Source organism: Numenius arquata, chromosome 5 (genome assembly GCF_964106895.1).
Source record: "Numenius arquata chromosome 5, bNumArq3.hap1.1, whole genome shotgun sequence".
Lineage (NCBI taxonomy): Eukaryota > Metazoa > Chordata > Aves > Charadriiformes > Scolopacidae > Numenius > Numenius arquata.
Window position 1 is genome coordinate 56,215,428 of NC_133580.1, and position 72,089 is coordinate 56,287,516.

Genomic DNA, 72,089 nt, shown 5'->3' on the forward strand with positions numbered 1-72,089 from the left:
TAACGTGGCAGAGCACGGTGATGCTGCTGTGCAAAACTGTCATGTGCAGGCAAACAAACACAGACTGCATTTCTGACAAATCAGATGCTTTATCTCAGCTTCCTGGATGTTCTGCTTAAGACAGTATCAATGAGATAATTTGCTATAAAAGGCACTGTGATCAAACCAAGACCTCTGTTCACCTTACACCAGTCTAATTAAAAGGATTGTTTTTTTCTCTGAATGGATTTACAAACCTGGCAATGAAAGCATATTTCTGGTTTGGACAACAGCAAATTAGTCTGACGATGATTATCTTGTCTCTAAACTTTATTTATCTATTTGGGAGCCAAGGACATTTTAAGGGCCATCTCCAAGAAAGTCTTGAAATACCAGAACTAATTTTTATTAAAATATGTGAACTACATAGAGGAAAGCTGTTCGTATTATGTGAGTATGTCCACTGAAGCATCAAGTTGCTTAGCTGGGGTCTGGGACATGCTGTCTAGATTTCAGAGATACCAAGGTATTTAAACAAAGGATGGCACCAACTTCTTTTATCCCTTTATGTGTATATGTGCTCTTAACTGGTGAAGCCAGATGAAGAACTAAATTAGCTAATAAGTTAAACAGTGAATTCCATGGTACTTCACTCAGTCTGCAACATAAAAAATCTGTTTTTCTTGTCATGTCTGTAATTAGGATCTCGGTGACACACTTGTAAGACATCTAGGAAGTTATTAGAGAGATATTGTTTCTTCTATGATGCTGGTTCAAATGTGGCAAAGGTTACATCTTTTTTTTTATGGGTGAAATAGATGCTTTACCAGCACAGCCAATGTTACGATAGTGGCATGATTTTGTCACATGAGGTGAATGGCAACTGGTGAGAATCAGTTCAAATCCTGATTCACAGTTTTCCTGTGTGACTCTGAATAAATCATTTAATCAGGTAGGGTCCCCCCACCTGTGCTAGAAGTCAGTAATACCAGGCGTCACGTTGCGTCTGTCTGTCAGATCTACTGAGAATGCAGATTCCTGTGTAGGAAGGGAATGAAGGGAGCTGTCAATGTCTGAGCCTCCAAATGAAGTCCCAATACATGAGATTAATGGGAGGTTAATCTTTAAGATAACCATAAAAACGATTTCAAAATTCAGGAGAGCAACCATTACACACACAAACACCCTGCTGAAAATAAAGAGATTGTATAGATTTACTTACTTTTATAGCTCAGTTGTCTATAGTTAAGCAGCTCAGGTGAGTAAGGATTTTTCATATAGATAAGCATCTGCCTCGCAGTCCCTCATGTATACCCTTACTGCAATAGTGCTATGAAGACAACCTTTCCAACACATGTGAATGCCTCCTGTCAAATGAATCTTAAATATGATAATGATGCCCCTTATCCGAAAATGAAAGCTAATAATAAACAGCAGCAAGTATTTCAGGAACGCATGTTCCACATCACAACTGCATTTCAATAAAATCTTTAGGAGAAAACACCAACAATCAAACCCAAAAAAACATACAGACTAAGTTTACCCTTACCTGTGCCAAAACCAACAATTTAGAAGTTAACTAGGAAAAGTATTCAGCCTTAGTTGTTAAAAACAAAATTATTCCTAAGCATGATTAGAACATCAGTTGCTAACTTTCAGTAGAAATAACTCAAAGCAACTACTTTATGAAAAGTTAATCAATTCCAAACTTTCATATGTGGCCTATCAAAATATGTGCATAAACATCTTTATTCCAGAAATGAAGTTTCTATTTCTCATTATTATATCTGACAAGTTTTGGAAACACAGATCATGCATTCTCTCACATTTAATGTAAAACAATCACTGCTCTATTTTTCTGTCAGATTAATTCTTTCACTCCTAATAGCTCATGCACTTATGGGCTCTTCTGACAGCTATTTTTGCAGCAGAGCTGCTCTCTCCTCTGACCGCTGACATTTATTAATCAATTGATCAATAAGTCATTTGAACCCCCCTTGGGAATGTTGGAATAGCCGTTGTCCCTCTCAGGTTGCAGAACTAAATGATTGTGGTGTTGTTTGTGTTGTAATGGGGAGTGTTATGGAGCTCTTGTTACAAACGGAGTATGAAATCTAAAGCACACTGGAGGGCTATCAGTCGCTTTCCTACTGATGCAGAAAAGATGATTTGTTCTTGAGAAACTGCCTCTTCTTACAAATACATCTGTATGAGCTTAACTTATGCATACCAATAACTCAGGAGACCTCAGAGGGTGTGAAACTCATGTGTGAAAATCTAGGCACATGAAAAAGTGTTTTTAAGATGGGTCCCAGAACGATGCTATCTATTTATTCTATTTCTTCTTGTCCAACCTTTATCTTACTTGCAAAAGCCCATGAAAGAGCTGCTCAAGAAAAATCAAGTTGGGGTTCTTTTTTACTTTGAAGTTTTGGCACGAGTTGTTATTGAGTATAAATTGATTTAGCTCCACTGAGGCCTCTCACTCGCCCCGCAGTGAATATCTGGTCTTTATACTTTCTGAAGTATAATGTATGTTCATTTTCAATTTAAGTAAAAATTCTATTCCCCCCACAGAGAAGACAGTTACGATTTTATTGCAAGAAGTGGCAAATGCCAGATAAGTCCATACTGCAAGTATTGTAACATAGGCAAGAAGGATATGTTTGTGGTAGAAATTCCAAGAGAGACAGAAACATTGTGGATTCCTGATCCAAATGATATTCAGGCTCTATTTGGAATAGCGCTGTGTTACTCTCATGTTTTGAAACATAGTGGCGAAATTAAAATTATTACTTCTCTTTCTAACAACAAATAGATAGGTAACTAGACATAGAGCAGAAGGACAGGTCTGCCTGGTTTGCTTCTCCTGAAGTCTGATGCCGAGAATCTGTGAATGGAACAAAGGCACATTTGAGAGTTCCTGAGGCACTTCAGAAATTCATTATCTTAGCAGTATTGTGCCACTAAGTGACACTCCTGACTTTGCCACTGTCATAATGAGCAGAACACTTTAAATACAGCAGCGGCTGGAATATTGACAGATCCACAGAAGACTCTGATCTTGCACTTAGTGACAGCTTCTTGTGTCTTTTAATGGGAACAGAGTTGGAATTTCAAGAAATTTAAGGAAACATTATTTCTCTGTCTGAACTACAGATGAAGTTGGACCATGGAAAGAAGGTTCTTCGGTAGATTAGAGGACTGGGCAGTGTGAATATTCACATGTCCTTGGATGGCAGATCCCAGGCAAGTCCCTCACTTCTGTAAATAACATGTGCCACTGCTAGTGACTGAGGAATTATGTGTCCTGGTGCAGTACAAACAGCAACTCTAAAACAAGGAGAAAATGAGCTCTGGAAAAAAAATAACAGGAGGGGAAAAATAGTAGTAAGCACTCTTTAGGAGATGTCTGTCTCTGGAGTTTCCAAATAGCAAAGTCTATCTCAGGTAACACCACAAAAGAGGTAACACTATACACTCCCCCTGAGTGGTAGAGGTCTCTAGAAGCTGAGAGATTAATTACTGGAGAAATTTCTTCTCTTCCTGTTAGTAAGATTTCACACAGAGAGGTTATATATCAGGAACATTAGAGTTTTCCACCAAAAAGGTAAAAAAGGAGGTGAAGGAGATAAGGGTGAAGTTTTCTTAAAAGCAAGAGACTCTGGCTGTGAAGCCTCCTTCCTGGGAGCAGTGTGACTACAGACCTCAGTGTTTAAGTGAAATGTAAAATTAATCTCTATTGCCTGGCTTTCCTTTAATTAAAAAAAAAAAAAAAAAAAGAGAGAGAGGGCAGGGGTCATCTCAGTCATGTAAAAAATTCAATGTTTGTATGTTTGTTGTTGTAACTATTTGTATGCTTTAAACATTAAGTATATGCAGGTCTGTGAGGGCAGAGACAGACTGTTGCTTTGCTTCCACTTGTTTCTTTGTGCCAATTAACAGTCGCTTCTTTCCAATAAAGCGCAGGCAGCTGAGAAGTTTGGCAATCACATCAGGAGAAGCTCAGCCTGGAGAAAGATATTTTTGGGATTACATTGCCTCTGTTTAGACTTGACTTGTAAAAAAAATCCCACATATGAACCCTCTAAAAAATCAGATTGCAAGGACATTGAAAAATTACAGTAAGTACTACTTCCACTTGCAATAAAATAATCTTGGTCAGAAGGAAAGATAATAAAAATCATCAGGAAGCCTAACGTCTACACCTCTAGCAGAAATCACATGCAAGTGTCCTCTGCTGACCTTTGCAAATACATGTGTGCAAATTGACTGTATGTATTCTTTAAAATCAATAGTACTAGCTGATAATACAGAAATGTGAGACTAATGGATGAAGAATTAAAATGCCAAACCAAAGGGTTAAAATTCTTATTAATATGGACAGCTAAGGCCAAGTCATTCTGCAGAAATGAGGGCAGCGGGTCACTTTGACAGTTTGTCCATAGTTAATGGAAGTTTATTGACCCAACTGTGTGAAACCAGAGTGAATATTGCATATCACTTTGTCATATGGAAAAGCCGCGTTTATGGATTTCTGTTTCATCAGCCAGAGTGAAAAATCTTTTTTGAGTCCCCTCCTTTTTATTTTTTTCAGATCAATGTGGCCTCTTCATAAACTCCTACTGCAAGCATCTCAGTGTGTCTTCTGGTCTGAGAGATTTGGAGTTTTTTTCTCATTCTAAAGAGGTCCAGATCATGAGGCCACCTCCATTCAACCTCACATAAATTAGCCCAGCAAGGAGCCGAGTCTGTGCAATATAAAATGTAGCTCCAAACACTGTCCAGGGGAACTTTTCATCAGCTCCATCTCACCCTACCAAGATATTATTTGGCTGCAATCAGTGTTTTTGTACTCTGCAATCTGTTACTTTTCATGCCTTAGCACCTGTGTGCTTGGTGATACACAAAAGACCAATGGTTTGTCTCTGATGGTGAACTTTCATTGTAAAAGGTAAACAGGAACAGGTGACATAGCAGTTTTATATAAATATTTTTATATAAATATAAGTTTCCATAGTTAGGCCATGGTGTTCCTAGCTTCACATATTGCACAAATAGAGGAGAAAAAAGCCAAGCTTTTGGTGAAAGAATGGTAACAATAATAGTTAAATTGCAGACAGGAATGTTTTGCCTTTCTGTATCATTTGGATCAAGATTAGTCTTTCTTCCTTATTTTTACAGAATCAGTCTGAAGTGTAGGAACTTACATTTTAACTCTACCAACTTGTGTGCAGATCCACTGAAAATCGTTGGAAATCTGGAATTTCTGATGAGATTTTCTTTTAAAATATTCAGCTTTTAAACCAGCCAAACTCAGAAAATTTGAATAGCCATAATGACCTGTTAAACATCAACAGAACAAGTGAAGTCACTGAAACGTTCCATTTAAACTTTACAGCCTATGAATTTAATTTTAATTATTTTAAAAAATATATATTTTAAGTATGTTATTAATTTTGATATATTGTAATAGTGAAAGACAATGAAATGCTTCCACTTTTCCCCACTGGAAATGGCACTGCATTCCCGAAAGTAATGTTAAATTAAAACACTTATTTTTGCTGAAGAACCGTTCCACTGAACATTTTTGCTTCTCTTATAGGGATTTATAAAATGTTCCAAATTCTCAAGTTTGGTCTGCAAAGGCTAAATATGTGTGGGGTTGCACGGAACAGAAGCAGTTTTTAATTTAGGAGAATTAGCCTCAGCAGGACCAGGCTCTGCTCCCTTCGACAGCTGCAAACACTGGCATACACTGAGGTAAACATGTTTAAATTACATAATTTCCAGACCACTGGTTTTTTTGCAACTAACTCCAGGGCAGTTCCCTTGAAAGAAAAACTCAAGGACAGATTTGTGATGCAACATTATTATATCTATTAAAATATGCCCAAAACGTTCTGCTCTGGCTCTTTATTAAACATATTGTCCTAATATGTGATTCATGCAAGTCTTCTGCTCCCTCCAACTGGACTGAATGGTAGCAGGCACTAATAGCCTGGACAAACAATAGAGGCATTTTCTTTGAATTTTGCGTGTTTGTTTGTGGCTTTTTTCCTACCAGAAATTATCTGACGCTTTTTGGTGGTTTATTTCTCTTTCATTTTCTGGCCTGAGACTGAGAACAAACCCAGTGAGTCAGTGCAGAAGCCATTAATCTGCAGCATTGACAAGTGCACGAAGTGGCAAAGGAAGTTAAAGATTTTTGTCAACTTGAGCATAATGTCAAATCCCAACATTTCTGCCTGTATTTTAAAAGATGTTTTTATCTGCACACATGCTCTCCCTGCTTCATTCCCTTAAAAATGGAGGAAGCACCTGATTAACAAAGTAGGATCATCTCAGGGCCAGCTCCTGGCAGCCTCACTTCTCTTGGAGGGCATCTTCCTTTTGGGTAGTCCTACAGAAACAAATCACGTTGATTGAAGAGGAAGCAATATCCTAATTGGGTAAAGGTGTTGGGCTGGTGAGGTATTTGCAAGGAATGCTTCTCAGCTAATTGTTTAGAACAGTCAAATGTTGGTGGTCAGTGAGGTGGAAAACAGGATAGGAAAGGACAAAAGGATTTTTAAATTCAAAATTTAGGCAGTATAGAAAGATACATTCCTGGATTGATATTTGGCATTATTATTTCAATTGTATCACAACTTTTTTCAAATAAAAAAAGAAATATAGCACAGAAACCTCTTCCAACATCACTGTTACCCCTATCTTATAAGGTGTTTGTAGACAAAATGTGAACTGTGGGTATATTTGTCTTTGTTTATCTGAACCTGGGATCTCTTGGATGACAAGTGATAGCTCTGCTTGGCAAGGACGTTGCATTGACCTGCAAATAAGGTAAGTCAGCTTGAAGGAAGGAAACACTTTAGGTTTCCTAAGGTGGTTGAAACTACTCGCCACTTGAAATATGCAAACAAAATAATTTTGGAGTTATTTCACCAGTAGCATTCTCAGAACACATCATGTTAGCTTTACTCTGTTCCATGGTGTCAGTTTGCTATGAATATACTCTCTTGACTTTTAAAAGCTTTCAGAAATGAGAAGGGATGTGGTACTCTTCCCTCCTGTGCTGGGCCAGCAAGCAATCTCCTCCTGGAAGAGGCATCTTAGGAGGAGAAAGGCAGGAGAGTGTTTTGGGGCAAGAACAGGAATCCAGGGCTCCGATTGTCCTCTGTAGCCTCATATGCTGTGAGTAGAGTCAGCATTAGCTCAAGCTGACATAATGTTAAGAGGTTTTACAAAGCAATTCATTCCCTAATATGTTCTTTTGTGACTCACAGGTACTTAAGTAGTGCTTGGCTATAGCAGGAACACCCATGAGATATTAAAAAAAGGATTGAAAGTATTGTACCTCTTGCACTTTAATAATTTCTTCTTAAGATGCTGAGTAATCACATTCTCTGCCTCAGAGAGAGAGTACCATAACAAACTTGCATTGAGTGAGAAAACATTATTGGACTCCTTCAAGGAAACAAGTTTTAGTCTCACACTTCTGGTATTTTATGAAATGTTAGCTTAAATAAAGACTTAGCAGGGGCACAGAAGGTATGGGCAATAATGGAAGAATATTGGAGTGCTGAATGAAATGAAACATCAGTCCCAGTACTAATTTTTTTCTATCAATCAGCTCTGTTACTGGTGAAGATGAAAATACCAATGGCAATAGTGAGACAAGAGTTGCCCTTGTGGAGACTTATGTTGTCTAATGTTTCTTGCCAAGAGGACATTTCCAGCCCCATTTTCAGATGGTAGAGCTTGTCAAAACAGTCTGAATAATTCCCCAAAGATGCATCATTTTCCTGTAAGTGTCATGACAGCTTTGTGATAGATGCCTTCATTTTCATATAATTGTCAAAAAGGCAAGAACATTTTTTATTTCTTCTGAGTAAGCATGAGATTTTAAAAAGTATTTGGTGTCCTGAAGCTGCTCCAATTAAATTCAAGATGTTTTCTGACTAGCTTAAATGGAAGGAAGAAGTTAGGGCCACATAAAGCACTTTGGAAAATCCTATGCTTCTTTTTCATGCATTATTCAATCCCTTTATGTGCTTATGCAAGTTCAAAGGGTGCAATACAAAATGCTCATATCCACACCCTTGTCAAAGAGTACTTAGCAGCTAACAACGCTCTGCCAAAAAAAAATGTGAACTATGGCTTAATTTAAGAAACATTCAATTTTGTCATATTTCCTTATGGTAATTTTTAACAAAAGTAAATCACTGCTGACAAACACCCTTTTAACAATGGTATATTAATTGAATTAAGATGGAGAATAAAGGAGACATTACAGGCAGTTAAGTGTGAGAAAGCATGTTCAACACTGAATAATTAATTTTCATTCCAAGATAAAAATGTTGCCCATCGATTTACAACCCCTTCTGGCTATAAAGCCTTTTGGTGGAAACCTGATTCTTAATTATTGTCACAGGAATGCTAAGCTTGTCAAAAAGCTATTTCCATCGTGATGATCAGCCTTAACTGCTTAGAGCAATTTTTGTGCCATACTTAACAGCTGCTTCATCATTTGTTATCTTTCCAATTAAGCACTCTATTCCTACATGGCTCATAATCTCTACCAAAGAAAGAAACAGGCATGCAAAGACACACATGCTTGCATACAAGTACATGCTCTCCTCGGCATAAAACCTCAACAGCTGACTGTCTCTGTTTTTCTTTATTATGCAGCAAAGAGTTCAGACATTTCCATGAAACACTAGTGGAATATTTGGACAGTTATGCGGCATGTATGTATATTCTCAAAATAACACAGAAGGCGGCTTCAAAGAACCACGTCAGCATTTTCAGTTTATGTAGTTCTGTCTATGTCCCACCGTATTTCCGTCTGCTAAATTCACTCTGCTCTTCTCAGTGACAGAACTGAAAATAGACTGATTACGCCATTAAAAAGAATAAGCAGAATCATACTTCTCCCCCAAAACATTATAGTGATGCATTTACTATTCTGAAATTAGATGTTTGTAAATTGTCTTTTCCTTGGTATAGATTTTGTTTTTCCTACGTAGCTATTTTGTTTGGAGATTTTGTGAGACTGAGTGCTTTTGTCCTGGATGAGTTTAGCAGAAAGTGAAGGGGGAGGGATATCGGCAGTCTCTTTCTCCCACAAAATGAGAAGGGAAAACAAATGAGGAAATTGGTCTTCCTCATCTGATGGCCTTAATTGCCAGGATGACAGTATCTCCTGTAAGTATTTTAGTTCTGCACACGCAAACGCACACAAGAAAATTTGCTGGTTCATTGATTCACGATGTAAATCAATTCAAACTTAATTTGAGATACTTCATTTAGACTTCTTGTTTGAACCAGTGATCTGTGGCAAATCTTGTTTGTGCAAAAGCAGAAACAGAAGTTAATAGATATAGAGTGCCAAATTATGTTGCCAGACCAACCATTTTAACAAAGTTTTTTACCTGCAGGTTTGACTAGTAATCAAGGACATTTGTAGAAATGTATCTTGATGAAGTATTTAAATATTATTTGCTGTCAAGTGAAAACATAAATGTGCCTTTGCAAATTTCCTAAATAGAGAGATGGGTGCATGCATGAAATAACTTTGTTATCCAAGTGCAGTTTGGAAGCTTTTCAGGGGATACTTACTTATTACCAACAGAAACTGGCATTTATGATAAGATATTATAAACATCTGTTCTTCATTAGAAACCTGATCTATCAATGAAGAACATGCCTAGCTCTGTTGCTGGAAGTATTCAATTTTTTGTTGGATTGAAATTTAAATGATTTTTTTATGAAGAATTTTATATTGTATGTATACCTTTTAAGACTAAAATAGTGTCATCAGGTTTATTTGAGCAAGATGTGATGGTGGAATGAGAAATGAAAATCCAAGTCCTTTTTGCATATATTGTATATATGAAAATCCTTCTTTACAGTTATAATGATGGTAGGCCAACAAAACCACAAAAACATTTGTATTGTATCTTCAGGTTTTAAGAGCTCCAGATGGAGAGAAGCATCTTTTTGAGCCAGGCAGTCAAAAACCACATAGCTCCACAAGAACCTGAACGATATTTCTAACAATGTAGGAACTCTTGTTAATTTTTAGTTTAATGTCATTGTCTGTATGCAGAAAGAAACACATTTTCTACGTTCCTTCTGATGATTCACTCTACAGAGATATCAGCTGTGTCAAAGAGTCCAGAATTTCTCCACTACAAATTCAAACCAGACATATCTAAATGATTTTCCTTCAGCTTACTTAACCTAAATAAATTCTAAATGTATTTGAAGAGTCTGAATGCACTTGAATATTAAAATACCCAGTACTGAATATTGAAAGGATAAAGAACTCAAAATCAGTATATTTTTGATGAGCCTTTTGTGCCCAGCACTGAGACAGAAGATGTCTGAGGCTAGTTGGTGGGATTCACTAGTGGAAAACTGGCATTGCATGAAGACCACAACTGTTTGAGTTGGCCTAGAGGCTCAGCGAGTCTAAAGCATTTGCAAGACTTCTTCAAGGCCGTTTCGCAAATGAGTCACAGGCCAAATGAAAGCTGCCGTGTGTGCTCGGCCACCACTGCACTGGATGGAAACAGGAGGTCCCACCTCCTGCTCTCGGATAAAGGATCAACCTGGGCAGGTCTCAGCCTTGCCAGTAACTGCTGTTGCAGGGAAAAGAGGTCATCCACAGCAGTGGAATCAAAAACAAATACCAGAGAGATGTACAAAGACCTACATGCAGAGAAGATATTCTATATAATCATTGGGTTTTTTTCTGTGTTGTTGTGGTTTTTTTGTTTTTGTTTTGTTTTGTTTTGTTTTGTTTTTTTTTTCTGGGAAATGATCTAAAGGAGCGAATGGCTTTGGTTTGATGCTGGGGCCAGGCAAACAGTGTGGCACAGTGGGAGTGCCTCAGGGCTCTGCTTCATGGTGCAGACTCAGCTGGCATTTTCTGTAGTTATAGACTAGATGGGTTGAGCTCTGCTCATTTCTCTTTCTGCGTTTCCTGCCAAGGGGTTGTTTCACCTGGGACAAGCTGTACTGGGTGCTGGTCCCCATGTCCATTGTAAACAGAGGAATGGTCCAGGGATCACTCTCTGACCCTGGGACAAGATAACTGGGCTCCTCTCCCAAACTCTGTCTGGACATATTCTCTGCTCTGCCCTGCCAGGTTGTTACTCTTCAGACACGCTCTTCCTTTTGCTAAATGGAAAAGCTTTCTCCATTCTTTAGGATAACTGGCAAGAGGACTAAGCTCTTAGTTCTCTGGTCAGAAGAAAACTTTTCTGTTGTAACCCCTTTTTAAATTATTTTAAATTAATCTCCAGTTCTGTAAGTCATTGCTATGATCACCTACAGTGCTGAGCTCAACTTTCAGTTGATCTTTGATCGTTTCTTTTAGATTTGATTACAAGATATGCCACTTCTTTGAAGAGTTTAATGTTGTTACCCTACAAAAGATGATAAGTTGCATGCAAGTTATTTACAGAATTTGGATACGGGACTAAAAACATTATTATTGATTTGGTCAGAGCTGAGTCTACTCATATACTTGAGCTACGAAGGACTCCATCATATATTGTATTTGTACACGTGACATGGGCTGCTGTAAGCAACAACAAAAAAAAAAGCAAATAAAAAAGAAAGTTTGATTTAGAGGGCTCATCTGACTTAAAGTGTTTCTGTCATGCTTTGAAATGCTGAACCTGAGGCTCATGTGCTGAGTCCAGCTGAGGATCTGACCCAGCATTTGGCATCTGTGGGAGATGGTAGAAAAGGCAGTGAGTGTGAGTCTCCAGTTCTTGAATGCCTCTGGTCAGACACTGCTGTCAGCTATTACACATGTAATGTACTAAAATACATGGATTTACTTGCTAGCCTCAGAGAAGGATAGAGGCATTTCAAGTGTTGCTGTGTATGGGCAAAACTCATAGCCCGCACTCTTGGTTGTGTGTGTAACCATATAAATGTTTACTGTGAATTTCTCCATAATGCACAGAAAAGTGTTATTATTTGGTAGTACTTTTCACTTAATATGAAAATAAAATATAAAATAAAATTCTAGAATTCAAATAATTTTGATTCAATGGAATAGGAAAAAACCCTTAGAATAGATTCCTTCTTGAAGAATGTCTCCTTGCACATTATTTCACATCTACTGAAAACTGAGATTAAGAGCATGAAAAACATTTATGGCATCAAGTAGTCAAGGAATTCAAACATGAAGTCCTGCTCTATTGGAAAAACAGATGTGTTGAGATAATCCATATGTGTGGAATACTCATGTAAAGGTATTTAGCTTGTCCTGAGATATTAGGCAGGGAAATAAGGAAGAGGATGTTGCCTTTTACAACTCTTTCGCTCAGCATGTATGGACATAAATATGATAAAATAATTTGGGACCAGCGTATAGGCAAAGATAAAGGGAGAAAGGAGGAAGGGGTGACCTCTCTCTGTTAGGATTTACAATAAGGTAACAAACAAGAAGGTCAGGTGGATGGGGCTCTTTGGAAAGAGCCTATCAGAGTGATCCCAAATACAGGAGTTGGTAGTAAGAAGAGATTTTAACTGTGTAGGTGTCTGCCAGGACAGTAACGTGTCAGGATGCACTGAATGTCTGCCAGGTTTTTGGAATGCATTTTGTCAATATTTTGAAAAGACAACCAGAGATACGTGTCTAGATTGTCTAGATTTGGAAGGAATGGCTAAAAGGTTGCTGAAAAGGGAGAAACTGAAATGATAAAGATTGCAATCTGTAGCAGAGGAGCAGAAAATAACAACAAGAAAGGAAAAATTTTTTCAGGAAGGAAATGTCAGTATTGCAGAGAATTGGAAGGTTGGTCTGAAGGAAAAAAAAAGAAAGATTGAGAAATCTTTTTGAGAAAAATGCAAATAATCTCCTTGTGAAGGAAAGGTAGTGAATTTAGTGAGTGAACGAGTGCAGTAACCTGTTGCTTATGAGATAAAAGATGTGGGCGATTTGGAGAGACATCTCTAAGAAAAACACCTCCACTGTGGGAGGAATAACAAAGCTAAAGCACAAAAATTTCTGAGACTTTTCCATGTAGATCTATGAGCACACTACAATCTGTACCCTTAAGGTTCTTCTCTTGCAGTGTTCTTTGCCTAGGCTCCAATTCTGGAAAAATTAATTGAAAGAAAATATTAAATTATATAATAAGAAAAATTTTAGCTGAAGGTTATGGCTTTGCCTCATCAGACTTCTCTAGATTGACCCAGAGCTGACATTGTCCTTGACATCAAAGACTGTTACATACTGTGTCGCCTTCAGATCTGTTCCCAGGTCACCTCCTTTCAGAAAACTGACTTTCTCTAATACAAATACAGAACCACTTAGTTCTGCCCAGGTATATGGTCCTTTTCTGCCTTTTAGAGTCTCAGCTGGGAAGATATTTTATGTTTAGTTCAGGCTGGGGTGGTGGAAATCCCTGTCAACAGCCATCCTGCTGCTTCCCCTCCATGAAGGCAGCCTGGGTTGGAAAGGGCTGTCATCACCACGGCAAAACCAGAGTCTGAGGCTTGCAGCACCTAAGCAAAGTTTTGTCACTGCATGGGATGACCAGGCACCACCACCTAGTCATTCCTTTCTTTCTGCTGGAAATAGGAGGCAGCATATCTATAAAGTTTGCCAAAAACTCAACATTAAAATGTATGTGTTTCTTCCCCGGGGAGAGAATGGGGAGGAGGCCGAAAGACTCATGTAAAGTTTTGTTCACATTGTCTGATACATTCCTGGAATGTGCTTATGTACTGAAGCAAAGAAGAAAGTAGATTTTTTATTTCTTAGGATTGTGTTGCATACATTTACTTATTTATTCTTATTTTGACTTTTTAATCAGATCTCGGTTTGTCTCTTGGTTTTTGCCCATAATCTCTTATCTCTCCCCTTCTGTTCTAATTGCTAAGACCTTTATGCTGTTGAGATCTTTCTTTAAAAAGCCTTTGTTTGATGTAATGTAACCTGAGAGCTCAGCAACCATGTTCAGTGTTAAGGAATTTTTTGCAGAAAAGGTGCCAAGCCATTGCTTCTTTTGGATTTCTCTCTTCTTTTTCTTTATTTAATTGTAGGGCAAAGTACTATACTTGCAGAAATGGAAATAAAAGATCCCCTGATTGTAAGTGGCTCGATACATGTCTTTCTCTGCACTAGAGAATATGTCATCTGCTAATACAAAGGGTGAATTTGCCTCAGTAAAAGGAATGTAATTTCTGGGATCTCAACTCAATTTACTGCTGTCTTTTGGCTCCCATCCAGGGAAGCATTAAGGAATATGCTTAATTGTAAGCATGTGAACAAATGAGAAGTCCTATTGATTTGCTTATGGTTCAGGTTGTGCCTAAGTGCTGTGTTTGGTCAGTGCTTTAATTCTACTTTTAAAAAGGACAGTTTCTCCTTTCTGCTAGGTGTTAGACACAATAGGCAAAATCCTCAGTCCAAAGCAAATGCTCCCTGGCCAGGACAGCCTCATTGGCGGGTGCTGAATTGGGCTGGCAAAAAGACGTACAGAGAAGGAAAGGAGAAAATGATGAAAAAATACAACAAGGAGTGACAGGAGGTCAGGGAGAAAGTGAGGAGGGAGATAGAGTCATGAGCAGTCACCTACTGCCTGACTCTGCGAGTGTACCCTGGCAGGTCTCGCTGCAGGGGGATTATATAGCAGTCATCATGTAAGTGATGGAAGTCCCCTATGTGCAAGAGCAATAGAAAGGAAATGGCACCTGAATCAGCTGTTTTTAAGGCTCAGCTTATCTGAGAGCTGCCAGAGGGCTGCAGTGGGCTCTGCCAGGCTTGCCTTAAGCACCTGGTGTTGGATGACTTACTCATTTCCGTTATAAAGTTTGAAAAACCTGATAAAGGGAGGGTTGGAGCAAAAGGCACGCAATAGGTGTAATTTAATAACTTGCACATATTTTGGGGGCTCTACAGGGGGCCCCCCATACCTGAAGAAGGTAAACCAGGCCTCTACAGTGTGCATGATTCCTCAGTGCATGTATAATCTACACAGGTCCTATGCACTTCTGCCCAGCTGCATGACTTCTGTGGCAGGTACCACAAGGGGTTATTAACAGTTTCAAGAAGCTAAACTCAGACCATCCAAAACTGATATGAAATATTCATCATTATTGCAGTCTAATTTGGATTGTCCCTCACACAGCACTCCCCCTTAGCTAATTCAAGCTAAGGGCTGGGTTTATGGTGTTATTAAGAAGTACACAGAATAAGCTTTTGCTGTGACTGACTTGAGCCGTTAGATAAATGAAACAGCCTGCAAAACTGATAATCAAGACGCTAGGCCAGCTAGACTGGAATAAATAGAGTATAATAACCAAAAGGAGTCATTTTCATGGGCAAATCTCACAGGAAATTTATTCTCCATGTCCCACTTCCCCCTCATTTTATAACTTAAACCCAAACAGGAACTATATTTTTCATAAGACAGTGATATCTTGTTTTCTTCCCAGGGATTTCTTTTAATATTATCTTTATGTAAGGTCGTTACTCCTTGACTCTAAAGCCTCCTCAGAGAGAATAATCAACAATTTAATTGTACACTCCCATTCTCTGCCTAGGTGACAATGATTTTTAATACTTCAGGAGTGAGTGGAAGTGTTAGCTAACACTAGCACCTATGTTTCTGAGTGATACACAAACACACCTAGATGTAGATTCATTTTTTTGAATGACTGCACACAAAACAAAGCATGGGAGAAAGGACAGCAGCATAAAAATATAAACTCAAAACACAAGTAAATGGGTTACTTTGCACGACCTCAAGTGGATAGCAGAGACAGGAAGAGGTTCTCTTAGTAATTTTGACCGAAAGGGTTTTGAAGATTTGGCTGAAGAAACTCAGTTGTAGGCATTAATTTTTAATGAATCCTGGAATATTGTTGAAATTTCAGAAAACAGGAAAAATGTAAATTTTGAGCCAATATTTAAAAAAGGTAAGTGGGAAATCTTGATCACTGATAGGTATTCAGCCCAGCATTCCATGATTGGTGTCAGGGAAAATAGTGAAAATGCTGATGTAGAATGCAATCAGTAAATGAATAAAGGAAAGGAGTATAATCAATGATAGTCAATGCTGTTTTGTGGAAATAGATCTTGAGAGATGTACCTTTTTGTCTAGTTTAAATATATATGTGTGATCTACCTCTGTTAAAATAAGTATACTCTGATTTTTAAAGGCATTTGAATTAGTAAAGTATGATTTGGTCAGATTAAAGACCAAGTAGTCTGTAGAAATGATAAAGTATGAACTAAATGGACTGTGAACTAACAGGTCACAAAAAGTAAGTGTCAATTGAAAAGGAGGAATGACTAGATTGATTCTCTAAATCTGGAAGAAACTTTGATTCGGTTTAACATTTTGTCAGGGTAAATATAGATATAGAATGATTGTTGAAAACATTTGTGGATCATGCAAAGATTGACAAAATGGAAAAGCAATGAATTAGGACAGAGAAATGTAGCTTGGTAGTTTGCCCTGCATCACTTGGTAAAATGACTCATGCAAAAGACCTTTAAGTCAAGTCAAAAGCAAAACTAGGAACTGGAATGCAAGATACAGGATGGGAGACGGTGTCCTTGAAAGGCATGACTACTGAGATTAGGGGGCAAAGCTGGACTGAATCAAAAGATAAGAACCAAAGATGGTGAGCTGGGGTTGGGAGATGGCTTCCCTGGGTGTTTTCAATGAGACTAGTTCTGGTGGAATACCACACCTCGTTCCAGGATCCTGACTTTAAAGAAGATATTGAAAAATTTAGGCTTTTTCTTTTCTTTTTTTTTTTTTTTAAGAAAAAGGACCAGAAAAATTATTCTAGGGCTGAAAAGACTGTATTACAATGAAAGGCTTAGAAGATATTGTCAAAAATAAAATTTAGAAGTGATCTGACCGTAATCTCTAAGAAACTACACAAATTGATATTGTTGCTTGCTAAGTGATTTTCTTATTTGGTAACAAGATCAGAAGCAGAAAAATCTAAAAAACTAAGTAATATTTTCTAACAGTGAAGAAAAATAAACCATGAATTAAATTGATCATAGAAAGCAATAACCACTGCAAAAGATGGAGTATTCAAGTTGACATCTGTCCTAAAATGCTCAGTTATTTAATAAAATGCAAATAGTTGGCTAATTGCAAATTGGGTTGCAAATGCAAACAATGTGTGGAATCAAGTGGTATGTAATATAAGGTCCAAAACGTGTCCTTTTATCAGCTTTGAGCTCTGCCACGAGTGCCAGTGCAATAGTACTATTTTACTTCAATATGACAGTAGATCTGTTTTTAAATTTAGAAAGATAATGAATTTGGAAGATAATTTAGAAAGATACTAATGTTCCTTTTCAGTGAAATTTAAAACACTCTGGGAATATTTGTGAAGAGCCCTATTTCAGTGTTTATTCTTAACATTAAATTTCTACTCCCTTTTATTAGTTGATATTGATAATGTTGACATTGATATTGACATTATTTCATTTATAGTTTGGAACCTAAGGCTACGTCCAAATTGCTTTGGGCTATATTGCTTTAAGATGAATTTTTTTTTTTTTTTCTAACAAACAGCAGCTTCCTTTCAACAGTGTAATCTCTTAACCAAGGAGACAGACTCCTCTTAAATTAGAGCGTCTGATTTGCAGGATGAAGTTCCTGTTGTCTGTAGAAGACACAGCAAGTGATCAGTACCTCTGTAACTGGCCTGGAGATAGAGCTAATACAATCATTTGCCTTTCTTTGGTCTTTTAAATGATATCTTAATGTGAGCACAGGCACCACAAACACGACCTCTGGGCTTGTGAATACTAGCAGTGTTTTAACAACCAGATATTTTTCATTCTGAGCAGCTAACATTAGTCTGAGGTCTATTTGCCCAGTTAAAGATTTTGCTTTTTTATCAGAAGGATAAATCTTGTGTCAGTGTAATGGACTGTGTCAAATGTGGTCTGACACACACTAAGTAAGGAATAATACTCCCCGGGGCATGCCTCCAGCACCTGAGAAATAGGATATATTGTAGGAAATGTGCCCTGAAGTATAGGATTTTAATCACAGACAAAAGATAAATTTTCTGGACAAAATCAAAAGTGAATTAAATCCTACTTTGGGATAAATGAAAACATTTTTCATCCTTTTCAGGTCAGAGGCTTATTTGGTTGAGAATCAGCTTAGCTTCACTTTCATCAGTAAGACTGTGCCAGATTTTGTCAGATAATAACCTTGATTGTCTTTTTCATTGGTTGAATTTGGTTTCACATATGAAAGGAGGCAAACTGGTAATTGAAAATTCATCTCTTTTTGGTCCTGAGTTTTAATATAATTTACATGAAGATCAAAAATCTTCAATTAGATTTAAAGCTCCACTCAAGAATGTCGTTCTGCCTGCTTCAGTCTAAGGGCCAGATTGCCAAAGGTTGATTGCTCAAGATGACCAAAATCTGTGAATTTTGAAAGCAACTCAACAAACTCGTCTCTACAGGACTGAGACATCTACCTTGCCTTAACAACCTTCTCTATCCTACTTGCTGGGTATCCGTGTCTTAATTTTCCTGGATGCCTTTGGAAAATGTTGTCCCAAGGTTATTTCTCAAAAGGATCTAAGTACCCACTTAAATTTTTTTATTTCTATGTTGTTTACCATTCTAAAATTAAAATAAAAATATGTAGTTCAGCAGCTAGGGGCTGAGAATAAATATTTCAAGCACAAAGTTTTAGGTATACTTTAGGACTGAGATGGGTACCCGGGCCCTGAAGACTTTCATGAGGCTTGGCACCTTACTCATCTAGGCTTCACTGAAAATCTTCACCCCAGGAAAAGAGAATTAATTAATGTTATGTTTAATTAGGAAACCACCAGCTGGAGAATGGGCTGAAATCACAACTCATCTCAGTTGTAGTTCTTCAAGATGCTGGAGGAATACCAGTTAGAGTTTTCAACGGCACCTCTTGCTAAAGAACCTTTTTTCTACTGTTCTGACCTGCTGCCTTCAACTACGAATCTTGACTATAATGTTCTTCATAAACATCCTTTATTACCCCAGTGTCTTCTAAATAAAAATACCTTTTTTCCTCTATCAAATTCTTGTTTCATACATTGTAGCCATTTACATTAAATCTGCTAATAACTTTGTTATACTTTCATTGGTGTTAATCTACGTGCGAGGTAGCTAGTTACAGCTATACAGCTATTAGGACAAATGAGCATCATGTTGCATGTGCTGTCCTCGGAGATGCCTTTGACAGTGCTGGGAATTGCAGACCTGGGTGTGAAGCAGAATTCTCTCTCAGAGATATTGATTTGTTTGCTGTGAAACCTTTTAAATTGCTAAATGCAAAGTGCTCATAGCCACAGAGCCACAAGTGACCCTAATTTTCTACCTGTTCATATGGCGATACCTGTTCAGACGAAGATCATATTGCACAGGCCACCTCAGTCAGCCTTGCAGCATCTCTTTCACTTAAACTCCTCCATACAGCACAGTGCAACCTTTCTTTGATCCATTTTCAACACATCCTTCTTTTGGGATAGTTTGTGGCCAAGATATTTGTGTATGAAGCATTGTTTTTAAACACCCAATCTGAAGAACAACAGGCTGGTTTTGACATTCACAACCCTGAATGTTGTGTGTCTGGTGGTGTGCCTATGTGGTGATGACTTGACCAGTCATTCTGGCTCTGAACTGACCCCTCAGCTTTCTGTTGGGCTGTTCTGGCTGAGAGTACCTCCTACAGAGGAGGAGTGGGATGGGGTTTCCCACCCAGAATCACAGAGCAGGCTGTGAGAGGGAGCCCTGGAGACCTCAGGGCTGCTCCAAGATGCCCAGTGAGCTCCTGTCCCTGTGCTGCCACTGCAGCACTGGGCAATTCTGTCTCACTGAGAACCTGTGTAGCTCCAGGGCTGCACTGGGACGGTGGATGATGAGGACTAGGGGAGCAAGTGCAAAAGCATCATATTTCTCAGTGGCCAAAGCATACCTTACTGTAACATTTGTTTACAGTCCTCAAAGTATGTCTCACAACACCCAAAAATCTTTTACTTCTTTCCAGTTGCCCTGTTTTACCAAACAAGGGGCGGAAACATCTATATTAGGTGCACTGCCAGCACAGGAAGAGTCAGGTATGGAGATAATGAGGCCCTTCCCATCTAAGTCTTTGCTCAGAGGGTGTTATAGACTTTCCACACCAAAATTGCCTGATGCATTCTAAAAAAATGCTCCCCCAAATGACATCATGAAGAATTCAAAATGAGCTCTACGTATCATTTGCATTCAGGAAAATCTTTAGTGAAAATCGCCTACAGCTTTCTTTCTCTTTGAGCAGCACACTAACATGATCCAAAAGGAGTGTCTTAATTATGGTAATTATAGGATTTAAAATTCATTAAATAAAATATTGAGGCTATTCAAACTCAGATTTTTGAAGGATTATAGTGTTTGACAACACTATGAAAGGTTTAAGTGTGTAGTTTAACTGCCAGAATTGGTTTGTGTTTTGCCCTCATTACTCAGCATGAAAAACATGTTTTAAATGGAATCTGCAGCCCACTTTCAACTGTCAGTCCAAATATGTCTATTCGCAAGCTGAGAAATTAGCACAGCGCATGATGCTCTGGTGACACTCATCAAGCAAGAACGACTCGTTGGTTTCGGCATAACTATTTTCACTTCATCTCACATCCAATTCATGGCTTTCTATGGTTTACTTTTAAAAAAAAAAACAACACAAAGAGAGGCCTTGTTGTGAAGTGTGAATAGTTAAATGACTAAAGTCAGAAGTTAAAGATAGTGTCTGGCTTTCAGACTGGCTTTCTGGCCACTGACTGTGTTAAAGAGGAGTGGGGCTGGTAGGAGGCAGGTATTTGCTTTTCCTCACCTATATCCTCAGGCAGCCTCTAGCCAGTAAACAACATTGTATTTTCACAGTTCGTGGTGTTTGTCAGGCAAAATCACAGTAAAGAGAGAAAAGCAAAAATCCCTCTGTGCTTAAGTAATTTCCCAGAACAGTCTCTTGTTCATGGAGAAAATAACCCCCAGCGGTGGGTCGTATGCCCCCAGAGGGTCAGCCTGAGGATCGATTTGTCCTTAACATCACAGGTGTGCACTGGGTGGTTCAAGGAAATGCTCTGCTCTCCGGATTCTCCTGTAAGGCAAAGCAGCTCTGCTCATGGCCTTGTACAAACGGCATGCTTCTGCCCTTAGTGTTTCAGCCTCTCCCTTCCACTCAGTGCTACTCTTTTATGCCTCAGCTTTGGCTCACTGTAAAATACCCACGTTCAGCTTGCAAAGGGAAAACTTGACCTTGGTGGCACCGGTACCCCAATGCCTAAGGACCTTTTCAATTATTCTGCTACTCTATGCCTCATTTCTTTGAAGCGTGTATGGTACCCATGTACACCAGGAAATTAGTGACTAAGTCCATTGATGTAAACGGATCCACACTGATATAAAAATGGTGCTTGTAAGACCAGAATTAGGATCTTAATTTTCAAACACAGAACATCTGAATTACATTTATCATAGATATCTTTGTGGTGAAGAAGATTTTACTTCTTTGCAGTACTCACCTGTCACAATAGCCACAGACAGAGTGAGGCTAGATCTGATTTATGGCTAGATCTGATTTAAGATCAGCCCATCTTTCCCAAGCAGAATGCAAGGAGCAAAGTTTTAGTACCTTCCTTCAGGTTACCTTGCAACACAAAGCTAAGTCTGTAAGGACAGCTCAGACTCAGAAGGACGCATTAAAATGGCTTGTGTCCACCCATCAAAGTCTCTCCGTTTAAAGCCTAAGTATTACAGCTTGGGTGCCAACCCTCCAGGAGTTCCAGACCTGCACTCAAGCCCACAGCCCTGTTGGATGCTGTGTGGATATGAAAAGCAACAGGTTTGAAATCTACAGCAAAGCCTCTGATGATGATAATGTCCACATGAATGCCACTCCTGGGAACCAAACAAGTTAGCAATGTATGGCACCGGTTGCATAGGTGTTGTACAACTGTGTGCATACGAACTGAGCATGCTTGGAAAATGCAAGTTTTTACAAGAACAGTATGGCATGTCGACATAGGCAGAGCCAAATAATAGCATTGGCTAGAAAATAAGGAACAGAAAGCATTCTTGAATGCTTTTACAGTTTTTTAGCCAAGTGTACCCTGAAAGTTATTGAAAAATAAATGATTTCTTCTAGAAAAATCAAAGAGAATGATGAATCTCAGTAGAGATATGCAGAAACAGTTCTTCAAATTGAACACTGAACACTGCATTACCACCTTTTTGTAGGCTGATGAATTTTCCTGAAATCGTTTTTCATGTATATAATGCTGTGCTTATTTCTATGAAAGGAAGTTGCTCATTAGGATATTATCTCAGCACTTTTCCAAAGTGGAGTCCACATGAGAAGAGAGAAAATAGAGGTTCTGGCTATAACAGTCTCTGTCTACAGTGTTCCCATAGGTCATGTGTGAGCATGAGTTCAAGTTTGCAGCACTATGTGGCTTAGTCTAACTGTGTCCATCCACTTGGTAGCATTTGGGTTCCCTTCCCTGCTCCTGAGTTTCTCTGGGTAACAGACTCACTCCTGCCCTGATCCAGGGGCTGGCCAACATGAAGGTGATCAGGGAGTGTGATCATGGTGTGACCCCAGCCCTGGAGCTGCCAGAAGCACCAGGAGGCATGGAAGACATAGGAAATAATTTCCTCCAAGCAGGAGAGGGCAGAAACTTCATTGTGCAGTAGTATGAAATCATATGTGCACATCTACAGGCAAAACTCATGCCTGATTTCCTGAAACCCTTAATATTTACTGCATATATAGGTAATGGAGGACTCTTTTTCTGGTAATTCTCATGTTCAACGGAATACTTTGCTGAAAGACTGCAACCAGAGATCCATTCTCCTGCTCTTCATTTTCACATCTATTCCATGCCAACTACCTTTTATAATCCATCTGCTTCTCACCGGATCAGTAATTTTGTTTTCTTTTCTGGCAGGCAGGTCCTCAGAAGCTTTGCCAAAAATATCCTAAGTCCCAAATTATTTTTAAAAGTTGCAAAAGTGGAGAAAACCCAAAGTGAATCCAAGGGAAGTGGTTTACATTCCTTTCTAATTTCAAATTCTGTAATAGTTCAATAGTAGGGTAAAAATCTTGCAAGCTAATGAGAGTTCAGAGCAGACATGTTCCATTTGAAAAGAAATAAAGGAAAGAAACTATTTGAAAGTGCCTCATTTCAGGAATGAGCAGAAGGCCAAGCTTCTTTCCAAAATGTCAAGGACAGTCCTTCATTGTATTGGCATCTTAAGGAGACTAGAGAGAGTCTATGAGCTTTTGTAACTGGTATTGAAATACTAGTTTCGGTTTATAAGTTGCCATGCTGAACTCAAACCCAACTGAATTGCTGCTAATGGGTGAAATGACAGTCTCTGCAGTTTGCAGTAGAGATGTCAGCATTGCAGCTGGAACTAATCTTAAATTGTCATCATGATGGGAAGTAACTGAAACTTTTCTTGAATGTAGATAGCTAGGACTGAATGGACATGGAAACTAATTCATCCTCTCACACTTAATATCTTATTTCTCCAAGCAAACGAGAGAGAGGGCAGAAGTTCCATTTCACAGGACATTGGGCAATTTTGACATTTGTCTTCATGTGGATTACAAACAGAACTTGAAAATGTCAACATTTTCAGTGTAAACAAAATAAATCATTTGCTTTCAGTTGAAATGTTTCATTTTGACAAAATCTAAACATTCAAATTCTTTTTCACTCCTTTTCAGTTATACTGGAAAAGTATTAAAATACATTATCATTCATATATTTCATTCCTAACATGACAACCAGAACTATTTCATTCTAAGGATTTTAAAAACTGAACTTTCTCCTTCTTCCTGTCTTCAAATAAACTTCTGCTGAAGTTCACGCAACTTCAGGGGCTATTTGACTTAACCAAGTAGAATTCTCTTGCTAGAAAATGTCTCTATCATTATTTTCCAGACTGCAAATCTCCTTGAAGGTACTTTAGCAGTGGTCCATGGGCAGTTTGTAATGATGCCATTTATAGCACCATTTATGCTACTTTGAGAGCTGTAGGTCACCACTTTGCTTTCCAGTTCTTGTTAATGAACGGAGAACTCAAATGCATTAAAGAACCCTTTCCAAAAGCCCAGTTATAGTTATGAGTCAAAGATTTTTGAAGCCACCCAAACAAGTAATGTAGTTAATTATTTTAAATTTTAATTATCTTTAATATGTTTGGGATAGTTTGGATAGGTTGTGTACTCCTTACACTCCACCTGCTCTCCCTGTACAAGATGGACTACACTCCTGCCTTTCAGTGTTTCTTGTACTCACTTTTAAAGATTACTCCTTGAAAAAATGAAAGCTTTAGGAAACAATTAAAAATGTTTCACCCTCATTGGAAAAGGAAGCAAATTTTATGAGTACTGAAAACATCAGACATTCAAATAACAAAAACTCTCTAAAACAAATTTCTGTGAGAAGAAATTTCAAATTTACTCAGACTAACTAGCTTTAACCTGATTAATCAGTGTGAAGTGGACAGAGAGATTCTTCTCCAAGTACCTGCTTAGTCATTGCAAAATCAAACATGATCACATTATTTCAATGGTGTATCTATTAGGGTTCATGCTGTAATAATGTGTTTTAGCCATGATGGTCTAAGGATATAATAAATAAGAGAAGTTGCTTAAGGACAGATCACACTTTCCTTAGTTTAATTGCTATTTTTGGGAAAAGAATGCTTTTTAAAACTGAAGACAAACCTTTAGATCTGAAGAAGGGACAGTATGTTGTATGACTTGTCTATTTTTTTCCGTCTGTGCTTGGTAAAAGAAAAATTCTGTCTCGCTGCAGACCTACTGTACCAACGTCCTTCATATGACTTTAAGCAAAACGTGGATTTCTAAGAACTAAGTCTACCTAGTTGCATTTATGGCTGCTATTCAAATGAAAATGAGAGCACATTTTGATTTAAGGAATAATTTATGATGGTGATCATTATGAAAACTTTATACCACCATTGGTACTAAAGAATACGACCTCTTTGTTTGAAAGTATACTTGAGAATAGAAAGTGCATGAGGATTTTTTTTTGTCCCTGTTCTATGTTGCAGCTTGGGAAGCTCTGCAGAAAAATCACAAATGAAATTTTGATTTTATCAGAAGAATGGGAGATTTGCAATGTAATTCCTTGAGGATAAAATTCCACCTCATTTAAAAGAAAATTAAAATTTTTCCTAAGGCTTTTAAAAAGTATTATTGCCTACTCAAGCTTCTGTTCAAGCAACAGTAAAAGAAGTCTAAATATTGTCTAGAGTCTTCAAATCTAAGTGCTCAGATGTCTCTTCTCACAAACTCCCTTTCAAAAAGTGGCATTTCTGCCACTTTGCCAAGCAGACCAATGCAGAGAGCGCCTGCAGACACATAAAAATATTGTGTGCTTGCCAGGTGGCTCAATTTTGTTATTCTTAGTGGCACAGCCCCTCCTTATTTAAAGGCTCCTGGGAGCCACTGGTGTGGAATAACACAATTCATTTTGGTAATGATATCAGGATTTGTCCTGGAATCTGCCCAGGGACTACACAAACAAACATCTTCATAAGTCTCTGGCCTTTTTCTTTCAATCTCACACCAATTCTTTGTGTCTCTTACAAGGACAAGCAAAAAGACAGAAATGTCAAACTGCTCTCCAAGAACAGTTTAATGTGACTTCCATGGCCTCAAAGTCTCTTCTTCCTCCGCGTGGCGTGTAACAAGTTAAATAAGAAATTTAAAAGGAAAAGGAAAAGGAGCTCTTACAATTGCTCTGTTGAGGCTCAGGCTAGTTTTTCTCCTCTCTCATCTGCCTTTTCCAGAATGATTCCTGAGGGGAAAAAAGCACTTAAAATGCACTCTTCGTCCTGACCCAAGTCCCACTGCTTCCTCATTCCTCCAATGACCAAGACAAAAAGCACTTAAATGGGCTCTTTGGGACAATTCATGCATCTCCTTTCTCTCATCTACCTTTATGCTCCAGGAGGTAAAGGTGCTTGAAAGGAACGGTTTTATTGATACTCAGGTCAGTTTCCCTCTCTCTGCCCTGCTTGTCTTTTCAGCAAATCTCCTCCTCCTTGACAAAATAAATCTCACAGCATATGATATCATGTAAAAGATCTTGGACTGAGTGTTACCTTCTGGCTTCCATTGCATTAACAATTGCTGCATGGGGGAGATACGGATTTTGCAATGACCCAGTAAAGTAGCTGGCATGTCATTTTCTGTTTCCTCTTTATAACAAAGATATATCAGGATATTCAAAATATTTAGACTTACTCTTCACTGTGCACTGAACCAGTGGCCAGGAGCAAGTTCAAATTTGTGAAATTATATAAAGGCCAAGATTTTTTAAGTGCTCTGCTGGAGTGATGATGAAAGGTGAGGCAAAGAGCACAACACAGAGGCTGGTCGCAGGACTGTGGGGCTCCCTTCAGTTGCTGTGGCAAAGGCATCTGCTACCGTTGAAGTGCCTTCAGGTACTCTGCACCTCCTCCAGCTGCCAGTTCAAAAGAGTCTAAGACTCTGAAAGTCTGCATCCCATCTGCCGGCACATCGCTTGTCCCCAATACTCTTGGGGCATTTAGGGGCATAAGATGTTTGGGCAGCCTCACTGAGCTCTGAGCTATTTCCATCTGTCTGTGGAGCACGAAACGCTTCTTTGCAAAGGGAAGCTTGGATAAATACGGTAAGAAGGAAGAAGAAATCTCACTTTCTCTTGCTTATGGGTACCTAAGAAGGAGGGGAGAGGAAATTAGGAAATACCTCCAGAAATAAAGCTTTGCAGTAAAATTGGACTGTCAGCCATTGGCAGTAGAATAAGGAAGGAAAGAGAATACATTCAGTCAGTTCTGTCCTTTTAATCACAGTATTTTTAAGCAAAATTCATTTTTTTTACTTGAAAAAATGTTGCAAATAATTTCCAATCTAATAAAAAATCAGAATCAAACTAATCCATTCTAACCAATAAATAGAAATGCTCCACTTCACATTCATAGCCTGAAAACTTCCTCTTTTGTTAGAATTTTCACTGAAAACTGTTTTAGAACCAGCTGTACCAAAGACTGTGCCAGTCTGCCTCACTGGAAGGAGGCAGATCTGAAGGAAACTGTGTGCAAGAGAAACATCTCCATGGAAGTAAAAGACTAGGCAACAGGGAAGCATGCTGTGGCAGTGAGACTTTAACAGCCATGAGCCCTTTCTCTGAGAGATGCACAATGAGGCACTGTCATCAACACAGGACCAGGGTGGTTCAACACCAAACTGTCCTCCCTTATGGCTTCAATTAAAGAATTAACATTGCTAGCTGGTTGGAAGGGTAGATTTTTATTCTCAGTATAGAGCAGCTCTAACAGAAGAACACCAGACAGCTTGCTAGAGCTCCAAGGAAAACTGTCACCACACTCACATACTCCTGTTTTCTACGGGTCCCCAGAGCAATCTTTGGGACATATGTCCAGGTAAGATATGCGTACGGCACTGCTTAGCACAGCCACTGCATCCCAGCTTTCTGTTGCTACAGCAGGCAGAACAAACCAGCTCCCATTGATTTTAACAGAGCAAGTTGGGGTCCTAATGAGTATATCTAGCACAGCAGCGCTGGCTCCGTACCAGCAACGTGAATGTTAAGAATTATGCATATGTGAAGGAGGGTAGTTTGTCATATATTTCTGGAAAGTAGTTTAAAAACTTGGCTTTAATAATGGGCATGTTGACAGCAACTGGTCTTTGCTGGCCAAATCCTTCAGATATCAACCACTCTAGCATCAGAACTATTTTGACGTCAAAACAAAACAGGCTATTTACTTTTTGAAGTTAAATTAAATCCAGAGAGTATGATGCTATTAGAGCTCTGGAGTTCTAGGCCGTTTCCTCCAAATGAGCTGAGCAAGGTATAAGTTATAAACAACTCCATAAAATGCAGGGGCCAGGTGTCGTTCCTGTGGAAATCAAGAGCTATATCAGTTAAAAAAAGTGTATCAGGCCAGGGATGCTAGGGAAGAGCACTACTAGAGAATTTACAGCGCAGAATACATTTCAAATGTATTTCTTTTTCACACGATCATTGTAAATGGGATTATTGGCAAATAATTGTCTTCATATATTAGTGTGATAAAAGATCATTCTTTACAGCGATTTAAATCAGTTAAATAATGTTGCTCCATGTTTTGGTGGGTGGATCTTCCTACCCTGTGGTGGGCTCAGAAAGTTTCTGTGGAGATCCCCAAGAGATCCTGGGAAAAAAAAGTACCCTGGAGAGGAAGAGCCATGACAGATGTCCTGTTGCTTCTGTTCCTCTTCCCAGAGCATCTTCCTCTTCCTCACCTGGTGGAGGTATCATCCCTCCTGTCCCTAAGCTGTTTGCTTGTTTCCCATCCAGGCACTCTCACTGCTTGCTCTGGTGAAGCTGTTCCAGGTCCTCTGGGATGTTCTGTATCCCAAAGGGCTGGCATGTTCCCTGACACACGGACCTCTGCTGGACTGCCTGCTAGGGTCCTTGGCTTCCCTGGGATCTGTTCTCACTGAAGTAACATGCTGAATTTATACCAGGTGATTGTTGGGCAGCCTGATCTTCTCACTTGTCCTAATCCTGGCGTACAGACAGCAAGTGTGCAATGGTCAATCACACTGACTGAGTGTATCTACTCCAGGGGCCTATGTGGAGGTAACTAGAGGAGTTCTGGACCCTAGCCGGCTCCAGGAATGTGCTTGTTTGTGCCATTGCTCCTCTGCTCAGGCAGAGTGAATCCACTCAGGCAGAATGAATCCCCTGTGACAGCTCCTGGGATCCACCTCTGATCCTTCCCATGGGCAGAAATTTCTCCTTTGAACCTGCTCCCCTCTCGAGACGGGCAAAACTTCCTCAGAGGTCTCTGAGACCCCATCTCAAACCAGCTGCAGAGGTCTTTCTGCCTGGTGGAAACCGAGGAGGCGGCTCCACCTGCCAGCAAGTGCTCTGGTGTTTCCTGAGGACTGGGCAGACACAGCCAATGGAGATTTGTTATCCTGGGATTTGGACTTCCCTGAATCCATCATGCAAAGCTGTCTCTAATACAGAACATTTGTGAATTAGTATATGCTAACTACCTATCAACTTAGACAATAGAAGATGCTGGCTATTTCCTTAAAGATTTAAATTTAAGAGAAAATGAAAATATTTTTGCCCTTCAGAAAGGATGAAATAAACAATTTAACAGTTAGTGTAAGTGAATCTTTTTGGCTCTTCTCTGAGCTCTACAAAGTGACATAAAAACTCCCCCTGTTAGGTTAATTTACGTAGAGCATGCTTGTGTTAGCTGATAACACAAAGTAAAGGAGGCAATCAGCTAAATTAGGAGGCAGACCAAACCCAGCTAGACTGCTTTGTGCCACCAAAAATTCACATTGTAGCAGCTGCTGGAAAAGCCTTCTTCCATCTCCAGCTGTCCTGGAGACGTTACAGTCCCTTCTGCAAACTGCAGACACGAACACACTAATATATGCTTTTTTGATCTCATTCTTGGCTACTGTAGCTTTGGGAAAATTACTACTCAACCAGATTAAGAAATTCCCTTGCTAGATAGCTAACTCACAAGAATTCATGACTTCAAGACTCCCTCCAGACCAAAATATTGTCTCCATAGCAGTGAATATAGGCACGGTGCAGAACTATGCACTTACAGAAGAGTTTCTTCCTCTCCCGCCTAAAGTAATGGAAACCAATTGGCCTTGAAACCAAAAATACTTGCATATTTGGCCAAAGGTATTTCAAAAGAGTCTTCCCAGAATTAAAAACACTAGTATAAATCTTCTTAAATAGGTGCTTTTGGAAAGCAACAAAAAGAACAAATGAGGGAAGGTAAAGAAAATGCAATGACTTCACAGAAATGTTATAGGGTGCTCATATACCATTCAGCACCAAGAAGTGTGAGTACCAAGCTTATTTATTTCATCTATATATATTTCATCATTGTGATGGGCATTGTGGAGTCACTGAACAATGACAGGTAAATGACATGTTTAATGTTTTGAATTGGTGATAAATGCCACCAGACTGAGAAGTCAGAAGATGGGGTCGCCACACTGGGATGGCTGCCAGTGGCCTATCACAGGGCTACTGCTCTTCTCCTGTCTGCCCCACCTTGTCTGTGCAGAATTGAAAATCTCAAACTTGTTTTATGTTTCTGCCCTTGAGTTGCCAATCTTACCTGGCATTGCTAAATACTAATAATATATGAAAACTTAAAATTGAGTAATAGAATCTTAGAATAGAACATGCTCATGGCTGCCTGCAGGCATGGAAGATCTGGTGGAACCAGTTGAGAGTATGAAGGGTCTTGGATGGTAAGTAATGCAAGAATAGGTCTTATAGCTGTTTCATCTGTCCTTTCATGTACTCTGTAAGGCTTCCAACATCCTTTATAGGTTGCATTTTTAAACTTTCACAGGGTTTCCACTTAAGGAAACCCAGTCTCATAGTCTTGTGATAAATAAATGCTTATTCTCTGTGTAAGCAGGGGAGAAAAATGCACATGCTAGTAGTTTATAATCATGCCTTGAAAAGCTGTTTTGTATGCTAGAGCAGAGAAGTTAAATTTTGCAGTATTCAGTCCCAATTGCAGAATAACAAAAGATGATAGTTGAACAAGAATGTTATTGTTTCACTGGGAAGCAATTAGGCTGGTGATGGCAGGTCTCAAGTGAGAATGTAGTTCCTCAATGAGCTATAATTACCTGCTATTTGCCAAAATTGCCATTAGAATAAGAACACTGTCATGATTGAAAACCCTAATTACCTAGGATTTGGAGGTTTGTGGAAACTGTTGTGCGTTTAAAGGGCTAACTACACTATTAATACAGGTTTAAAACTGGAACTGGATTGAAGCATCCCACAAGTTTTATATGATGTTGTACTACCATTGCTTAACATGTTGAAGTGTTGGATTTTTTTTACAAAGTCTTGATCATAATGGAATAATTTTTCTGGCTGAATTGGACCCACATTGCGCTGTTTTCTTTCTCTTCCAAGGGCCAGATGCTTTCACACCGAGAACAAATTTCTCCCTTTACATGGGACAGATCATGAATAAAAATGAAGTGTTGGAGAAAGAAAAAGAAATGTGGCTATGATTATACCATGTTTATGTCCTAAGTGGACAGATGAAAGCAATAACACAAGGCTGTTATTTCAGTAATTATAAAACTCGAATTTGTAATGATTTAAAGGCTAACTTAATAAGAAATATAAGGGCAACGTGCTCTGGAGAAGGTTTGCATGGAAAGATCGAAAACTGAGATTAACGTTCAGTTTCTTGAAATTGCCTGAAAGGACACTTTTGTTTTGTGAAATTCAGGGACCCAAAACTGTGGTTGAACTGAATACTTAAGTCACACTCATACCTCTGGTACTTGAAAACTCAGTTTGTGATATGAGTTCAATTCCCTGTGTAGCCATGAGTGAAGAAAATAGTTGTGTTGTTTACACATTTAGAGATGGAGAATGCCCCATAAGCTTCAAGAGCACTAAGTGGTCTTGAATATAAAATAAATAATGTATCCATAACCTGTTAGTTTATAGTGTAAGGTTAACACAGGCAGTTAGGCAGGAGTAATAAAAACTAGGTCTGAAGAGGTGAATGGTATGTTTCAAAAAGGACTAAAAACTTTTAGCAGCTCTTTACCAGGTTTAGTAGAATGAAACAGGTAAACTATATAACAGAAGAAACTTCTTCTTAAGTGACTTCTAAAAAGACTTTTTTTTTTTTTTTTTACTTGGGAAGCTGCAAAGTGATGAAAATGTGAAAATGTAAATTTTTGAGATGAGCTTCTTATTTCTTATCTCACCAACCATGACAGAAAATTAATTTAGCAATCCTTGTAGTAAGAGTTGCCCTGGGGATGTCTAAAGGTTACTTGAAATTTAATGACAAGGCTGAGCAGAGAGAAGACATGGAAAGTGGGATGAGTGGGAAATGAGGGAGATGAGAGGAAAACCCGTGGCAGAAATTACAATGTTGTGGATGGATTTGTGAAGGCTGATGTAGAGAGAGTGAGAGGAGGAGGCGGAGGCTGACATCATTTCAATGAGCACAGTCTGATTGTCCTCTCTTTACTGGTTACTCAGCACATTTGTACCCCTGCTATCCAATTAAAAAAGAAACTTCTTTTTCAAGTGTGGGAGGAGGGCTCTGATAGTCAGTGCCACAATTCATGAGGGTCATGGTGAAGTTCTCACTATCAGAGATTTTTAAATCAAAACTGAATGCCTTTTTTTTTTTTTTTTTTTTTTAATAAGGCATTTGTTCATTGAGGAGCTCCTGGGTTCAGTATATGGGATGCTGTGGTTTGTGTCATGGGAAAGACTGGACTGGATTATCACACTTTCTTTTTGGCCTTACATTTCCACTGGTGAATGTGAGAAACCTGCCAGCTCTAGAAACTCAAGTTCTTTATTTGTATATTCATAGAGTGAAGTAGTAAAAACTATTTGTAATAAATGAAAATATAAACTGAAGAGTTAAAAAAGTAAATCACGAGAAGTCAAAATAAAATTCTTCCAGGCTTTTGACTTTTGTCGTCTTCCACTGTCATACTGGGGGAATAACATAAGGGCTACTATAAGTCTCATCTTCTGATAAATTTCATTAACAGTCATCTCCACTACCAGACAGTACTTTTATCTCTAAAAATGTACAACATTAGCTGGAAGAAAGTGCATAATCAGTTTTGTCCTGTGAATTTATATCTGTGTAACTTTGAAAAGACAGTTTGTTCCATATTCAGTTTTAAAATCATTGGACATAGCAAGTGGAAGATCAAAACTCTCCCTTAATAATCTGCACTAAACCACTTCCTCAGCTCATCAGTTTCACCTCCTAATTATAGTAATTAATTGTTCATTAATAACGCATTATGACTATATTAACTTTTTATTGTGTTGCTTAGTATTCATATAATGAAAAATTGATACCCTTATTCATTATTTCATTAATTAAAGTTTAATTATATATTTGTTTTTTAATAATTTCTCAGTGCAGATAGGAATAACATTTCTTTAGGCTGCCGGCTCAGAAGGATTGAACTTCTTCCTGGAATCCAGTAACCAAAATAATCTACTTTTCTGTCACAGGGAGAAATATCTTTTCTATGGCAGCTAGATGAGATTAGACTGGGGAACTTTTTTAGGAATGATCAGATACATGGTAGGGCACTGATGTCTACAACAATGGGTCTTTTGTGCATAGCACTGGGGGTACACAGTGAGTTTGAATATCTCTTTCTTACTTGAAATGTTCATAGGGAAAGATTTTGAAAACTGAAAATTGGACTATTTTTATGCTAGCCCAGCAGAAGGCACAAAGGAAAAACTAAACAAGTACTGAGCAAAAGACTCATATTTCCCTGCTGTACAAAATAAAGCCTTGATGAATAGGAAGCATCAGTAGTAAGTCTAAGACTTTTTAGGAAGGTGTGGACCTGAAAGGAAAATGTAGTGATAGACTTGTGTACAAATGTGTATGGGCATTCATATAGCACACAGAGATTTAAGAGAATGATACTGTACAAAATAAGAACAGCATAGGTCATTCATTTTCAAGATAATATGAAGAAGAATAATATTTAGTTTTCATACCAGAAAGCAGAACACAATGGCCATTACTTTGTAAAGGACACTAGTTTTCTCTGCATGTTCCCCTCTGTGCTCAGCCTGAGCTGTCACCTACCAGCTTCTGCCAGCTTGGCCCTGTAGACCCACTGAGATTTGTGGGAAGGACAGATGAATGCAGCGTAACTCTGAAACATGTTTTATGTGGTAGCAAAAAAGATCTCCAAAACCCAAGCAAACATCTCACAAGGAAACTTATTATCGGTTGCCTCAGTTGTCACTGGATACCTTTTCTACACAACATGCTGCCACTGGTGGTCACTGTCAAGACAGACCATCAAAGACATGTTTTAGGGAGGCTTGTAAAGGTTCAGCAGAGATGTGCTCCACTGTCCGCAAGGTAAAAGTCATCCTGGGAAGGGCAAATTTCTATGCTTCTCTAGCTGTCAGTAAAAGATTCCCACTTGAATGCCTAGCTGGATGGTGAAGAAAACATTGGAAAACCTGCTGAGATATGGGTCAGAGTAGGACATGGAACCGAAGAGTGTATGACAGTCCAAGCACAGGCTGCAAAGGCAGACAAGAAGTATGTATTAGGGGCATATGGCACATCTTAGGCATTTCTCCAAAGGGCCCTTTCATAGCTGTAAGAGCTGGAAAGGTTTGCAATGATAAAAATCTAACTACCCAGAGAGCACAGGCCCCAAAGTCCCACCCAGCAGCTGTGATTTTGAACCAGACCTCTTGGCTTCAGCAGAGCTGGGCTGGGGAATTTTTCAGAAAGACACATACTCCGAATTGTAAGAACATCATAGGAATAGCCCTGATCAGAAAAAAACTTTAATTTTAGACAAAAATGTTATTTCAATGAAGCCATGAATGTACTCTTCTTTTATTTCTACTTTTCTGTGAGCTAATAACTTCCATATACCAAATACTGCCATAGAGATGAAATTAAATGGAGTCATGAGGAAAAAGAATGAGGGATTTCCTGAACTAAGCAGAAACAGGCTAAAAGAATGCTGAATGTGTTTTTTTAGGAATTTTTCACTATGTTATACTGAGTACTGTCTACAAGTAATGTCAAGTGAGCTATTTTCCTGGCAAGTAATATGCTGGACTACAACCATGAGTTCAATAATTGCTTGTACCTCTTGATGATGAAACATCTTGGCTTTCTTCGAAAAGAAACATGGCTTTCTGCTGTGTAGAAAGAGGCAGAGGTTCCTGAACTTCAGTGTCTGAGGCAGAAACCTTGGAATATTAAAAGCTCATCTGAGAGCCTCAGTCACTCCTTATTGTGTCCGTCTCCCACTTCTGCCCGGGGGAGAGTGGCAGATGGGAGAGACCAGGGAACAAACTGCCGGAAAATATCTTACCAGTGATGTAGAAAAGAAAGATGGGGGAAATGTCTGATCACTGCAGTTGAAAGGGGCCAAGTACAGTTCCTACAAGGTGCTGTAACTGGCATTACGCAACTGACATTTAATCTGGCAGTCCCAGGAGGACTGTATTCCCATGGTTTATGAGAGATGGTCTGTTGTTTGATGTGGTGAAGGGTTGCAAGGTGGTACTTGGGCAATACCAGTCTCTGAAGGAAAAAAAAAATAAAAGATAACAACAAATACCATTATTAGCTTAAAAAAGAAAAGTTAAATTCCATTGCCACTCACCTTAGGAAAAAATGCATGGAAGTAGTCAAATTTGACTGGTATGACTAACAGTGTTAACCATAGCAATAAACTAGTCTTTCAGAGGTCAGTAAATTCTTCAGAGCAAGTCTCCATTCAATGACTGTGTACATTACGTGCAGAGCAGCAACATGGTGAGGGTCTATTAACCGCTGCTTAACTAATGCTAAATAACAATGACATTCACAAGACTACATCATGAATTTATTATGATATGGGCTATTACAGAGAATACAAAATGAAACTGTAATGAAGGGACATATAAGCCTTTATTCTAATTTTTTTACATGCACAAATATTTTTTCTGGGGATCAGCTTCTGCATGACAGAACAATGTGTTGGCTGGCTGAAACTGCTAAAAGAACCCTTGAAAAACAGATGACAAGCAATTGTTCTCCGAGCAGGGCTCTGCAGTGCACACACTTATGCTTGAGTTTCAGAATCAAGCTGAGGGATTTTCTTAGTTTCTGCTCAGAAATGAAAGCTGCATGCAGAACAGCCCAGGCAGGAGGAGTTTATATAATGTCCTGGAAACGCAGGATCTTGGCCATTGCATCTTACAGGGAAATTTGATTGTTTTCATTTTACAAACCAAAAAAAGTAAAACCCCACCAAAACCCCACACCAGCTTAACGCAGAGTGTGATCAGCATCTCACAAAAGTCATCGTGCACCCTTTCTTTCCGTACAAGGAACTTTAGATAAGGCCAATTATACAGATGTGAAAAGTGAGATCTGAGGGGCCAGCTTTTGGATTTCAATTCCTGGAAGTAGATGCCCAGCTCTAGTAAGAGTGTTAGGCAAGTAGGTCCCTTGCAGAACAGAGCCTGGACTGGAACCTTCTCACAGGCTGGGCTGACATGGCAGGTGATAGCTCGCTGTAGGCAGAAGATGCGTGTTTTCTTTTGTGACTTACCCTGGAGTAAGTCATACAGGAGAGCAGCCATGGCTGAGGAGGGTAAGAGAAGCAGTTACGCTAAATTATGGACATTTCACAGCTTTGCTTCAAGCAGAATCTAGAGAGGTGGGCAGGTGATGTAGAAGAAAAACCTGTATTTCACATTGCTTTAGAGTCCTCAGGTCCAGGTGTTTGTTCCATCACCAGCTCCTCACCAAGGTGAGACTTGACCTTAGATCTGCTGTTCTTGGTGCTCTCATTACCACAGGAGGGACACCGAGACACGCGGCCCAGATGAGAACAGCAGTGTCATCTGGGAATGGAAAGTCAGAGCACAAGGGCTTGGGGCAACCCTTTGCCACTAGCCAGGGTTGAAGGCTGAATCACTGCAGCGAATGAAATAAATAAGGAGTAATTTCAGAATCTGTATTCATTGTGCTCCACTCTGCTCTGAGGAGTTCCCGAGGTAGTATGGGACTACCTGAGATTTCCTGTGTAATCAATAATTTTTTATTACCGACGGAAACAATATCTTGGTATATTCAGCTTCTCAGTTGTTTAAAAAACAAACAAAACCCTCAAACCAAAATCCAGACAGTAAGTAGAGTGAACTGTCTTTTATTCCATTTGTCTTCTCAGACAATCAAAAGGACAAAGGTAGCAGGGATAGATAAGCTTAAAGACACAATGGGGTTTTCTTTGTTTTGCCCAAATTACAATTGTATAATAGTGACTGACAGAAAGAGATGAAAGTCCCTGAGAGGAGAAAGAGCAAAACCCTCTCCAGGACAAAGCCACAGTTTATATACTGGAGAGGAGAACAGTATCAGTGCAACCAAACTTCAGATCTGATGTAGGTGATACTTAAAAAGACAAAGGAAATCATTAAAATAAGAAACATATTTGATAACTAAAGAACAGATGTGGTCATTATCTTCAAAGACCATAAAATTATAGGAAAAAAGAAGAAGGAAGAATTTGAATTCAGAATTAATGTATAAAAGACGACAGGCATGTTATGTGGGATGGATGAAGGAAGGATAACAGTGAATGGAGGGATGGAAATAAAAACAATATGAATATCTATAAATACTTCTTTCTCAGTTCATCCATCATGGCTGTCAGTGATCACCCAGCCTTGACAGGCAACAGAGTGGGCTCTGCTACAGGAAGAGGAGAACCAAATCCTTTAGTTAAATGCTCTTCTTGCTGCTCCTATAGCTACAGCCCCATTCATTTTAACTCAGAAATTGTTAAGTCTTCTAGACAAGAATGAAAATATACTCCTGTGATCCAATTATTATGAATTTTCAGGTGATCAGCCCCCTATGAATGTTAGCTGGAGCAGACCGTAAAGCTGTCAGGTGATCTTTGAATTAGGTGCTATGAAGCAAATGCACAACTGCCTCATTTGCTCTTTGAAGTTTGCTCTCCGAGTACAGTCCTCCTTGGAGGAAAATGCACTGAATCCGGACTTGAAGTAATAGAGGCACACAGAGCTGTCACCGAGCAGTCTCTCATAGGAGAACACAGCAACTTCTTATGTCCACGTAGCTGGGGAAAAGGGGCTCCTCGAGCCTTTGTTTGCTCGACACCAGGTGCAGCTGCGTTTCCTGCAAGAGTCTCATGTTGGAAATGTATGCAACAAACAGGAGAGGGACACTTTGCAGTCAAAGAGCAGATGCAGGTGCCCAGAACTTCTGAGTTAAGCCTCTGGATAATGTCAGTCTTGACCAGCGCTGGTAGACAGTATCCATTCTTATCCTAGTCGGTGATGTGTGGGTTATTCTACTGAGTGGACCTGACTGGATGGGAATACTACATTAACCTGCTTTTCATCAATACATAGCACAATCACAGAACCTATTTTTTTTCCAGCCCCTTAAAACAAAAGCCACTATGTGAATTGGTGGTTGCATAGGTAAATAATATAATGGCAGGAAGGGAAGGCTTGCAAAGTGCTATGACATTTCCTGACTGCTTTATTAATTCCAAGTTAAGCACACGCTTAAGTGCTTCGCAGAAGTGGGGTCAGTGGCACTGACAATTTGCAACACTGAACCTTGTGGCAGTGATGCATAAAGGTTGAGGCACAAGACTTTTTTTCCCCCCCTTAAGCTGTGGAGTGCTGCATGTTAGCAGTGCTTTCCTCATGGCATTCCCTCCTCTGTCAGTGCTTCTGCTTGGCAGTAAGGATCACTGTTATGTAGGATGTGTTGTTTTTTGGATTACTTGCAAAACAGAGGTCGTGACCATGTCTGGTCATTAAGAATCCCCAGGCGCTCTTTGCTAGCAGAGTGACAACTTTAGTACCCTGGCCAAAGTCCAAGAAAGGATATAAATTCTACCTAGTCTACCTTAAATTCCCTTAGCGTGTCAGTTAGACACTTTATTCCTTGCTTCTTAGCCTCAGAATGAGATTTAGGATTGCTGCTACAAAATGGCTACACCAGAAATGTCTCGTCTCTGACTCCAGCATTTGCAGAGCCCTCTGGATTAACAGCACTGTATGACTAGAAGGCATCATTGAATTAATTGATTAATTGGTTTATTACTGCATATTCATATTTTTCACTCTTCACACTTTCTGGAGAGTGTTGAGTAATTTTCCTTGTTTGTTTCCAAGGGATTTATTAAAACACAGTCAAGAATACACCACCAAGGAGAGAGGGAGGGAAAAGATCCTCCCCAGCTATAAGCTATTCTGACTGGTACCAATGTAGCATATAATTGAATGTTATTTCCATACATTCCAGCCAAATGTAGCCATCTATAAGAAATACGAGCATCCCTTAAGACTTTAGATTGTTCTTGAATGTAAAAGAATTTATTTCTCATAGATAGTTTTCAAACTGGGAGGAATATTATTGCTAAATTATATTTTAATAGCTAGTTTGTTGTTTCTGTTTCTGAAGCCATCATAAAGCATCCATAAAGTGGTATTTCTCTTGCATTTTACATGACTCCAGGGCTTGCTGTTCTCGCCTGTCAGGTCTTTTCAAATCACTTAACGTTTACTGGAACAATTCTACACTGCAAGATTTGCTGCTCATCCAGCGTGGTGTTTGTATCACAGCTGCTACACCATTGCCATCTCAATAAGAGGAAGCATTTCTCACCACTTCGTTAGTACATAGCAGCATGAAAATAATAATTTCCTTTGAAAATAAAATCCACAAACCTTTCATCTGGAAAAAATCAAGCAAGGAGTAATCTTGGTTTTATCTGGAAATGTTTGTGGTCATTAAGGTAAACTTGCAACCCGTAGTTAATTTAATAAAAATGTAGCATAATTGTCCTGGGCTGTGATATTGTTGTATTTTTTTTTTTTCTTCAAGAGTAGATTAGAATATTCAGACATATTGAATAATGAAAGAGTTGAGTATTAAGGACATATAATGGAAAGCTTTCAGTGTCATGCCTGGCAGGGCATTATCCAACCCATTATAAATAGTGAAGAAAATATATAGAGAGAGTTCTTTATTATCATTAAATCATAAAAGTAATTCTGTCTTATTGACATATTATTTATTTTGTTGTTCATAGCTCACATGGCAATTTGCAGACACCAGAATCTACACAAACAAGAAAAAAGAATAATGTTTCAATCGTGTCTTATGAAAAAACAGTTTTAAGGGCAGTTACATTTTCAGGCTTTGTAGCAGAATGTGGTACTTTACTCACTAGTTTTTCCATTGGAGGGTAAGAGTTTTTACAAAACTCATAAACTGACTATCTTTACTTATAGAGAGTAACATTTCACTCCCAGACCCATCTCCCTTAATCCAATGAAGAAGATTAAAACTCTTTTCTTCTTTCCTTTTTACTAATAATAAATACCTTGCTTTAGTATTACAAATTAAGGAGAAGATTTAGTACTCATATCTCATGCATTATGGCAATTAATTCTTCAAGTTGTATTGTATGGCATTTTCAGAATTCCCTTTACTTGCCTGGAGATCTATGCAGGGAAAACTTTGAAAGCCATCATCCTGGAAGTGTTTGAAAGCCATATTCTTCCCTGATACTTTTCACTGCAACTCCCAGGATGTAACATAGTAAGGAAGGTGTTCAGGAAAATGTGTGCTAATGTCACAGCTCAAAAGAAACAAAATGAGTGCAGGAAACCTCTGCCCGAGTTTCTCTTCTCAATCGAGTTATATTCACCTCACTGTATATTTAATTTGAAGTGCATATCTAATTAAAAGTTAATATATCATTAAAATTATTTGTAATAAGTATACTCAACTCCATGTGGTCTTGATACACTCATTATCAAGTCCAGACTATAACTGGGATCCTTCACAATGAAGAAAATAATTATTCATAACAACTACCTTTCTGGTGACATTCATTCCATACATAAATGTGATCTAAATGCTTGATCTTTTAAATAATTTTAACGTTTATGAGGACATGGTGCTGAATAATTTTTTTCTTGGATGGTATCTGTCATTAAGAGGAGTATTCCTTTAAATGGGTTCGACTGTGTTTTTTCAAGAGGAGAAAATAAGCCTTCTACAGAATTAATGAAGCTGGCTTTTTAGCCTAGGGTAAAAAGCTGGCTAATGAAGTCATTCATAGTGACAGCTCATGATCTGAATTATATGAATTATTGCTTATTAATGGGATTAATTGCTTCTCGTGCTATAATACAAAATTTATGCACTTGTCCAAAATCTAGGTCTATAATCTGAAACAGAAAGAGGGAAGAAAGGCTGTATTAATTATATGTCATGCCCATGTCTTTGAATGTACATACTATAATAGAGGCTGAATGTAGGTAATTTTATTAAGAAATGACATGAAGTGAAAACTCTGAAATGTGGATGAGAAAGGTAATAGTAAGTTCTGCTCAGCTGAGGCAGTATATCAGATTGCATTGCTTTGCTAAGGGCTTCCATTATCTTTATACTCTCTTTCAATATGTAATAAAAAGGAAATTTATTTCTTTACACATAACATAATTTTATACTAAGAATACACAGTGCATCTGAGGAATAGCTAGAAAAACATAACATTCAAGGTCACATAAAACCAAGATCACATTAAAATCATATTCAACAGAGACATTTTCATTTCTTAAACATGATGCTTTACATTACTGTGATTATTTTCTATTTGCATTGCACATGTACACTGAGGATTTTGTCCAGAGCTAGAAGCCTGACTGCTCTGTGCCTTAACCAGACACAGCAGGAAAATGGGCTTCTATGCCCAGAATTTCTTATGTGATGAAACGGGGAGGAGGAGTGAGGAAAATAAGACATCTGAGTTTTGATCATTCAGAAGTGCCACGTCAGCTGAATCTGTTCTACCTGACTCTGTGTGTTTCAAAGATATCTGTATTCATGTGGTCCTGCTCGCCATGGTATCTAGGAGCCACATTTAAACATATTTAAAGGTAATCAAACCTAGCTCTCCTACATCCCGGCTTTGTCCTCCCACCACTTTGTTTTACACAGAAGATCCCTACAAACCAAGGCACTACTGCAAAACAAAATATTTCTTCTTTTGCTAATGGGAACTTAACAGCAGCAGCTGTCCTGTGACCCTGATTGCACATGGGAATACCTAGTTTATTGAGATCTTTCCTCCACTTTTCCAGAGCTGCTAGGACCATCAGTATTACTTCAGTAGTTTCTCTGTGTGCTTTCCAGTCCCTCTCTTAATGGCACATTCTTTGGAGAGCATACCACTAGAGCCAATGGTAATGGTATTTTTCTACATATGATCCTGAGGTCTTCTTAATGAAAATGACCTTTGGGCTTGCACCACTACAATTCGGCTTCAAAATTAATCCCACAGGGATCACCACTTTCTTATTTTCTTTTACTGCTTCTTCCAATCCCTGATTCTGAAGGCAGTGTGTGGTCCCAGCCACAGAGATCCCAGAGAGAGCAGAAAGCAGTGGTCATTGCCTTACAGCTTCATTGATACCCTTGATCATAGGTCAGAATAGATCCGTTCTACCATTATCTATGAACTTTTTTGTTGGTTTTGGTGGGTTTATTTTTTGTTTCATTTTTGCTTATTTTTAATTACCAGTATTGAGGACTCATTTTGTTTGGCACTGTACAAATAAAACAAATGAGTCATTTTAATTTCCAAAGTATTTTCTGCATAATTACAAAAGACATATGAAATCCAAGCAAGAACAGTAATATACAAGCGTTGGTCTACATGCATCATAGCAGTGCTATATTTGTGGCATTTTATGTTCACTATTTACATCTCATGTTCCATAGAAAGGTGGCAAACAGGAAGAAGAGATATGACTCTTTAACAGGATAGGCAAAAATAAAGTGGTTGATGGTAAAAGTGTTGGGCAGTTTGAGGAGGAACAGAGTAGGCATGTGAGGAAGACTGAAAAGCAGAAACAATTAACCTAGGTACAAACAATGGCAAAGGAAAAAGAATAGATTACCTCTTTGGATGGGTGATGTGTAGACAAATTAAACAACCCTTTTTTTTACATATGCTTCTGTCTTATTCTTTAGGAAGACTCTACTACCTTGGAAATATTCCTACAGCACATGCTGGGAGCCTCTCTGGGGAACACCTTTTTTGTATCCCAGGACCCACAGCCCTTCTCAAGAGCACTGGAAATTCTGGATTATGCCTTCACCACTTTTCAGATTTAAATAGAACAGTAGAGTTTTGGAAGTAATTTCTTTCCTCTTAAAAATTTGGAAATACTATATATAGGGTAAAGAAGGTGGTTTTTTGATATCAAAGTTATGGAAGGTCTTTGATTTTGTTTTCTGATGCACCAAAGCCCTATTTTTTTCTTCCTTTCTCATTCTTGCAATACTTAGGCAACTGAGAAAGTAACCAGAGCACAAGGCTATATTTTTAATATATATAATACTATATGTATCTGACATTTATTTTATATATATATAGCTATACCTATTAGATATGTAGATATCTACATATATCTATTAGATATCTATTAGATATATCTGCTGTTTCTAGATTTTCTGTTCAGGTTCTTGTGCCTGTTTCCAAATGTCCATTTCCCTGTGTCGCTAATGAGACTGGCTGAAGTCCATGAAAGGGCACTCTTTAACCCGTTATTTAATTCCATCTCTGTCAGCTGCTTGCCTCTTTTTCACATCCTTACTGCTGTTTTGGTTGTGTGTGGGACTTTGAGACACAGCACTGAAGTCAATGCATTCCTCAACAGCCAGCAGTTGGCAGAGGGAAGGGATTGTGCTAATTGAAGCGCCTCACCAAGGCACAGAGCTTGGCTCTAGATCTCTGTAGCTTTGCCTCTATAGCTTACAGGTGAATCAATATTTCTGGGAAGTACCTCATGACCACAGTAAAGGAATCATTAAAGGGTAGGGAGGGGTGAAAAACTGTCATAATCATTGATTTTAATTAATAATATAATTGACTCTGCACCAAATACATTTAGTTCACATTTCACATTCTATTTGCAGTTCCTACTTTTCCTGCTTCTCTTGTTGCTGGGTATTAAACACTAGAAAAAAATACACTCTTGGGATTAGGTATGTTTTTTATATATGCCTGCCTTTAAAAATCATACCATTTGACATCATAGAAGGCTTCTTGGAGTTAATAAGTATATTTCAGAGTAGTAACACTTTTCAGTTTTGTTAGTCAAAAAGAATTAGTTTCAAAGCTTGAGCCACAGTGAAAATGCTCAGCTGACTGCAGCTACTAATATCTCCATGAAATAGTTTTATTGCTAACACAGAGTTTTCATTGTCTGGGCAGAGGTGACCACATAAAATACAGCCCAGCTGTGGACTCTTTGGGGATGAATGATGAAGTAAATACAGGTAAACCTAATAAACAGCTTTCTTCAAACAAACTGGCTTAAATTCCTATAAAAACTTGGTTTTTTTAGGAACTAGAGTGTGATCAACTTACTTGCAGTTTTATAAAACTACACCCCAAAAATCTTCACCCAGCAGCCAGCCACCCAGATTCAACACATAGCAAACTGCACCAAGGGGAAATGTTGGGAATGGCTCACTGGCTGGAGAAGAAAGTGCTTTTGATCACTGTCCTGTCTCCATTGGGAAACAGCGTTGAACTGGGCCTGAAACTGCCAGGACAAACCACTGATGTTGCCATAGCCTTGTGCATCCCCATGGGCAATCTTGGCTCCCCGGCATCTCAATACCAAAGCAGCCCCTTTTCCACACGTGACACAGGAACTGCCTTTGAGCCACTTTGAACTTGAATTTAGAAATTAAGGACTTTTTACTAGAAGAATAATTGCAAAGAAAATAGAAATTCAGATTATTCACACATTCTCATCATTCTGGCTTGGGCACACAAGAAGAGCTTTCAAAACAGTCTTCCAATTATCCTTCAATTAATGGGTCAAATCCCTTCACAAGCAAAACCCAAAGAAACTCCCAGCATAAGATGTTAATGCCGTGCTCATTCCCACCAGCTGAAGATCCAACCACCCTCATATGAACATCAGGTAGATGCCAAACACTCAACCTGCACTTGCCCTTTTTGCACGTGGAAAAGTTTCCACATTTTTTGTGGAAAGCTTCCAGAGGGCTGTGCTGAAAATTTGATTCACCTTGAAGAGAAGCTAGAAAACATTATTCCAACACAGTTTCCTTTAAGAAAAAGACATTGGGCTGAATTACTTAGTTTGGTAGAACAATCTGTAACAATACCATTATTAAAGTTTCATAAAAATGTGTTCCTTTAAACACAGGCTTATATCTGGCTTCCAGAGAGCAATTATAGTAACTATAATGTGACTCTTGTGCTAAGAAGTGACATGCACAACGCAGTGAGGCTTTTGAATTTTTAAATCAGTAAGAGCAGCCACTGAGAATATACTTCAAATTTCACCATCAAGGCACACAAAGACATGAGCTGAGAGCAACCTACACTCTAGTTCGTGTTTCACTTAGAGATTTGAATTTTGTACTGGTTCCTAAGTTTTAGTCCGCTGCTGCAAAGAAGCTGCCTCCGGCTTAAAATATGGCAATTGTTCACAGGCTGTGTCATTTTCCTTAGCTTTCTTTGTGTCACTGTGGAAAAAGTTAGCCCATGGTAAAACATAATCCTTCACTAAAGAGTAATCTAATACCATTTGCTTTTTTAAAAGTTGATTAAAGAGCAAGGAGAATAAAATGTTTGTAAATAAACTTTTAAGCGAATTTGCTTTACTCTCTGCATTTTCTGTGTTTTGCTAAAATGAATGCTAAACTCATACAGTACTGTGACTAAATAATATTAAAGAATGAAGATAGAAAACAGAAACAAATTTCTGTGGTATCATACAAAAAAAAAAGACTTAAATTTTTGTTCATTGTATCAGGAGACATAAAACATGACTCTTGCCAACAGTTCAACACTACAGCTGAAATTTCAGGTATGAGGTAAATGAAAATTGAAAAAAACCTATGGGAACTAAGTCCAAGGACCAAATGAATGCATGAAAAAGACCCACTACATATTCAACAAAATTATTCCAACAGTAAAAGAAGCAATATTTGTCACATACTTTCATTATTATAAATTATTCACTCAGCATTATTTTTTCAAAGAATTCTGAAAACAAATACAGCAGCTTTGAACACATATTTCTCTTGTTTGTAGGCCAGTGGATAGCTTCATAACTTTGGGTTTGTCCAGTGTATTTATAATGGCCTCCATTTTTTAATTTGCTTTTTTTTGGGGGTGGGGTTGGGGATTCAAGGAAAACTATTCTCTTCATGGAGAAAATCCAGTTGTAAAGATGTTATGCCAAAAACTACAAATGCAACTTTAGGAAGTAGGGTATTTGTCCCTTGGGAGATCTGGGTTCAATTTCTGGTTCTGTGGCAATTAACAGGATGGGACTGGTTGAGGCATGTGGGGTGACTTTTTAAATAATATCAGAATGGTTTATGCAAATCTTACTGGCAGCCAACATTTGGGCATATAAGAGTTACAACTCACATCATGTTTAGGTGAGTTAGAAAAGTCAATGGCTAAAGTCTCAAGCCTAAGTGACAGCTGGGAGCCAGAAAATGTGGTGGTGGGTTTTGGACACCATGACTGGCTTTGCCTTCAGAGCCCTCCTGGGCATCTCCCCAGGGCTTGGCACCAGCATCTTGTTTTGGGAGTTTGGGGCATCTGAAAGTGCACAATGGTGTCTGTGGCATCCCAGTGTTTTGCTGGAAAGCAGAACATTTAGTCTGGGTGTGTCAATTCTAGTACCATCAAAAGATGATGGAAAACAGACTATCTTGTGATGGGAACCTGCCTGACATCTTGCTCTTCCACTCTGGCTCCACAGTCTGTAAGGCCATTTGGGAACAAAAATGCTCCAGGCTAGTAGCTCAAATACTTTGGAGAAGCAAAGACTTTTGGAGATGGTAGGGTTCTTTTGTTCATTGCCTTAGTTAGTTACCTGTTTCCCCAAAACACCTAGATATGTGTGGGTGGGGGGGCTGGCTGATGTCATAGACCATAGGACATGGTAGCACATCCTTCACCCCTGGCTAGCTCTCAGAAGCTCCTTGACCAGCCAGCTCTGTGGCTCACAGCCTCTCTGAGCTCACCCATCAACCTAGAAAAACTCTTTTTGGAGTTTTCAATGCAATTTAGAGTAGGAAACTTAAAAATGGAAATATTATATTTGCAAGAAAAGCCCCTCTCTAGTCATCACTGAGCATAATGAGGTCCTTTAAAAGCTCTTCTGCTTCTTATGGTACAAAACAATTTAATTTTCTTAGAAAAGCTCCATATTCCACCAGTTAAAAAATTATAAATAATGAGCCTTTTGAAAATTTTACTCTTCATTTCTCTCTCATGATTTTATCCGTAAGCATTGTACTTCCTCGCCTTTCTAGTGAGGCAAATTCTCTCTTTATTTTTTTTTTTCTGAATGTATTCAAAAAATTAATTAAATTGCAGAGTCTTTGAGACCAAAATAAATGTCTTCTATGCCTCAATGGGAACTATGCTTGGTCTAATTGTTCATTTAAAAATAACAGCATTATTTCTGGCAAAATGGTGTTTAACCAGCTCCTTGTGGTAAAAAAAAAATAATTAAAAAATTAGCAGCTCTGACTAGCAATCAAACAGGCTCTCAGTTTCCAGTGAATAGGTATCTGCACAACATCTGCCTCGTGTTTTATCTACACACTCATACACAGACAGCCTCCTGCTCCTCCAGGAGACACACGACCATGGGGTAAATAGAATTTCGATGACTGGGACCTCCTGCTTCAGGCAACATCATGACAACTTGTTTTTTTCCCTGTGCTCACTCAGGAGTTTTAGAGCATTGACAGCAGAGTTGAAGTGGCCAAGTTTCTCATCTGCCATCTCCAGCGTTTTTTCTATAGCGTGATGAAATTTAACAAGTCATTCCGTGTGGAGGATTATACTTGGTAGGTATATGCTGCAAGTGGTGTTTTGTTTGTGTACCTACAGTACAGGGTTTTGGGGAAATATTCGCAAGAGGGTCTGGGTAATCACAGAATTAGTGTCACAATCTTCCCTGGCAAAAATTTCAGCTCTGTTAACAGACTTTCTACCCAAGTATGCTAAAAATTCAGGACCATGGGTTGCTCCACTGAGAGATACAGGAAATTGAGGAAGTCAGTTTTATGCTCAGAGGCAGATTTTGGCCAAAATCCTGTGAATGCTTCCAACATCCTTCCCAGAAAGTTGAGACACGTAATCCACATCACAATCTGCATTTGGGAGGCACTCCTACCCTTTCCATCTCCACACAACTGAACAATCCTATTTCATTGTGTAGGGAAGACATAAGTCTGCACCCAGTGCTGAGCACAGGTTAAAGGCACAAAATCAAGGTTTCTCTCTGATCCCCAAAATACCTAGTTAGGAGTTTCAGCACTTGGTCTGTTGATATCTGGAGTTCACAGTAGGAGTTCCCAGGGTGTTGTCTGTGGTAAAGGAACCAGCTAAGCAAAAACACTTTTGCACTGTCAGTGTCTCAGAAAAAGACAACTGCACAGGGATATCTGTTTAGGCTACAGTTCTGCTTATTTAAGAATTTGATTTCAACTAATCTGGTTGCAGGCCACCTGGCAGGTATCAGCCTGGGCTCATTCATTCCAGCTCCACTAAGCCTTCCTTTCAGCAGGTGCCTTTAGAAGCTGAAAATTGGCCTGAATTAATTTGAGCAGGAAGTTCGTGCTGAGGGAAGAGCTGCTCTTCTCCACGTTCTTTAGAATAAGCTGTTTCTGTCCCCTAATAAAGCGAAGTTGTTTAGAGCTGATAAAATGAATAATCACCACCAGAAGGTCCTTCCTGTTCTTCCAGCCCCTGGCCAAGACAGGGAATCAATACAAATGCAGTTCATAAGGTAGCATTGTGTGTTTTTTCAAATAAATGAAATGTGTCTTAAAGCCCATGATCTTCCATGAAATTTCTCGTATTCATAGCTTCCAACAACATAGGCCAGTAGAAACACATTTCTTTTGATCAGAGAACTTACATTTGGTTTAAAGTATTTAATGTCCTATTTGTGCTGGGGTGCTCTGTAGAGTGTATGAAGCATAAGGTGGTTTTTGCATCTAGGAATATCCTCTGTTTTATATCACTACATATCATGCTCAAAGAGTTTGATAGTTGTTTTTTTTTTCATAATCACTACCCTGTGCTGGTTTTGTAGCTATCCTTTTATGGAGAGGTACCATTCTTTCCACACTTAAGTTTTCATTCAACTCCTATTAAAAGGTCATAAACACTTGGGCTGGCAAACTGACAATTATTTTTAAATCTGGAGGGAAAAGAGTCTGTTTCTGTACAATTGAGGAATATATGCCAAATGGTTTTTCTGAGGTACAATAATTTCCCTGGCTTCGTTTGTCTGCCTGATGTATTTTTGGTTTTGCCAGCCTCCTGTTCAGATAAATTACCCCCAGAACATATGTCGTGTCAGGGCTGCACGCAGCCAGGCTGTGGATAAGGAAAAAGCTCAATGCATCCTTCCTCTGTTGGGTACATGGTAAATCTGTCCTGCTATGCAAGTAAGAAGTGATCAGAACAATTTTTCTTGGGAATTGTTTTAACCTCAGTTCTTTTTCCAAACCCTTGATTCCCATGGAAAATGTGGAGGTGGCTCTGCTCACACTGAGGCCAGTAAGATGAAGGATGACATTGGAAGAATTTTCAAGGTGGTCCAAAGGTTGGACCATCTTGAAACCCTCACGGGTGTTTTTTGAGTTTTACTGGGGAAAAAACACAACAGAAATACCAAGTTTTAGAACAAATTTGTAAAGAACATGATATGGGGCAGCAGGAGAACCCTCACCTGAGAATGTCCTTCCCCAACAACTCACTCGTTCTTGTTTCCTGTTAACTCTGAGAAGCAAGCCCAGTGGAGCCCCTGAGCAGTAAGCACAAGGATCTTAAGAGGATCTTACTTCCTTCTTAAGTGGCCAGTGTCCTGACACTTCATCACTTGGTCCTGATTTGCAGTCCTCTTCTTGAGTTTAATATTTCTCATTACAGTTCAGAAGAGGACGATGTCTATTGTGGGAGGCCTGAGACTCCACAGTGTATAACAAGAAATAAGGAGTGCCCTGCTGTCTGCACCAGATAATTTTGAGTGGCTGTGCCATAACATCTTTCTGTAGTAGATGCACTGATGATGTGGCAAATCTACACCAGTTATTTAATATCAGACCGTTAATTCTGATTGTTTTATTAATGAAATAGTTTCCCAATACATTTTTAGAAATGTGATTTTCAAATGCAGGACGATTTAGTATGTCTTTCTATTAAGTATAATTTTAGTGACTTTGTAGTTCAAAAACTTTTGATACGTGAGTCCATCTAAATATAATGTAGCTAATAGACCTCAATATTTCTGTGGTGCATGGCTCTGTACAAACTTCATCAGACTCTAGAGATTAAGCTTGCCTGTCTGATGCATGAAGAAAACTCAGTCTTAGTTTAGGATATAGATCTTCCAAAGATACAAATCATTTTATCTCCACTGAAATCAAATGAATGTGCCAATTTATACTCACACAGGAAAATGTTTCAGGAAATTTTAATGACAATGAAGGCCAGTTTATTCTCAATTTTTGCAGTGTTGGGAGCATTATATGTTTGTGTTATTTCCTTTTAAAGGAGTGAGAAATAAAATCAGTCTTGGAAAAATGCTGGCTTCACGTCCCTGTGTGATTAGCCATGTTTATGACAATAGCCCCCGTATGTCCCCAAGATAAAGACCTGTTAAGCTAGATGCAGAGAGGGAAGACAGTGAGTGCCCCATGTTAAAGACGTGAGGAGAAAAAACAGGAATACAGATACGATTCACCCAGAATCACACGAGGTCACCAGCAAAAATGGGCTCAGAAGTCAATCTCCTACCTGTCAGCTCAATACCTCAGGTCAAGGTCCTTCTGAATCAGTAATGACTTAAAATATTGACAAGCTGAAGAAGTGTCTCACAAATTTTATAGGGTTTTGTCACAAGAAGTATATTAAATTCACAAGAAGTATATTAAATTATAACAAGAAAGGCATTAGCCTTTATTCCTTCAGCTGACTATATGAAGGGGAACTTCAATGATTCTGTGCTTTGAAACCAGTGCAGTGCCAGGAGTCTTTCTGAGACTATGGTGGCAGACCTGCGCTGAAGCAGGATAGGGTTGTAGAGGGTAAGACGGATGGATACGCACACTGTGATGCTCCAAATTGACTATCCGTTTCCTGCAGTAATGGTCATCTCAATACTTTTCAGTTGTTCTGCTCTCCTGATACTGCACTTGAGAAAAATGCACAGATATTTAGTCTATAGTATCATCTATTGAGAAGTATAGAGGGACTAAGTGCATTCACTCTGGACTTTTGTAGTGCCACTGCTGGTTGTTTCAATGGAATATATCATTCAGACTGTGAGCAGAATGAGGATTCCATGTTTTTCTGTTGCTCTTCTTCCTCACATTTTCATAGGAACTGCATGTGTAAAGCCCTAGCCAGGTTAGAAGCCTCAGACATTAAAGATCTCCCATATTCACACATTTTGAGACATCAAAAATAACTCTTCATGATTAAACACATAGATAGCTTTTTGTCACTTTAGCGTGTTTTCAGTCAACACACAGATTTAGATGGGTTGTTCATTTTTTGAATTTTCCCATTAATGTTATCCCCAAACCCTCAGTTCTCACTCAGTCAGCATTACCGCTGACAGCAATGCCAGGTAGGGCTGCAGGGCAAGGACCAATAGCTAAGATCTTAGTACAAGACAAATTCATTAGACAAACTAAATAATTTAGGCACATTTGAAAAGCAAATGAATGTAGAGGTGTTCCCTTATGATTATTGCTCACATAGATTTTTCTTTAAGAGGACAAACATAAATTAATAAAGGCCAGAATGTCTTTAATGACAATATTAGCGGCTGCCCTGTGGCTATTAAGACATGCACTCATTGTAAACTATATTGATTTTTCCATTGGATAAATTTCTCTGGTTAAATTGTTATTTGCAGTTATAATCCAGACTGGCTGTGTTGGTCATTATCGTTATAAAATGTGGTCAGAAAGTTTTTCATTGAAGGTCTGACCACATATTTTCAGAAAGATCCCTTAACAACATCAGGGAGAGTCAGACACAATCTACAAGTGCAATAGTCACTGCTCTTGTGAAGGTGATGATGCTATTGATTAATGGAATGAGTTACAGGGTCTTTAAAAGAGTATACAAATTCTGTGAATCATACTACATGTATTCACAACAAAGTTAATGGCCTAACCTTTCAAAACTTATTGTGCCTCTGGATGCCACCATTACCACCACTTTCCACAGAAAGACACTTTTTGAAGGAAAAACTCTTAAAGATTGCTTACTGAGAAAATTCCAAACCTTGTCAGGGCAGGGGACATGAATTTAAGGGATTTTTAGAGTATTGAGAGACCATTTTAAATATTGGTAGCAGCTACCAAATTCCTATCAAAGATCAGTGTGAACCAAACTTGTATGTGTTTGTGGCTTTCAATCAGTGGCTTTCCGCCATGTTTCATTAACAAGGAGTAATCTTGCCCTAGCAAGACTTGACCAGAAATGATTCTTTTGGCACATCACATGACCATGCTCACTTTCCAGCTAGTTAAGTCTGGCTTATTGTGCAGTGAATCTTATTTGAAAGTTCTCTCTTTGTATGTCTGTTCAGCTAAGGGCTATAGCCATGGCCTGGGAACCTTAACATTTTCCTGGTCATCCTGAGGCTTCGCTGTTTTTTGCAAGATGAGGAATATGACTGTGGCATTCCTATAAAAGAGGTTCCTCTCTGACTCTCAGATGAAATATTTAATCTTAGAACTACTAGTTCTTTGCCTCATGCACTGTGAGAATTTACTGCATTTACAAATTAAATGCCCGACCCAGTGAACATTCACATGAGTAGTTCCACAGAGCTCAGCCAAAATCGTCATACATGTACATAAAGGGTTTGACCTTTTATAAGAGGAGAGCTTCAGTCTTGGCAGTTTGCTGCTTTGTTCAGGAGGAAATGGTCAGTTAAGACCGACAAGGTTTGTTCTGCCTATCTGTGGCCCTGATTTTTTCTTGAGTTATATAAAGGAAGATATATTTTTAGAGATCGAAAGGTCATATATGGGTGACTGGAACAACTGTTCATAGGAGATGAGAAAATTAAAGAGAAGATGAAAAATGTGGATTCCAAATAGCTTTTTCCTTTTTCTCCATAACCAGTCAATATAAGTTTTCTTATGTTATTTTGAGTCAGAACATTACAAATTATAATGGTTACTCTAAAGTTACCCTAAAATATTGTCTTGAACACCTTTGCCTTTTATGTGTCGCCATGTGCTACCAACCATAAAGAATCTGACACACAGTTCGTGTTTCACTCATCCTGTTTCAAGGACAGACTAGGTCATGTTTAAACCTTTCTCCCAGTTCAATATTCTCAGACTGTCTGAGGTCTTTCAATGCTGAAGCAGGAAAGAATCAAAGACCAGAGCTGTGGGAAACAAATTGGCCCTAAATGGACTCTGTTCATGCGTAATAACCTGTTTCCTGAAACAGTATTTTTACTGTGACTATTTCATTGCATACCTGATGTTGCTACACAGTGGAAGTATGTGGTACCCTTTGGGCACAGAATAGTGCCCTATGGGACCCAAGACACATCTCACAAGGCAGTGATTTATTCTCTTGCACAGAAATGCCAAAAGATGCCTGAGATACCATTAAATGCATAACGCTAAAGTAAAACTCAGAGCTTTAAGCAACCATTCAGAAATGGAGGTGGCATGTTCTGTTTACAAGAGTTATGTTTTCATATGAATCATGTGAGGGAGGGCAGAATGTATCACCAAGTCTTCAGAGGAATTCAAAGATGCTTCACTAGGAATATGGGTTTCCTTTTCTGTTGATCTCTGCAACTTAATACTGCTTTTCTTCCTCCTCTCTTTTGGTCTTTGAAGGGCCGAGAATGTCCAGGACAGGACTGGGAATTTCAGCTGTTTTGGGGCAAGCTCCCAGCAGCTTCTGTCTCGAGCCACCTCTTACCTTTCAAGAATACAGCCTGGTATTGCTTAAATTCCAGTTATTCCTGCTTAGGAGCAGAGAAATGGTGGCTGGCTTGGTTTGGGGCGAGGGCACAGAGTGAAACAGTGACTAGTGTCTGTGCACAAGCTATTCTCTGCAACCATTCTCCAGCCACCCATGCACGCAACACCCCCTGAAGACCAAGTGTATTAGCAGAAGAATTCTGCCTTGCAGCTCCAGTCTCTGCTTTCTTATTGTCTTCTTGGACCACGTAGTTATGCAATCAGATTTTTAAAAGTATTTAAATATCTCCCATTTAAGATACCTAACTACATTTTTTTTTTTTTAATTTAGCCGTTAAATCAGGATTCCTTAATCCAAGAGGTTTTGGGAGGGTAAATACATGGTGTTTTGGTAGGCATGCAGATTCTACAGTAATCAAGATCTTATAAGTACCAAAGAAGAAGAGGAACAGTAAATTTCGATGCTCTTACAGGACTTGCCTACCAGGAGGATAAATGAGAATTAATTTATGAAGGAAGCCAGGAAGAGTTGCTTAAGAGTTTGATGAAGAGAGATGTCTTTTTTGATAAATTCTTCATGTCAAATGCCGACAAGCTTAAAAAAGGAAGGAGCGCTGTAATTGTGATATCCTGTTCAAGTTACACTACCCTCAGGGAAACTTCTACTAATGACTGAATTAATTAACAAGAAATTGTTTTACGTGTTACAGATTTTAAACCAGCCCCCTGCCCCAATTTCCCTGTCTGCTTATTTTTGCGCCAGTGTGAACAAAGAAGCCATTTGCCAATGCTTTGCTAACCTGTTACTCTCACTAAGCATTTACATGTAACGCTGTGGAACGCAGGGTTATGTGTATTACAGCTGGGAGCAATGTCTCCTTGTATCAGATACTCTGCAATCATTGTGTAGAAAAGTGTAAAACAAGTACCTTCAGAATCCATGATAGCAGTTTTAGGCATTAGAACTGCTTCTTTCTAAGCTTGTCTACAAGATTTGTGCTGTGGCACTGTGGGAACAGATATGAAGAGATAAACTCAGTGATGCACCTTCCTATTTAACTTCATACTTTTAGAATACCTTGGAAATGTGGTTGCTGGTGCATAATTTATATCACAGGGTTTTTTTTTGTTGTTTCACTTAAGTATCTTCTGGGTACATCTCTTGAGCGTATGAATGTCACGGGGGGCAAGCTTTTCCTGTAATTCATTCCTCTGGGATGATATGATTATTCTTTCATGCTAAAATTGTTTTATCTTCACAGCTATTTATGGTTGCATGCTGCTACTACCTAAACTATAAAAATGGGCTGTGCAAAAGTACTAGATCATTTATGCATAGATAGTGTAGTTTTGTTGGAAAGGGTTTGAGGGTTTGAATAAGCAACCCTGTTTTTAACAGGATTATGTGACAGATGGAGTAGATACAGATAAGGCTGCACAATGCATCTTCAGTCTCTCTTTAGCAAACAGAAAGACAACTCCTTTTCAGTTCACAATTGCAGGAGCATTTTGTCCTATTTTGAAAGAATGCAAGAAATATTTTCTTGATTTTTATCTGCTTTTAATTAAGCTGCTTCTACAAAGAAAGCATTTGTTACACTTTTCAAGCAAAACAACAAGAAAATGCTCTTCATTCAGATACAGACTGGTCTCAAGTGGGAACTAACTAAACTAACATGTTAGGTTTTTTAGGTTTAAGTCTTTAGTCATCTCTGCCTCTGATAATGGTAGCACTAAGTGTTTTTACGGTTATAATATTTTGCATAAAATAAATTATTAAATTTTGCTTGGCAATTTTATAGGCAAAGTGATATATATTAGCTTCCTTCCTCAAAGCTGTGTCATGACAGTGAGCTATTGCCTCTTTGTGCCTATACAGATGAATGTGTGTAGATGCACACCTATGCATTCACCATGGTTCTCAGACTATTCTCTGGCCTACATACGAGGAGAAATCCCTAACATTAACTCTACCTGCTACCACCTCACCTATCCAAAGGCTGATTTCGAAATTAGTAACTCTGGCAGCGTGTTTGCTTTTCAGCCGTCACAACTTCTGCTTGCAGTTCCTTGCTCAAGAGTGTACGTTGCTCCTGCCATGGACTCAGGGGCCACCAGTCTCATCATCTACTTCTATGTCTTCATGACATAGAAAAATATCAACATTCCACAAGGAAAAATACCCAAATCCCCCATTATCTATTAGAAACTGAAAAAGAGGGTGAAGCTTAAAGTAAAATCTTGGCCCCCATTGAAATCAACAATGAGCTCCACTTTGGCTTCACTGGCTAGAGTTTCAGTCCAGGTTTGTTTGTTTTCATTTCTTTTGGAGGCAGAAAATTGGACTGAAGTATATTTACAGAAGTTATACTTTAATAAGGTATTTCCCCCCTCCTGTCTATGAATGCAGGTATGTCTGTTATGAGAAGATCAATTATACAAGTACATAAATTGCTAGACAGGTGATTCTCTCAGAGCACCCCAAAACTGAGATCTAGTACCTTGAGAGAATTTAGTATTTATTGTACTAAAAGAATCCTTCTGGGAAAAATAAAACCTTATACATAAATTTCCCTCTTTGGTCTTAACGATGGGTAGGATTTTGTTTTTAAATCCAGAATTTTGTAGGTTTGATAGGCTTGACTGTTTCCTTGCTTAGACCATTTGATGGCATCATTTTCATGGAAAAAAATATGTTTTGGTTGAAGCAGAAGAAACATTTCGCTTCGGGACTAACGTATAAAAACATCTTTTTTGAAACTGTGTGAGTTTTGTAACATTAGTATTATTTGTGCGTAGTTGTTTATATGTATAGCTTATACATATTATTCTTGTGTAAACAAAATATTTTTAAAGGGTGGAGTATCTTAGTTCTTATGTATTTGGTCTAGAAAGAGAAATATATTGTTACAATGCAAATCTGAATTTTAAACTGTGAGATTTAAACAATTGCAAAAATCTGGGTGGACTCTGAGACACTAGCTTTTTAGCTGAATGATGACACTGCACATCAGCTGAGCCCCTGTAAAAGTCTGTACACATATTTAGCAAGTGCAAGACAAAGGACATTGTCATCTGTCTGTTTTCAATGGTTTGAAAAATTATTGCTCTTCTGCCGCAAATTTCTGTCCTTCAGCTGGAAATTGCTGTCCATCAACCATAATTTGGTATTTCAATTAAAAGTAAAACTAGTTAGCTTATGCCATAAAATATGGCTTATTTGAATTTAAATATTCTACTAAAAGAAGACTGTGGTTTTTTCTGGTACTGATTTAATGAGAGTAGTTTAAGGCCAAGGCTAAAAAAGAGACTAAATTATTGCAGAGTAATTCCCCTTAAGCTTCCAAACACACTGTGATCTGGACTAAAACTCACTTATTCTGGACTAGAGTATCTATACACACACACCAGAGAGCTTTCCTGGGACAATCTCTTCCACTTGAGTGACTCCAGTTAATTACTTCGTACTGATGAGTCTTGAAAGTCAGTTCTGCCTTTAGCATTGAAACATTCTCAGAAATACTATGAATTTTCTTGAAACGACTTTACCATGAAATGGCACATTAGAAGAAACAGTTGGGATTGTGAAGCATTACTTTGTGTTGTGAAAACCTTCCTTCTCTTGGCTGTTGGCGTAACACATACAGTACCAGACCATCCCACAGCCAACACTAAAAGTGTCCTGATTTACAGCAGAGATGGTTTTGGTCCCGTGTTTGCTGTTACAGATGTTTGTCCAAAAAAGGCCCCCATGCTGCTCACAGTGACGTACGTTGTTTTTACCCATAAGCAATGTTATTGAACTCATGAGGACTTGCCTAAGTAAAATGCACATGCAAGTTGTTTGCTGATTTGGGGCCAAAGCATGCAAACGCATCACTGTGCACAATTTACACAGTCTGGAGATGCAAAGGGATGTATGTTCTGGTGTCTTACTGGACCATATGCTGCGTCTCTCTCTGGGGCGTCTCCCTCATTTCTGGGGAGTCTTGTTAAATTAATATGGGGCAGTACTGATATTAGCAAAACAACAGCTTGATCCAATCTGAGTCTGTTTCTTTGCTCATAAGACTTCTGGCTGTGAGCCTCAAGAGTTAATGGAAATTGGCAAAAACGAGTATGTCCCACTAAAGGCAGCTCATGGCATTAAACAATTATGCAAGAATTTTTCATTGGAAGCGATGAGGGATGATGACATTGCTCTTAATATTTGACCTTCCCAGTTTCAACTGCTCAATACCTCTTACTGTACACAGAAATTGCCAAAATCCCACCTAATGAGCTGAAAAATGATACATGACAGATCTGATGGCTAACTGCAGCTAGAAGAAGAAAGACTGCTACAGAAAAAAAATTCCCAATCTCACTCCTATTTCTGTATTTTTTTCCAATTGTACTGAATGTTTAAATATATAATTTGAAGGCACAGATAATTAAAAACTTCATTCAAAGCAAACTGAAGTCAGGCAAAGTTCTGTTGTTTTTAATGTCTTTTTGGCTCAAATCTGCAGTATGTTCACAAAGTTATTGGGTACTCATAGGATTTCAGGGTTTTTTCTTTTCTGGGAAAGCTGTTTTGGTCTTATTCCAAGGGGCACTGTTTCATTTCCCTTTATTCCTGGGAGATTTACACCCAGTTAACTCTTTTGACTTCAAGGAAAGGGAATGGTTCCTGAATTAAACTGGAATGAGAATATTACTAAGAATAAGAAGATCATGAGTGCAGCCTGCTACACCATTATGTCAACCTGTAAGAATCACAGTGTGTTTGTAAACAATGTCATTGCCCTTTTTCTCTCCTGCATTATTTAAGTTTCATCTTTCATCATTAAGTTTCATAGCACTAAAACTGCTATAATTACTCCAGGAGTGGAAAATCATTTTCAGCAGCTCCAGTACTGTTTTGGTCAGACATGTCCTACCTTTGATAAGAAACAGTAGAGATGGACAAGTGAAGCTATAAGTATTGGTTGATTTTTCTATGCATCCCCACAGCCTCACGTTGCAGAGACCTGGGGATCTCTCACTTCAAATGACATCGATCTGAAAGAATACATTGTCAAAGGAATGAAATTGAAGACTCTTATATGTTTCTATAGTGTACTCCTCCTACTGTAACCAGTGATATAATATAGGAACTTGACTTAAACTCTGCAAACTTTGTGCATCCTCTGGATAAATAACATCAGATTAGGTTTAACAAACAAATGATATGCATATAGCCCTGGGAAAGAGTCTTAGTTTCTCTGTTCTTCATCATTTGTGTTCTTAAACAAGTTTATTATGTCATATTTTTCCCCTCTGCTTTCCTATTTTGTTGACATACAATGTTTTGGAGGAGGCTTTTGATGCACTGTCATGTTTTTTATGGAAAAAACAGATACTATCACTTCTATTATCTCTATATAGTAAATGTTGATTAGCTTAATGGGATTTTTATAGGGAGTGAAAATGCTGTGTGTGTCTTTGGGACAAGGGTAGATATATGATGTTATATCCTACAGCATCTGAAGTCAAAGACTTGGCCAGTCAGGACCAAAGCATGTGTCATCTTCAGCAGTCTAGTATAGTATGCTATTGAAAGAGTCTATCTGTCCCTTTTCCCATGGGACCATGGCCCCTAAATAAATTTCTCCATTCTGTCTTTAGAAGAAAGAGAAGAGGAAATAGAAAAGAAATACATGATTTTAGGAGGTTACAGATGAGCCAAAAAAAGTTGGTCTTGATCCTGACTTTTGAAACAGAAAAATTTTTAGGTATACAGAACAAAAAAGCGTAGCTTTACAAGACTGACTTTTTTTAGTGTTGTTAAGCTGCATCCAGATAGCATTTGGATTCCTACACAAGAAATAAAGTGTTTTCAAATTATGTACTGGTTGAGCCAAATTAAGAGATGAGATTAAATCTCTTCATGACCTTATGAGCTTTTAGGTTTTCTCAAAGAATGTATGTGATTGAGGCTTAAGATGCCTAAACTGGCATGACATACGTAGGGAGGGGCTGAGAAGGTTTCAAAGGCTGAATTTAAGTAGGCTACTTCAACTTGCTGAAGATAAAAGATGAGAAGGGCTTAGAGTTCAAGTACTGACATCCAGCTAAAGGCAACCACATGGTATTTGTGGACTTGAATTTGGCCAAAATGTGTTTAAATCCACATACAAAACAACATTTAGACAAATCTTTAAAAACTTGCGTAGCTCAGTATGTATAACTAAAATGTCTGAGTTATTTATGGGCCAATGTATGCTGGGTGAGCATAGGATATGAGCTTCACACAAATTTTTTTGACAGATTTTTCAGTTTCTATGGTTCTAATTTTACTGTGTTTAAATCATAAAACAGAGCCACTTGGAAAAATACCTGGATATTTCATGTGGGGTTTTCAGAGCAGAGCTGATGGCTCTACTAGCAAACAGCACAAAACAGCACCATGAAGTGCTGCTCCAACGCAGATGAAAAGGGCTCTAAAATCTAGAGGTGTGTGTGGTGCAACATGCGCGCACACACACACATGCACGCACACACATGCACACACACAAACTTACACTGAATTTTTGCTGGTTTGGGAGGGAAATCTGCTTTCAAATTGATTAAGAGGGCACGTCTAATTAGAAACATTTATCACATGTACACTCACAATTGCTTTTTTGTTTTTGCTCTTCATTTGGAATTGTGTAAATCACAGGAAAATAAGTATCTCATATCCAAAATGTCCATCTCTTTGTTCTTTTTTATTTGATTGCAGTCAGATGAAAAGCGCTGCTTTGAAATAGAGGCAATGGCCAGAGGCCCACTGATTGCCTGTAAACAGAAACAAAAAAGGGGCACTGGTAACATTTAGAATGGTTTATCAGTGATCAAAGCACAGGAGGTGCTGTCTAGACGGCCTAGGTGTGGACTAGCAAATGGCTTTCATTAAGGGTCCTCTACTCTGGTGCCATTGTTTCAGCTCTGCTCTTCTTCAGGCCAATCTGTGATTGATTTCCAGAGAGGTGCCCAAGTGCCTGTGGCAATGGGATAAAGCTTACAGGACTTTGCTTGTTCTGACAAGGCAGAGTAGCTGCCTATCACATTAGCGCAAAATGACACTTTCATTTACTTCCACAGTGCTTTGAAACAAATACTTTCAGCTATAACAATTGCTCTTTGCAGCTTGAGCTCTGGAGCCAACTTCTTGTGTTCCAGAGAGTAAAAGCTTGTGAAATAGTTTCTGAAGTATCCTATAGCCAAAAAGGGTCATATTCTGACCTCTCTGACAACACTGTACTTTCCTCTTCTTGAAAAATCACGACTTTTGCTTTAAGGATGTATTTTATTTGTAATGTTGCTGAAGTTGTTTTTTAGGACTGGGGAGAACAGCTCCTTTTGTTAAACCTGTACGAATTCCCGTACGTATCCCACATGTGCTGTGCCTGTCTGTGAGTGTACTTGGCACTCATGAACTGGTGTACTAAGTCATGGGACTCAGATTATTCAAATCGTCTCATTACCCCTAATGTGAAAATGCAGGACTAGGTTAACTTAGAAAAAAGCCTCACATTCAGCTGGTGCAAATTACCAAATTACTATAAACTACCAAATTACCAATGCGCAAGAGCTGCAGATGTGGTCCATGTTGTCTCAGCCTCTCCACTTTCTGCTTGCTTTGTTTTACAGGTGACCCAATTCCACTGCTCAGCTGTAGCTGCTCCTAGTTAAACTCATAGGGAAGAAGGCAGAGATATGTGGCAATCCTGCTTGTGTTCATGTCTTCTGTGTTATTTCCTCAGGGTCATTCTTTTGTCTTGCATATCCCACAAGTTCCACCGAGGTTGTGGACCTCTCAATAATGACAATATAAGGCAAGCCACAGAAGGCTCCTGTTACTGCTAATAGAGAAATTTATAGACTTCTAAGGCTGAAATCAGTGCTTTGTCGCCAGCAGTGAGATGCCAGAAGACATCATGAGCTCTATGACAGAACTAGTGGCACAGTGTGCTTGGGTCGGGAGCTCTGAGCTGGATCATTCCCTCACTCCAAGGCCTCCATGAGCTCCTTATCTTATTTTGAAGAAGCTAGAAAATATTGAGCAGCAGAAATCTGAAATGCAGGAGCAAGCAGTGCAATTATTTGGGCAGCTGCTGAATGAATTAAACATCCTGTGGTTTTTTTAGGTTTTATTCTTTTTTAATGTTATGGAGCTGTTACGGTGACTGTTGCTATACAACAAAAGTCTTTGTGAGGCTACATATACTAGTGCTAGTAAGACCTCTATTAATACCCTCCAGACTAGGGATAATAGAAAGCATTTACTTTACAGATAAAATTTTGACCAGTGCTTTGTCTTCAAGTGGAATAGCCACCTTTTAGACTTCTTGAGGAGGATCCTGAAAACTGAAGTTGGAGAAACTGGCCAGGTAGTAGCAGGGGTCAAAGAGGACATTGAAGAGAAGTGGACTGTAGCTTGAGTGAGACTCAAAATGGTTTCACCAGATGCTGGCTCAGCCAAGATAGGGTAAAATAAAAAGAATTGGTTTCAGGATGGTGATTTTGCTAAGTGATCTCTATCTATGGAATATTAAGGGAAGAGCAACGCAGTGTTAAAGGCATGTGCAAAGTCTGTGTGCCATGTGTCTGTCTGTCATGTAGCTCCCTGTAGAGCCAAGCTATAAACCAAAAGGCTCAGAGCATTGGCCCTGGAAAGAGGGGATTAAAAGTACCAGGCTCATAACTAACCCACTCCGGATGTCGAGCTGGTGTTCAGGTGTCACCTCTCAGGACAGTGGTCTGACAGCAAACTCAGGAGAGGCTGTGCTCTCCTTGTGCTCAAGAGGCTTTGAGGACGCATTGGGTTCAGTAGATGTAGTCACTCAAATTATTTCAGTCAACAATCGGTGCAGTCCAGTTAAAGGAAATTGCCCCATGATTTTTTCCCCCTAGAATTTCAGCTTATTTTTTTAACTTACATTTTTAATTACAAAAGAGACAAGGTTGAAGAGGAAAATCTTTTGCAAATATCTGAGTTCTGTTCACCATTTTCGTAATTACTTGTGTTTGCTCACACCAAACGTGTGGGTCATTTGCACTTGGGGTATAAATGTAAGCACCCAAATAATGTTTTCAAACCTCAAACCATTCTGAAGTTGGCTTATGTTACTGAAATTTCATTATATGTTATTGCTATTACCTCTCTGGTAAAAGTTTAATTTTATGATTGACATTGTTGAAGATTGAGGTTAAGTAAAAGGTTAAACCCAAAATTTTGCAATCCTGACAAAATGGCATGAACCAGGAAAACTGTAAACATTTCTAAAAATGTGTTCCTCTTTCTCACTCCCACTCATTCTGGTTTTACCCATTTCATTTCTAGTCCATTGCAGATACGGATTCACATTACATTTAGAACAGAAAAGTTAGTTAAACATTTTTACAAGTCTGCATCTAGGTTGAGGATGCAGAGGAAAGAAAACTCATACTGAAGGGAGTCTCCACATTCTTTTCTTGTAAATTTAGTGATTGGAAACAGTCATTTTTTCTGTCTGATTTGCTGATTTCCTCAGCAATTCACTCGTGAAGGGAGTGTAAACTGAACAGGGAAACTCTTAAAACCATTTTGAGTAATTATGTGCTGTTTTTACTGGAAGACCTTTCCCAAATGAAACCTTCAGAATTAACACATTCATGAATTAGTACTTTTATGCATAATTTCCTCACCATCATGAATGAAATGTGGGTGATACCACAAAAGCAGTCAGTGAATTAACTTCTAACAGTCTTTCACTGGCCAAGTGAAAAGTGTGAAGATAACTTTCTTAGAAAAGATGTTTCTAACTTTCTTAGAAATTATCTTTATACTCCAGTTTTTGAAAAAAACAAATGTTTATGTAAATATTGCTTCTTATTGAGAGAAGAAAGTGTTCTTCCAAGGAATTACTATTTTGAATGATAAAATTGTATGAATGGTAAAATTGCGTGAATGCCCCCCCACAAGGCACATTTTTAACATTTTGGTTGCAGTTACCATTCCCTATCACCAGTGTTGTGCTTTGTTTAGATTTAGACTGTTTAAATCATAGAATCATGGAATGGTTTGGGTTGGAAGGGACCTTAAAGATCATCAAGTTCCAACCCCCCTGCCATGGGCAGTGACACCTCCCACTAGACCAGGTTGCTCAAAGCCCCATCCAGCCTGACCTTGAACACTTCCAGGGATGGGGCATCCACAACTTCTCTGGGCAACCTGTTCCAGTGTCTCACCACTCTCACAGTAAAGAATTTCTTTCTAGTATCTAATCTAAATCTCTCCTCTTTCAATATAAAACCATTACCCCTCATCCTATCACTACATTCCCTCATAAAGAGTCCCACCCCATCTCTCCTGTAGGCCCCCTTCAGGTACTGGAAGGCCGTTACAAGGTCTCCCTGGAGCCTTCTCTTCTCCAGGCTGAACAACCCTAACTCTCAGCCTGTTTCATAGGAGAGGTGCTCCAGCCCTCTGATCATCTTTGTGGCCCTCCTCTGGACCCAGTTGAACAGGTCCATGTCCTTCTTGGGCTGAGGACTCCGGAGCTGGACGCAGTACTCCAGGTGGGGTCCCACCAGAGCAGAGTAGAGGGACAGAATCATCTCCCTTTACCTACTGGCCACACTTGTTTTGATGCAGCCCAGGATGCGGTTGGCTTTCTGGGCTGTCAGTGCTCAGTGGTGACTCATGTTGAGCTTCTCATCAACCAACATCCCCAAGTCTTTCTCAGGGCTGCTCTCCAGCCATTCTTCACCCAACCTGTATCTGTGTTTGGGATCGCTGTGACCCAGGAGCAGGATTTTGCACTTGGCCTGGTTGAACTTCATGAAGTTTTCATGGGCCCACCTCTCAAGCTTATCCAGGTCCCTCTGGATGGCGTCCCTTCCCTCCAGTGTGTCGACTGCACCACACAGCTTGGTGTCATCAGCAAACTTGCTGAGGGTGCATTCTATCCCACTGTCCATGTTGCTGACAAAGATGTAAACAGCACTGGTCCCAGTACCGACCTCTGAGGAAATGTTTCTAAATGTTCTTGTGCTTAAGTCAACTTTACTATGACTTAGATCTCATTAAAGCCAAAGCTTCGTATTTATTACAATAGATCCTGCCTGCCTATACTGACCTTTTCAAACATTGCAGACACAGCTTTTTAACAAACACATCCTAATGAAATGCCGTAGATCTTATCCAGTCAACTTCTCTGAGACCACAATTTGCCGGGCATTTGCTCAGAAATGTCCAACTGTGTTTTGCAACAGCAGATTACGTGCCTGCAGCTGAGGTTTGTCCAGTGGTGCAAGCTCTGAGTACAGAGATCTTCAGGCTATTGCCAAGAGTTGGCTTTGCATCATATCTGGTGCGGTTTTCCACTGACTTTTGGGCAGGTCTTTGACAGTGTTCAATTAGCCCCTTCCTACTTCAGTGAGCAGCGTGGTGGCTACTACATTAGCAGCCCTGCCCCATTTCTGAGCTGTCAGCTTATTCAGATCAATCTTTGTCTCTTTCTTTCTCTCAGTGTCTCTTGTCCTTTGCTTCTTTAGGCCAGAATGAAATATTAAGATGCTCCATCACACACATGCTCCAGATTACTTAAGATACACTCTCCTTCTTCCCTCGGTCTGGCCTGTTACTTTCTAGGCTGAACTGCCTCATACTGTGTGTAGTCCCTAAGCAAATTTCAAACTTAAACAACCTCGATAAATCTCATCCCTTGCTTTATCATCTGGGTGTTTTATGAGACCTGTAATGAAGTGTTCAGGGTCTCAGCCGCTGTGAGATTCCTCTTGCTGCCTGCAGCTCTCCCAGTCAGCTGGGAAAGGTTGATTTAATCATTTAAGAAATGCTAAGCGAAAAGGTGTGTCATTTTTTCACTTCTGTGCTCACTTCTCAGTGTCACAATTCAAAGGGCAGTTCCTGGCCCCCAGACATTACTTATTTTTTAATACAAAGTAGCATTTCCAAATGTATGTTTTTCCTGGGTATCCCCTCTGCTTTCTGACTGTCTGGAATTTTTCTTTTAGAAAAACAATGTCACATTGAATCAGAAAGGTCTATTTGAATGTGGTCTCCAACCTCACCCAGTTCCTCTTTCTCTTGGCTTCTTTCTCAGAAAATAAATCTTTTCTTCTTATATGAGATTTGTTCATTACTTGGTGGAGTGCAACTTTCCTTTACAGTTTTAACAAAACAATGTCACTCTCATTCTTTTCATTCCAGAACTTTGGATTTGTTGATTTAACAGTGATTAATTGTGTTAAATGTTACTAAACATTGATCTTCATATAAAAAAGCCAAATTCTATATGATGTGAACCAATGAAAAAGTTATAATTTCAGAAATGTTGTTTAAAAACCCACTCAGACATGTTTAATATTATTAATAATAAAAAAATACACCGCATATTTTATAATACCAGTTACTGATTGCTTGTTGACTGCTATTAATATAATAAAACTTTATTCCAATCACCTTTTCTTTAAAATAAGTGGCGGTGATTGCAAAACAAAATAATAGTCTTACTCTGATATAAGCCAGATCCTTCAGTGATGTAAATGGAGACAATTAACATCAGCTAAGGATCTGACTCTTTCTTCTTAATTAGGATTCACTTAGAATTCACCTGGAAAATTCTTTAATAACCCTTTCTTCCTAACAAAGCAGCATGCTGTGGAATTTTAATGGCTCCATTATGTTAACAAAACACAATGTGATTATAGTGATGATGGGAATTTGGCTGTACTGCTTGAAGAACATCTGGTTTAAAATAAATATGCAAATTTCTTCATATATGTGTTAATCTGTCAAGTCCAAAGGATGCCAGAGTTTAGTGAGACCAAACACTGAAGTGTAGTGATCAAATAGAAGTGGTTGGCAGCAACTTAGGTTCATGTCACATAGATCTATTCAATGTTGTTGAAAAAGGCACTGTAAGTTATATGCTATATGCTGGTGATATATACAAGCACATCAGTAACAGAGACCTTGATGTTTATTCTGATGTCATTTACACCGTGTTAATCCTTATCTAATGTAATTGGTGAAAGTCAGTGCAATGTAATCAAAGTCAATGCAGCTAACCTGATTTAATCTTGTCTCACACAAACTGATTGACTTCAATGGTATTGACACTGTTCATCAGTGATGAGTTTGAAATCAATCTTCATATTACTAATACCTTTATTAAAGGAACCATTATTATCTTATGTCATTAGAGTCATTTCTACCCTCAATAACTTCCTGAAACATCAGTCATATTATTTTTATGTGGCTTTAAATCAGGAAAAAGTTCTTTGTTGCAAATTTGGAAGATTTTTTCTGCAACTCCCCAAAATGCAGGCAAAAATATTTTTTCTATGGATTTGTTACGAGTGAAGTGTCTTCTTTCAAAATGGAGACCTATCAGTGGTGACTGTTATGATCATTGTCTGACTTCTTTCTTGCCACCTCTTATTTCATGATGGGCATATAGTAATTTATGGAAAGTGTTGGAAAGTAACATCTTTTCAGAATACAGCCTTTCCATGGGAAATGGTGCTGGAGCTGCCATAAAACAGTGTAGCATCTGTCTGAGCTTCTTCCTACAATTGTGGTGGCCCAGTTTAATGTCCTTGGAAAGAGTCATCACTGTTGCTGTGGATTGTCCTCAATGGGATCCCCCAGGTAAACCTCTCCAATCTCCTGCAGGGCTAGTGCTGAAGTCCTGGTCCATCATGCTGACCAGGTGCTGGGAAGATAGTTGGCTATCAGCAAGTCAGTGACCTCTTGATGATGGATGTCCCACAGTACAGCATAGTAGACAAGTGGCATGTGTATAATGATGGGGTTTTGAAGTAGGTGCTCCTGATGGGTGTTCTGAATTAGGTGGGCCACCTTCCCTTGTGGGCAGCCTCGCCTATTGTGAACCTACAGGTGATATCCCTGGTTTGTGTAACTCCCAGTAATAGTCAAGAACCAAAATTATATCAAGACATGTTCTGGGGTAGGGAAAGGCAATACTTAGTTGTTTGAGATTATCACTAGAAATTGAGAAACATCTCAGATCCCAGGTTTCCTCTTTGGTCACACATGTATTGACATTTTTAGTTTGATTGCCTCAAATTAGGTTTCTTCATGAGATGCCTGCTTTTCAGTAGCTGTTGAGTATCTAGCTTTTCTCTGGGCTATATTATACAGAAAGATTTTGCTTGTTTTTAAAGAGCAATATTAATTTCCACAACTAATTCAGGAAAATTTTATTGTGCCAGGCCTGAACTATACTTCAAATGGACTTCTCAGATCCCAAAGAGAACAGAAAAAGGTTAGTCTCCTTTACACTGTCCATGCTAGCATGCAACCATGTGGTTATATTATGTACTATGAAGAGTCATTAGATCTGTTCAGAAAACCCCGTGAGTCAGTCAAAATATCTCCAGATGGGAAGTGCAGCTCTGTCTAGCCTACAGCACCATGCTGTGATTTAAAACCATGATGAAACCCCTTGTGAGTGGGAGCCTATACACTTAGTTTAGCCTGTGTACTTAATTTTCAGGATGTTTGCAGTCCCAATGAAATTAAGTTTTCAAGGTTTGAGCTTGTCTTCATTTTTATTTAATGGTTATCAGCTGGCTCTTTTAGGTACTTGAAGTGATTTACATTATCAGGATTTAGTTCAATAAAATATTTCCAAAGGCTTTCTGTAAAAAGAGTTTATTAAAAGAACTAAAATTTGTTTTACTGACACATAAAGTTGAAAGATTAGCATGAGAAGTGTAAATTGGCATAAAACCATTCATACTAATGTATGCATTATTTGTATGGTTGTCTACAATGTTTTTAGCAGTCCTCCTTAGTGAGGTTGAACCGGCCCTTTCTTCAAAGATGTAGCAGTGTTGTCTTCAGTGGAATTATCCTAGGAAAGAGAAACAGTCAATGAATTCTGTAATGCTAACTTTAGTAACAATTTAAAATGTATGTTTTTCTGGTAATAACCATGAATTTGTTGTCTTGAAATGTAGACAAATGTTAAGTATTAAAGCACCTTCAGATATGGGAAAATGAATACATTATGATTTATGTTTCCTTCATTCCTATCACCTTAAATAAGAAAAATGTTAGTTCTCAATTGCCAAATAGCTGTATCTGGTATTTGTTAGATTATGATTAACAATAAGCATTGACAGCTAGCACCTCAGAGCAAGCCAGCTCTTCTCATTATACAACTGATAATTCAGACAAGATTTAATCAAACAATGAAAATATACAACGTTTATCTTAGCTACTATGCAGGTCTTCACAGATTGAGGCTTGTTTGTACAGATGGGTAACCAAACATAAGAAACACTTCAGCTGACCCCCCAAAACCAGGTGCAAACCTAACTTTAATGGGCATCTGTACTTTGGCAATAGCCTCATAAAGGGCCCCTTGTTTGGTTTTGGCTGCTTTTTTTTTTTTTTTTCCTACAAAGAGTCAGAATAATCTGTGCAGATGGAAAGGATGATAGAAGTATTATTTCTCGGACCATGTTTCTGAGGGGGATCTCTTTCCAGGCCTCTTGTCTTGTAGAATGGCTTCTGCAACCCCCACCAAGAGCAGCCAGCCAGAGAGAAGGAATAACTTCACCCCCTTACTCTCCTCCTTACCCTTTTGTATTTTGGCTGACACCTGCAACGTATTAATCAGTCAGAATCTGGCCTGCAACATAATGTGTGAGAAAGCAACTTACATTCTATTGAGTGGCCATAATGTCTCACTGCACTAAACATGCTCATTAAAAACAGGCAAACCCATTAAGTTTATATAAAGTAGGAACCGTTCCAAATACTTAAAACTAGAATTCCAGCCAAAATTCCCTCAAAATTGGAAATGATTAGGCTATATTCTGTATTTAGTACATATGAACACACGTGCGAACGCAGACATTCATACACAAGGAAATGTATATGCAGTTTGGAAGCACAGCCTGTGCTTCCCAGTTGCGAAGGGCTAGGAAGTGTTGCTATCACAGGGAAAGCTGTTCTGTTGTTTCCGGTCCTATGGGAGCCCTGACCTAAGAAATGAGTATTTTTTTATGTTGGTTACACTCTTCCCTATTCTTCCTTTTACCATAGAATATAAAAATAAAACAAATGGAAAGAGTTCTGTTGTCTTCTAAGAAAGGAATATATAGTGACCAGAACAAGCAACAGCAGAAGTAGGACCACTATTAAGGCCTTGAATTAGTCTTAGCAGAAGTTGCTAAAGAACACAGATGTCTAAAAAAAGAGAAAGTGCCCAGGGCAAATATTCTGTTGCCCACAGTAGACTTACAGTGATGGAAAAGAGTAAATTACAACCCCATTTTAGGAACTCAGAGCGTAGATAAATTTCTGCTGCATTTACTCCAAATTCCAGAGTGCTTCCAGTGGCTCCTGCATTGAGTTTCTCATCGTGACAGCTGGGTTCTCCTGCAGCAGGAAGAATTGCACACGAAAAGTCTCATCCAAAGCCTGATCAAAGCATCTAAGGGAGTCAATGGGAAAAATTCTAACTTTAATGGTTAGTAGGAGGCAATAACAACAGTAACCTATAGAAGCATCACAGAAGGTCTGTATTTAAATATAGAGCCACAGCTCATAAATGCTAACAGCTTATATATTCACTTAATATAACATTTTTAAACCACTCCTGAGGAGACTCTTGTGACCCTTGTTAAGAGACAGAGCACTGCCCAGTGAAGAGTTACAGAGCTATGTTCGTATAGACATATATAATTACAAATGGTCTGCAGAATAAATAGTAAAGAGATTTGAGGACCAAAGCCACAAAGAAGTAAATCACCTGTGAATGTACCTAAGTATTACTGACATGCAAGTTGAAAATCCCCAAGCAGCTCTAACGTATCCTCATGCAGGGGACGGAGGCTTGGCCATGGTTATAACTAGGCAACAAACTTATGCACTGCAATTGCAGGTGGGGTGTCCCACAGGAATTTGTGCACCAAACCGGAAAGAATGATGCCAGTTAAGTCTCTCAAAGCAATACAAGTTAAAGATTTAAAGTTTCAGAATTGCTTAGGAGCACCCAATCCTGGCAAGAGGAGTAGAGTTCTTGCCGGTCTTCCAGTGTCAGTGCTTTCATAGTCTGTCTTTGGCTGTATCACAGAGTTCAGGTCTGAGTGAGCTCTCTGTGGCTATGTACTTTGCCACCAGCTCTGTCCAATAAAACAGCAGTGGGGATTTAAAAGGGATAATTAATAAAAAAAAAAAAAAAGTCATTCTGATTAAAGCAATATCAGTCTTTACCAGTTTTACAAAGAAACCAACAATTCAGCAGTTATGGCCTTATTAGAAACATGAGTTCAAGTTATATTTTGTCTTCCAAAAAAGAGCTACCTGCTGTTGTTGGGCTGAGGGAAAAACAGGCAAGAGAGCTAAATGGGTAACTGGTGACTGCAGTATGATGAGGTTAGAACTTTCTCTGACTTATAAATAGCTCAGCCAAAGTCTGGGATGAAGTGTGCTGGGGTCATAGAAAGTATTCATGGCACATGCCAGAATTGGACAATCTCATAATTGCAATACTTGCTTTCACCCTTTCATTTATTAACTGCAGTACTTTTTCTGCCAAGTCTGTAGTTAAACCCCACATTCCCTGGGAAGCAAATGTGTTGTCTTTGTATTCATCAAGGTGCCTGTAACACTTTTGGGAGCCACAATTATTGTAGTATAGTTCTAAACATTGCTATAGTATTCATTTCCCAAAGAGCCTTCTGACACATCAGTTACACTCCACAGCATTCTCTTCTCCTCTCATTTTTTGTTTTTATTTTTTTTTTCTTTTCCATGCAAAAAGAGCAGAGCATAATGCCAGATGTGTCAAACTGCTGGGTTTACAGTCTGTTTAGCAACACAAGCAGCCTCACTGACAATGATCCCAGTGAGAGGAAACATTTCACAATAAAGCCATTAGCCGTGATGTGGTCCGAAGTTCCAGCTGCATGTCTCTAAAAGTTGACCTTTTTTTTGCCTACCTGATTTTATATGAAAATCCCTGAGAAGTCTGTGTTGCTAAATGCACATTGTGTACCATTTCCATTGGCCCACGTATATTGTGGTTATATACCTACAGTTGGTGCCTGCAAAAGTACTCCTGAACACTTTGGAGAGCATGTGGAGCTCGTTTGCATTTCTTTCTTAAAGCTGGGGGAAAATCTATTTCGTGAAAACAGACATTTCCTTGTGAAAAATATGTAATTTTTGGTTTCCTTCATAGTATTTTAGAGAGAAGAAAAACATATAGCCTTTCCCACTTCCCCGTTCTCTTTATTAACTCTATGTATCTGGCAGAAGAATTGTTCCTCAAAATGTCTTCCATATGATCCATTTCAGCTAATCTTATTC